This window comes from Phocoena phocoena, chromosome 2 (assembly GCF_963924675.1).
Source record: "Phocoena phocoena chromosome 2, mPhoPho1.1, whole genome shotgun sequence".
NCBI lineage: Eukaryota > Metazoa > Chordata > Mammalia > Artiodactyla > Phocoenidae > Phocoena > Phocoena phocoena.
The window spans coordinates 80,673,543-80,745,631 of NC_089220.1; positions in this window are offsets into that span (position 1 = coordinate 80,673,543).

The following is a 72,089-nucleotide window of genomic DNA, read 5'->3' on the forward strand; positions in this document are numbered from 1 at the left end:
TGGTTAGACACTAAAAAACATTAAAATATAACTGTAAGGGAGAAAAAGCTTTGTTTGACGCTAGAATGTGATTAGACTCGTTGGATTTTATTTTTAGTTTTTTAAAATAAATTCAACCTGAGTTTTGGGGAGGAAAATGCTGATGAAACATTAAGCATTTTTATTTAAAAAGATAGTCAAGGGATGGAATTGGAATAGATAGAAATATAAAATTCTTACTGTATGTTCAAAATGACTGACATGGCTTTAACATATCACTGGTCTGCTGAATGATATTCCTATAAATCATGATCAAAATCATCATGATTTCTAGCACATTTATTGAATAGTTATTCTATCCAAGGCTCTGCTGAGAGCTACAGGAGATGAATAAGACATGGCCTATGCTTTAAGAAGCTTATGATTGTATTGCTAAGCTCGGATGGAGGCACGTGGAAAAAGAACGATAATGAGTAGAAGATTACGATACATACCACGATTGAATGCACATGGAAGTTTCTAAGAGAATTCAGAGAATGAAGAGGAGTCTCTGTTCAGGAAGGCTTGATGGAGAATGTGGAATTTGCTCAACGCTTTTGTTAAGATTTTGGTAGGAAAACTATCATGGGAAATGGCTAGAATAGATTTTAGAATCATACAGTATGTATCTTGGTTCATCTTCAAAATCAGACTGAGTTTTGAAACTAACAGGTTTTAATCAAAGCTGGCTTTATAGGAGGAGTATAATTTATGCACTACTGTTTTAAAACAATTAGTGTGAGTGTGTGCGTGTGTTTTTGTATGATTGAGCCCAATTATTGTAAGTCTACACTCATTAGAAGTAATGTACCCATGGAGATGAGCAAAATAGTATGTAGATGTGATCTCAATTTAAAATAGAAAAATCGATTCAATACACTCTGTATCAGTCCTTCAAAAAATAAAATGAAATGCGCCAATATTGAGAAGTAATTAAGGTTACCTTTAGTTGTTAAGTCTGTGAACATATTTCGTAGGATAAGTTTGGGAGGCAGCTTTTCAACATGAGAGCAGATGTCAGTACATTTTTTGGAATGTTCTACTTTGCCTTATCTTTATTACATACAGAAAAAGAAATAAGACAAAACACATTTTCAGTCAAATAATGTAATATAATATGGAAAGAACTGACTGTTGTCAACCTGATAATCAGGATATACTTTCAAGGTTTTTTTTTTTTTTTTAGCCAATATAACTATGAAATGACAAAATACCCTTTTCCAGGATATTTAGTGATTCACTGGATGAGTCATACCTTTTAAAAAATCTCTGCTCCTTTCATCGTAACTTGGAAATTTTCCGTATTATAAACTGTGTTTTCTTATGTGACCATACGAAACAAAGACTGTGTTTGTAAATCTAGCTTCCACATGAGTCTACACTATTATTGCAACATGGGTTTATATGGTCTGAAAGTCTTTTATATTTATTCTAAATAACTTGATTCTTATCTGAATTAAAAAAAATTTGCCCAGAGGTGAGACAAATTCTTTACCATGTTATAGTTTCAAAGTTTTGTGGAAAGACATGAGGGTCATGTAGCACACTAGATGTGGTATGCCATTGGGTATGACTTCCCTTGTTGTGTCTTGAAAGCTACTTCTCCTTCCACGGCAGAGTTGCAAATCAAAAGTGAACTACTATTTTTTGTGGTAAGTAAACATTTGGAAAACTGGAGCCCCACTTTTAGATGTGGTGGTGAGATTATATTACTCTCCATTCATACCTAGAAACACCTTAATCTGATCATTTACTCCATAAACAAAGCATTACCACGTACATTATTCCCCCTTGTTTTTGCATTTTGCATTATTCACACTAACGCCAAAGCAGATTTATTAATACTGGACTAAAAATGGCATTATTCCTCATACTCTGAGAATTGACATCCTGGGATAAACAACACTTATGGAGCAATAAATATAGCACAAGTGAAAAAAAATCACATTATCTGTGGCATTTTTTTCCTTCTGGGATTTAAAATGCATTCAAATTGTTGACCAGCAAAACGTACTGAATGACCACTGTGTTTGGGCACTGAATCCCAAGATACAGAACTCTAAGAGGAATTCTTTTCTTCAAAGAATGTAAAGACTAACTGGAAAAGGACTGACACACAGGAAAGACCAGCAAACATAATAGTACTCTATAAGAACATATTAAATAGTATGCTGCGAACTATTCATGGTCTAGACATGCACTGTCCAATATGGCAGGCACTTGTTACATATGGCTATCGAGCATCTGAAATGAGGTTATTGTGGGCTAAGATATGGAAACAACCTAAGTATCCATCAATAGGTGAATGGATAAAGAAGATGTGATATATACATACATCATATATATATATATATATATATGAATATTACTCAGCCATAATGAACTCTTGACACTTGTGACAACGTAAATGAACCTTGAGGGTATTATGCTAAGTGAAATAAGTCAGATGGAGAAAGACAAATATCATATGATTTCAATCATATGTAGAATATAAAAAACAAACAAGCAAGCAAACAAGCAAAACAACAAAATAAATGAACAAACCCGGCCAAACAAAAACAAACACATAGATACGGAGAACAGGGTAGTGATTACCAGAGGGGAAGGAGTGGGAGGGTGAGGAGGGTGAAATGGGTAAAGGAGATCATCTGTACGGTACTGTCATGAATAGAAACTAAACTTTTGGTGATGAGCATGCTGTAGTGTACAAAGAATAGAGATATAAGGTACACATGAAACATGTATTATAAAGCCATGTTACCTCAATAATAAATAAATTAAAAGAAAAGAAATCTGGTTATTGTGAGTTGAAAGTGTTATAAATGGGACTTCCCTGGTGGCACGGTGGTTAAGAATCCGCCTGCCAATGCAGGGGACACGGGTTTGAGCCCTGGTCCGGGAAGATCCCACATGCCGTGGAGCAGCTAAGCCTGTGCGCCACAACTACTGAGCCTGTGCTCTAGAGCCCGCGAGTCACAACTCGCACGTGTGCCTACAGCCCGTGCTCTGCAACAAGAGAAGCCACAGCCATGAGAAGCCCGCACACCGCAACGAAGAGTAGCCCCCGCTCACTGCAACTAAAGAAAGCCCGTGCGCAGCAACAAAGACCCAACGCAGCCAAAAATAAATAAATAAATAAACGTTTTTTAAAAAATGTGCTCTAATTGTAAAATATACACTGAATTTAGAACACATAGTATGATAAAGGGAATGCAAGATATCTCAATAATTTTAAAATATTGATTACATGTTAAAATAATATTTTAGATACATTGGGTTAAATTAAAATATTATTAAAATTAATTTCACCTGGCTGTAATTCTTTATAGGTTTTTAACCTGACTATATAAAATTTAAGATTACAGATGCACCTTATAACCCACCTTATATTTCTATTGGACAGTGCTGCTATAAACGTCAAAGAATAGACTTAGCAACAAGTGCTTAAAAATCTGAAAAACTAGAAAGAACAGGCAAGATCTCAGCTGGGTCTGTAAGGATACACACATAGGCTTTGAATTAGAAGATGACAGAAGGGTGTGTTCTGGGATAGGAGAATAAAGTAAATGAACAGATGTAGGATGGTAGGTGTTGGAAACCAAAGCTTTATTTTAGGTAATAGTGCAGAGTGTTCTGTTATCTTATAAGGGGTGACAAATTCCGAGCATTTAATCTACTAATAAACATAGCTGCCAATTATTGAGTGCTTAGAATATGAAATTTATATACATAAATTTTCATTTAAACATCACACCAATCATATAAGACAAGTTTTATCATATCTATTTTCCAGATGAAGAGACTGAGGTTTGGATTGGCTCAGGGACTTAGTGAATGCCATAAAACTAGGAGAGGATTGATCTTAAGTGTGTCTGACCTCAAATCTGTACTAGAGGCAGATTCACCATGAAGTTCATGAAGCTTTACACTTCTGGGTCCCACATGTGTATGTATCCCTTCCAAGGGAGACGCTCAAGGAATGTGTTCACATGGTCACATGCTTTTGGAAAATTTGCCAAATTAAACCATTTTCACCATAATCAGTTATGTCTGCTCTGTTTGCGTTCTGACTTCCCCTGATATGAAGGTAGTGGTGGATCAACATTTTGGAGAATCTGGCTAAAGGGAGAGTTCAGTTGGCTATACACCTGGTTTGGGTCTAGGGGGTTATTTATGTGTTTCACAGTTGCTTTTATGTGTAGTTAGGTTTTTTCTCACCCTCCCAGGGTCGGAATAGATAACCCTGAGTTCTCTTACTGTCCACTTTACCAGCTCACCTGGGGTCTTGACCAAGGGTGTAGAGACAGAAGTCAAATTGCAATATTGACTTGTCCTATGGTACCAGAGGATGTAGGTCATGGAAGAAAAAGAGAAAAACTTTAAATGTAAAGAGCCAGAACTAGTTTGTGGGATATCCTTCCAATCCCTAGATGTGTAGAATTATAAGTGGAGAATTCCATTCTCATTGAAATCTAGTCAAAATGAAATATCCTACTTGATTAAACAGCTTCTGCAATTATAAAATAAGGCACCATTAATTTCCTTTTTTGATGTGAATCATGCAAAATAGCATTTAAGAACTCCTGTGTTTTTAGCTGCAAGCCTGTAATGGGGCTCTGAACAATGAGTATGACCATGTGGTGTCACTTGTTTTTATATCCTAATGTATAGGATTTTGTTTTAGCTCATCTGATATGCCTTGTCTTGATGGAGTCTGGTGGTTCCAGATGATGCAACACATCAAAATTGTCATTGAGGGGCTTCCCTGGTGGCGCAGTGGTTGAGAGTCCACCTGCCGATGCAGGGGACACGGGTTCGTGCCCTGGTCTGGGAAGATCCCGCATGCCGCGGAGCGGCTGGGCCCATGAGCCATGGCCGCTGAGCCTGTGCGTCCGGAGCCTGTGCTCTGCAGCGGGAGAGGCCACAACAGTGAGAGGCCCGCGTACCAAAAAAAAAAAAAAAAAATTGTCATTGAAGAGAAAAATGGACTGAAGCTTTTCTAAACTATTGATAGTAAAAAACAATTTCTGACAACCATGCTATATAAAAGAATGCACTTTCTTTTTCTTCTATTATAAAATAGGCATATAAAGAAGTATGCAGCCAAAAAGTAGTATTTTAGGGCAGATGTTAGACAGTTAATGAATGGAACCATTATGTTATTTTTCTGGGTTTTGTGACATTTATGGTGCTTGTTGGCCTTTAGTCCTTGTAATTTGTCATAATTTCTTTCTTATCCTATAGAAAGATTCACTTTTGGACCTAAGTTAGCATTGGCATTTGTTTCTTGCATACAGATTCCTAAATTGTATATGTATCTGATGTTGTAAGATGTGAGCTCATCCTTGAACTGTACTGTATAACCTCACAGGCATTATTGTGGACTCTGGAGAGGTATATATGAAATATTTAAAGGTCACAAACCCCTAAAGAATATGCAGAGGGAAAGCCTGTCTATTATGTTATTGATTCTTGCAACTTCCCCTTGCAAAACAGTGGGTCAGACAGTGAATTCTCCATTATGCAACTAGAAAAAGTAGAGCCCAGACAGATGCTACATTACGTATCCCAAATTCCACAATTGAGGCTGATGATCACGTTCATTCCATCATGAAGAGATTAGACTGTCTCCACCAATGTAGCAATGCAGAGGCAAGAGAGAGACAGCCAGACAGCCAGACTGAGTGAAGGAGGGTGGGAAGAAGTGAAGGGAATAAATGAACTTTTATTGAGGGTCTGACTCTGTGTCAGGCCCTGTGTTAGTCACTCTCACGTGATTATCTTAGTTAATGAATCTTCAAATGTCTGTAATATATAAAGAAGTATCTATGATGCATTACATGCTTACTGCCTGATTTTATGACATCATGAGACCTGCCTGGGCTGCTCATAATCCAATAAGGAAGGAGGGCAAAAAGGAGGGCTCTGGAGTCACACTCAGAAAGTCCAGATAGATAGATCATGAAAACAAAAATTCACCCGTCATATTGAATGACACTGTAGATATTTTCCTTGAAAGTACAAATACTTTCTATGCTGGGGAAACAGCACTTACCCAGTGCAAGACCTGTAGTCAGTCACTATGGTGTAAGATACATGATCCAGGCTTACAAGAAGCAATTCTTTTTTTACTCATTTAAGAAAGCAACTTAACTTAGACTTAGAAATGTGCATTTTGCTAATCATTGTGATGTGAAACAATAGTTTTGATTCATGTTTCTTGAATTTTTTTCGTATGTGTTCCTGAACTTGACACTTTGGAGCTACAAAATGATTCTTTAAAACTGCCAACCAGATTTTTTTAGGATCCAGGAATACATGCCTTTCAGGGACTGTCCATAATCATATTTATATACTGGATCATACTATTTTTTGTGACTTTTATATCCAGAGACCGATTGGGCCTATCTATCTGCTCAGTGTCATCTTGAGTATGAAGGACCTCACAACAAACACTGCGAGGGGATATTCCTAATCCTATAAGAGTATCTCCCATGTGTTTTTATTTTGCATCTATACACAGTAGATATAAAATATATCACCCTCTGCCTATACTCTACGCCACTACTTCTTAATGTGGCTTTCTTTGGAACATATCCTGAAATTGCATTTTCCATATTGTGGGTGAGTTGCTTTCAAATATTGTTTGATGACCTCATTACATCAAGTATCATCAAAGGCTCCCATATCATACTATTCTTTGAAATAGTAGAGGGAACTTAACGTAAATAATATTTAAGTAAATAGAATCAGAGGCGAGCCCCACAATACAAAGCATTTTGAATGACTGAACTTACAAACAGGTAAGAAGAGTTTAAATATGAGAAGTCTGCAATCCATGGATGCTTGGATCTGTAACAGGGAAGAACCTTTGTATTCTATTAGAAGTTAGTCGCTAAAGGGATGCTGCCTATAAGCTTAAATTATACATAATGGCCCATCTCTGGGAACTTTGCCTTCCAGGTAATGAGCCTTAAGCTAAAATACCTTTGTATAGCTCACAGGAAACATCCTGGCCAAGCCCACCTGTGAATGGCTGCAGGAAGGAAGAAATTAACACATCCCCTCTGGAGTCTGACCAGAACCTGGACCTTACCCCTCCACTTTTAGTACAAAAGAAGCCTGAAATCTAATACAGGGAAGATGGTTCTTTGGGACACTAGTTCACCATCTTCTCAGTCTGCTGGCTTTCTGGATAAAGCCTCTGTTCCTTGCCCCAGCAACTCATCTCTCGATTTATTGGCCTGTTGTGTGGCGGGCAGCATGAGCTCAGTAACAGATCTAGTCATTTCTGTTTCTTTTCAAGCTTCTGTTGCCTTCACTGTGAGGAGTCTGTTATACGTGGAGTGAAGATACAACGCAGGCAGGACGGTGATGTGCCTGTTTCAGCTTGTGGTGTCACGCTCAAAGCATCCTCTCAGATAGTGCCTGAGAGAATTGACACCTGACGATTATTACCTTAAGGTGTACTAAATGTCCTCAGAAAACAAGCAAGCAGCCATGCCAAAATATTTACTTTGAAGTCAACGTTATATATATCCACAGAGTATATTTCTGACATTGCAGTGAAATTTAGAGAGGAAAATAATTTTTTAAAACCTATTGTATAGGCACATTTTCTGTAAGTCCTTTTTGCTAACTTAGGGGCACCTCCACAAAATTACAATGGGCTTGATCAATTTTGAACTCTCTGGATGGAAAAGTTTTTTTTTTTTTTTTTCATATTTCACATATTTTATTAATGGAGGATTGTTTCCATAGCTTCTTTTTTTTTTGGATGGGAAAGTTTAATCGAGACATTCAAATGCCTTGATATCCAGGAGCATTATCCTGCAATAATAATTATTATTATTATTATTTTTTTGCGTTACACGGGCCTCTCACTGTTGTGGCCTCTCTCGTTGGGGAGCACAGGCTCTGGACGCGCAGGCTCAGCGGCCACGGCTCATGGGCCTAGCCGCTTCGCGGCATGTGGGATCCTCCCGGACCGGGGCACGAACCCGCGTCCCCTGCATCGGCAGGTGGACTCTCAACCGCTGCGCCACCAGGGAAGCCCTGCAATAATTATTGATGACACCTGAGGTACAAGAATTTGGGCTGAACTGAGTCAGTGAAAATTGTCCAAGAGTCCAGTTTCAGTGCAGTGAGGTGAAGTCATCCAAAACAACATCACTACGGTACTATTGTTAACTTCTTAAAGTCATTTGTTGCCAAGGAAAATTCTGAGAAATTATACTTCAGTAAATTTTGTTCACTGACATCAGAAAGGGCTGGCACTGGAGAGTGCTATGGACAGTTATAAAATTAAATATCAGTACCTAGTTTTTCATAAAGATTTCAAATGATATTTTTTCAACCCCAATACTTTTTGGAGGTTTGAACACTAGATAAAAATAATCACGTATTATAAATTTACATAAGCGCATTATGTAGAAATGTAAATATTAACAATTTTTCATTATCTATTTTATACCAAGAATGAAAACTTTAAACAAGTTCAGCTAGAAATTATTACACCTTGTTACACGACAGCTTACTCTATGGATTATTTACTGATTAAAGCTCTCTGCCCTGTAGTGCCTGATCCCCTTCTGCTCTGCATGCATCAGAATTGCTCACTGCAACCCTGGCTTAGAGATGCAGCTCTCCCCCATTCCGGGGAGTTTTACATGTAGTCATACCATTGTCGTACTTAATAGATATTTATTTAAATGCATAGAAAGGAGGGAGAGTCTTAAAAGAAACCCCATTGGTATACTTGGTCATATTTACTACATAAACCATTCTTAAGAATATGCTAACTTAATTTATAAGTTTCCTGCCAGTTTTAGCCCCTGTTCAATTTTCATGTTTGTGGCTCCACCCTGAATAGAAACTGAGACTATGCTGGCATAATAACCAGTAAATGGTTCTAGTTACAAGGAAGAAAGAAGTGGATTTGTTGGCACATGACTTAACGGCATGCTGCTAAAACTTTCATTTTCATTTTTTGTCAAAATTGCCGAACAATCAGATGGAGTTTTCTTAATTTTGACTTGACTATGTAACCATTATGAGCATCTTTTGTGAATTGTGTGCATTGGAATATTTTAAAAAAACAAACAAAAAAAGCAATATCAACTGCTTCCAAGTTTACAGTCTTGTATTTGCCATTTATTTGTGAATGATGATACCAGAGCTGAAACCAGACTCCTCACCCTTGGAACTAGTTCACTGCTCTTTGTTTTCTGTTTTGAAGTGGAAGGATCTAAGTGCAATGCGTTTGTTTGGACTTTCAAAAGAGTTGATCTTATCAACCTTGGGGGTCATTTGTTTCTGAACTCCAGGCATCAAATAAAGGTGGACCTACTGATCAGGTGATTTGAAGTCACGGATGGGGACACCCAGGCAGTAATTTATTTTATCAAACTGGTGAGCATAAAACCATAGTTTGGGACCAAAATTTGTAGCTTATTTAAAAATAGTAAAATTCTGAAGACTTGGTTTTAACTTAAAACATTTCTTCAAAGATTTGTTCATTGTTAATGCTCAGAAAATATTAACCATTACAGTCAATCCTTTTTCTACTTTACTCTTCTTTTGGAATAATTTTGCTTGTTATGACTGAGATAGGAATTACTTTCCCATGAGCAAGTTATTAATCTAAATTAAATCTTATTCCATTTAAATTTTTTCCACCTAAGATCTTCCATTGTGCTTGCAGTTCTTTCTATTTTGGTGCTCACAGCTATTTACTTTTTCCATCACGGAGTTAATCTGGACATTCCATTTAGCACTGGTCCCAACCCTATTCCTACAGAACCCTACTGTCCCCAATTTAATGATGCATTACTAATAGCTGCTTCTTATTTATAGTCCATCAGTCAAATTGAAAATAACCCTAATGTGACAGAATCTTACCAATGTCTCTATTCATTTTTATTTGTTTCCAACAGAAATCCTGGAAACTTGAAGAAGCTGCTTATAGCAATCTCTATTAAATAGTCTTCATGGTGTGTTTTGGAAAGAAAATGGCATATTTGTGCCATTTTTATTTGCTTGGTGTAAATTTATGCTACTTGGAATGAAGTCCTAAAGATAAGTCCTCATCTAGTGCAAAGAAGAGGGGAGAATTGGAACAGCCTATTTTGGAGAACCTGGTCCACCTTTATTACCTTAAGGGTGTCACTTAAACTTTTCTTGCCTTAGTCGTCTCCAGACTACCTTCCTTCCCATCCACGTTTGTGGAAGCTGGAGGTAAAATGGTATGACATAGTGAGAATAACAAGAAAGAATAGATATAAATAAGTTTGGACAACCAAAACCACTTACATGCAATTCTTTTAACAGGAAGATGACTTTGACAACCCACTCTTTGAAGGACATACATTTTAGGGAGCATTTTATAGCATTCTGCCTGCTCCTTGCGATACTAATGGCATGTATGTATGTGGAGTATATGGCATGTGCACGTTTCATTTGCAAAATAAGACTATCCTAAGGAAATATTTTATTATAAAATTTATTGCTGACAACATTATATATATGTTTTTTATATTTTATTTATTTATTTATTTGGCTGCGTCGGGTCCTAGTTGCGGCACACGGGCTCTTTGCTGCGGTGTGCGGGCTTCTCTCTAGTTGTGGTGTGCAGGCTCTAGAGCGTGCAGGCTCAGTAGTTGTGGCACACAGCCTCAGTTGCTCTGGGGCATGTGGGATCTTAGTTCCCTGACTAGGGATCGAACCCAAGTCCCCTGCATTGGAAGGCAGATTCTTTTCTTTTTAGCTTTTCTTATTTATTTATTTATGTATTTATTTTTGGCTGCGTTGGGTCTTCGCTGCAGTGTGCAGGCTTCTCATTGCAGTGGCTTATCTTGTGAAGCATGGGCTCTAGGCACGTGGGCTTCAGTAGTTGTGGCACACGGGCTCAGTAGTTGTGGCTCATGGGCTCTAGAGCACAGGCTCAGTAGTTGTGGTGCACGGGCTTGATTGCTCCGCGGCATGTGGGATCTTCCTGGACCAGGGCTCGAACCCGTGTCCCCTGCATTGGCAGGCGGATTCTTAACCACTGGACCACCTGGGAAGTCCCTCAACATTATAGTTTAAGATTCAGGGTGCAGAATTCCAAGAAGTCTTAGAGGGAGTTATTATAGCAAAGGTAGTCTCTTCCAGAAAGAAGTCTCAGGCATCCACTTATGCTCTGTAGGAACGTGCTCCCTTAGTGACTGTCTGGTCGTATAGTGCCTTCAATTTTCCCTCCTGCTCTGTCTCAATTGCCATGCGCTTGCAACAAATAAGGGCTTTTTCTGTGTTGAAAAAGTGTTGGCTTGACTCTCCTATTTGCAACCTTTAAAATTTTGAATATCTAATCTGAAACCACTGGTACTCATTCTTTTCTGCAATCTTTTACCTGGTTCCTAGTATTCACCATTCTTAAGAAATAGCTCTCATACAAATCCCCGATAGCCTTGTGGACGGAGTGTAGGGTGGTAAATACGATGAAGTCGAGCTTTTGAAAAGCCACCAGGAATGGTGTACTCATTAAGACTGGGCTGGCAGTACTGAAAGTTGATGCCTCAGTGCTTCTGGTTGGAGCAGAGGTGGTCTTTTTGGAAGACAGTTAGGTGCAGCTGCTTGAAAAGAACCCAGATGCCATAAAACCTCCAGAGCCTGGAATTCCTCAAAGCAAGTCCAGTTTATAGATTCTTACACTCATGTACAGAAAACTAGTAAGACCCTGAGCTGAGATATAAATTTACTGATTCCATAGCTAACAATTCTATACAGTTCTGATATCAGTTGGAGCAGAAATAAATGAACTATTTTCCCTCTAAATTCTAAGATCTAGTCCAGGAGTAGGAGGTTCATGACTCCAAGAGAAAGAGGGAGGAAATTACAGTGACCCTAGGCTACATGTATTTACACTGCCACTGTCTTCCTGTTTTTAGTGTAAGGTCATTCCCTATCCCCCACTTCGTGTGAATGAGAGAAATACCAAGTAAAAGCTTTACATTACTCAACAACATGAAAAAACAATTCACCATACAACCTTTGCAACAAAAAAGCAGCTTCTTGTGAGATTCTTGAGACAATGAGAAAGGGGTTGAGGAGAATGCAAATTTTTATTAAAATAAAAGAATGAAATAAATTCTGAGTACTATGGATACTTATATAGCACAAATCTCAGGAAAGGGTAACAAGGATGGTTAAAGAAACAGGAAGTTTTACATACTGCGAAAGTGTCCAGAAAAGACAGAGAAGTAGAAAGTAGCTTGGTGGAAATCTTTAGCTTTTTGAAGGTGCTAGTGAAATCTACCAACTAATAGGAGAATAGGAGGTCACACTGTGAAATTAATAACCAGTAAATTTAGAACAAATAAAACAGAAATGTTCTTGCACAGCATTTAAGCAGCCTGTGGCACTGACAACTGCAGGAGGTCAGGGAGTTAAATGCTGCCGAACTGGAATTAAAGAAGAGCAGAGTAACATTGTCATCCTTACCGTTGTCATTTGGATGATGATTTGGGTGACTTTATCCTTTGCTTTAGAATTTAATTATGATTGCACTTTGTGAAAAGCTAATAAGGATGTAAGACAAACAGCAAGAGTGAAAGCAGGTAAGGGCCCCTCTCTGTGAGCCTACAAACATATTGAACATAAGACAAGTATCAGATGATATCAACTGCTGCTGAGTTTCAAAATTTTGCAGATATGTGGGTAGTTTGAATCTTGAGAAGGTTTCATTCAAACTTCGCATCTTCAGGAAGGACAACATAAAATAATTCTTGGGAAATTAGAATTCCTTTCAATTTACAAAATCTACTTGAAGAAGGAAATTTTTTTCATCATCCCACTCCCCCACAAATACAATATTTAGTAAACTACTGTCTTCTCCTGATCTGTTAACCCCAGCTGGCACCCCACAAACAATATCTCTTGGCAAATATTGAGTCTGATGATGTTGCTGTTATTGGTCCATGGTCCATTGATTTTCACATCTCAGGAGCAGCAGCATCTCGTGTGGACACAAACGTTCCACCTAAGATCATTAGTACTTCAAGCATTGTAGCAGCCAAGCCCTCGTCCCAGTTCTAAAAATAAGTCATTTTATAACAGTCTTAAATGTGACTTTTAGTTTTATTGCTAACCATAATCAATGCCTGGCCATTGATTATCACCAACCTTTTTATACATAGAAGGAGCTGTGGGTACCCCTCCTTATCTCTCCACCCCTAGCATATTATTGTCAGGTTGAGTTAATGTTCAACTAGGAATTACTTAGTGTGATGGGGAGGTAAAAAGATAGGGACATTTAATTTTTCATTATTCTCTTCCTTGCCATAATTAGCGAAGGTGTAAATATTAACACCTCTGATCTAGATATGAGTTGAAACCATCATTCATAAACTTGTTGCCATGGAGGCCACATTCTTCAAAAATAATGACACCGGACCACTTCATCCAGCATCTTAATTTGTTCATATTTTGGCTGCTAAGCTTTCAGCTTTTCTGCTATTGTAATATAAACAATTGAGCTCCATTAGTTTGTATTATTTTTCATTAACTTTAGAACTGTTAGGTTGAAATTGAACAATGTATTTTTTTGGCTTTCTCTCTTTTTTTTCCCCCTTTTTAAATGCAGTTGGCTTTTTTCCTCCCCTAAATAAATAATTTTTTTATTTCAGTATTTTCATTGTAATCATGGTTATAATTGACAGCTTTATAATACCGGGGGGCACAGTTGAGGTCTCTTTTTCTTTTCAAACACTCTTCTCAATCCACAGCAAGGGCTGTTTTTCTTTGTTTCTTTGCTGTCTGAGAAGAGGCAGAAGATCAGAGAGAGTTCCTGGCGGTGGTAGAATATTACATTCCATTGTAACTAGTGGTTTACATAGACTGTGCAACTAAATAGTCAGTGAAAACAATTCAAAATGACTTTTCCTTTTCCTGTGAAAATCCAACATTTTCATAAACTCAAGGAAACGTATGGTTTTGAAAACCTGAAATACTTGTATCCACTTTTTAATTGTTGATGTGACGATGTCAAACCACCATGCTGGATATTTTTAGTACCTATCCCCATGACTGATGTTGTGTGTAGAAATAAGAAGTAAGGGTATCACTCCTGGCAGGACTGGAGTGAATTAGAAATTCCGTTTTCAAGACATTTTAAAATATTCACTTTTTAACCTCCTTTTAAAGCTACTTCTTGCTGTATTTTGCAAGGGTGGGGATTTAATGCATGATGCCTACACATGTGTACATAATATTCTCTACATTTTGTCTTTAATATTCCTTGGTTTTTAATTATTAAAGATAAGTATTTGAATTATAAATATTCTAGTTATACAGGAATAGGCAAAGCAGGCATATACCCTCAGGCAAAATTCTTCCATTATCCATAATCCTTCTGCCTCCTGCCTCCGTTTCTCAGCTTCCTATCTTTATGTCGCCTCAAAAAACACACAGAGGCATTCTTTTAAACCAACCTTCTCCTCCCCACTTAAACCATAGAAATCCCTTCTCAATATGTATAGAGGCCTCCTCCTTGAAGTGGGATGTCATACTTGTCCTAAATATAATAAAGTGCTATCTTCAAGGCATTTCTGCATCCAAAACACTCCCCAGAAACCTGCCGAGCCCTCCCATCTAACCAGTCTGAATGTCACAAATCATAGCCCAGAAACTGCTTTATAGTGAATCATTAACATTGTCAGGAATGACTTGGCAGAGAGAAAAAGCTTTCCATTATTGAACTGAGGGAGAATATACAAATGACAGCATTGCCATTCCACTCCTATTGTTTTATAAAGCTCAGAACTGATTAGTAAGAGTTTATTACAGAGGAATACGACTATGATTTTACACAGAGCACGCGTTGTGCTAGGTATTTTTGTATGTTTGCCCTTACATTTTTGGAGCTTCATTGTTTATGCAAATGTTTTGTTTTAAAAATTCTGCTTGCAGTGCTGAGTGAAGTTTTATAGGATGAATAAAGGTGTTAAAATGGGCATATGGATGTATGCAAAATAGCTGACCTGATTATTTGTAGGTGAAAGCCATTTTTTGAGGCCACTTGCCTGGGATCTGGATCTCAGTCCTCCTGATCTTTTGCCCGGCAGGGATGACTAAAAAGGACAGGATGCTGCACCAAGGATGGGCGAGAATGAGTTTGGATGAATGTTCTCTGTCTTATCTGAGCTTACATTCTCCAAAACCAGAACGGTTAATAAAGAGTTGATTGCCTAATATTCCTTTGCCTCCTTTACCTTGTGTTTATGTGTATAGTGGATATGGTGGTGCACAACTAGATTCCTCTGGGATGCAGGCACTCATTCCCCAGGGGCCAGAGTGTTCCTTGTCACTGGCTTACTGTTGAGTGAGCTTCTAATAATTGCCCATGGCCAAAGGGAGTTATCTTTCCCAAAGTTACAACCCTTCCCCAGGTCCAGCCTGAATCACATGACTAAACCATGCCTCTAGATAGTCTTATCCACCAGAGGGCAGACAGAAGAAGCAAGAAGAACTACAATTCTGCAGCCTGTGGAACGAAAACCACATTCACAGAAAGACAGACAAAATGAAAAGGCAGAGGACGATGAACCAGATGAAGGAACAAGATGAAATCCCAGAAAAACAACTAAATGAAGTGGAGATAGGCAACCTTCCAGAAAAAGAATTCAGAATAATGATAGTGAAGATGATCCAGGACCTCGGAAAAAGAAATGGAGGCAAAGATCGAGAAGATGCAAGAAATGTTTAATAAAGACCTAGAAGAGGGCTTCCCTGGTGGTGCAGTGGCTGGGAGTCCGCCTGCCGATGCGGGCGACGCGGGTTCGTGCTCCGGTTTGGGAGGATCCCACATGGCACGGAGCGGCTGGGCCCGTGAGCCATGGCCGCTAAGCCTGTGCATCCAGAGCCTGTGCTCTGCAGCGGGAGAGGCCACAGAGGTGAGAGGCCTGCGTACCGCAAAAAAAAAAAAAAAAAAAAAAACCTAGAAGAATTAAAGAACAAACACCTAGAAGAATTATAGAACAAACAGAGATGAAGAATACAATAACTGAAATGAAAAATACACTAGAAGGAATCAATAGCAGCATAACTGAGGTAGAAGAATGGATAAGTGACCTGGAAGACAGAATGGTGGAATTCACTGCTGCAGAACAAAATAAAGAAAAAAGAATGAAAAGAAATGAAGACAGCCTAAGAGACCTCTGGGACAACATTAAATGCAACAACATTCACATTATAGGGGTCCCAGAAGGAGAAAAGAGAGAGAAAGGACCAGAGAAAATATTTGAAGAGATTACAGTCGAAAATTTCCCTAACATGGGAAAGGAGCTAGCTGCCCAAGTCCAGGAAGCACAGAGAGTCCCAGGCAGGATAAACCCAAGGAGAAACATGCTGAAACACATAGTAATCAAGTTGACAAGAATTAAAAACAAAGAAAAATTATTAAAAGCAACAAGGGAAAAATGACAAATAATATACAAGGGAACTCCCATAAGGTTCACAGCTGATTTCTCAGCAGAAACACTACAAGCCAGAAGGGAGTGGCACGATATATTTAAAGTGATGAAAGGGAAGAACCTACAACCAAGATTACTCTACCCGGCAAGGATCTCATTCAGATTTGATAGAGAAATCAAAAGCTCTACAGACAAGCAAAAGCTAAGGGAATTCAGCACCACCAAACAATCTCTACAACAAATGCTAAAGGAACTCTCTAAGTGGGAAACACAAAAGAAGAAAAGGGCCTACAAAAACAAACCGAAAACAATTAAGAAAATGCTAATAGGAACATACATATTGATAATCACTTTAAATGTGAATGGATTAAATGTTCCAACCCAAAGACACAGGCTCACTGAATGGATATAAAAACAAGACCCATATATATGCTGTCTACAAGATATCCACTTCAGACCTAGGGACACATACAGACTGAAAGTGAGGGGATGGAAAAAGATATTCCATGAAAATGGAAATCAAAAGAAAGCTGGAGTAGCTATACTCATATCAGATAAAATAGACTTTAAAATAAAGAATGTTACAAGAGACAAGGAAGGACACTACATAATGATCAAGGGATCAGTCAAGAAGAAGATATAACAATTATAAATATATATGCACCCAACATAGGAGCAACTCATTACATAAGTCAAATGCTAACAGCTAGAAAAGAGGAAATCAATAGTAACACAATAGTGGGGGACTTTAACACCTCACTTACACCAATGGATAGATCATCTAGACAGAAAATTTATAAGGAAACACAAGCTTTAAATGACACAATAGACCAGATAGATTTAATTGATATTTATAGGACATTCCATCCAAAACCAGCAGATTACACTTTCTTCTCAAGTGCACACGGAACATTCTCCAGGACAGATCACATCTTGGGTCACAAATCAAGCCTTAGTAAGTTTAAGAAAATTGAAATCATATCAAGTATCTTTTCCGACCACAATGCTATGAGATTAGAAATCAATTACAGGGGAAAAAACGTAAAAAACACAAACACATGGAGGCTAAACAATTCGTTACTAAATAACCAAGAAATCACTGAAGAAATCAAAGAGGAAATCAAAAAATACCCAGAGACAAATGCCAATGAAAACACGACAATCCAAAACCTATGGGATGCAGCAAAAGTAGTTCTAAGAGGGAAGTTTATAGCAATACAATCCTACCTCAAGAAACAAGAAAAATCTCAAATAAACCATGCCTCAACTGGCAATATTTCTGATGGACCATCCCAAGTTCAGAACTCCTCATGGGATTGGCTGTGGTCTCCGCTGTGACTGCACTGCAATTCAACATTTCTCTCTGACAAGCCCTGGTTCTTTCACTTCCTTACACATATGATATCCAAGAGCATTCTCCAGTAAACCACTCGTATACAAATCTCAAGTTCAGAGTCTGTTTTACAGGAAACTCAACCTATGACAGTTGATACTAGGGATGGTCCTAGGAGGTAGACTCTAAAATGAAATTTTGGAGTTGAATTATCTACTCACTGGCTGGTGACTAGGACACCATTGCTGGTGGTAGGTAGGGTATCAATAGTCTCGAGATGCCACAGTGGTGCAATTGTTAAAATTTTCACTGATCTTGAATTGTGATGGGATATTATTAGCAGAAGAAAATGCATTGCAAGGTGTAATATCACAGGCATTTGAGAGTTTAGGGGTAAACAGTAATTAAAAGACTACAAAATTACATAGCTGTTGCTGCAAGCTATCCATGCACTGGAGAAGACATGAAAGGCTGAGGGTGATTAATCACCAAATTAAGGTAAAGTATTAAGCCTCCCTTGGCAGCATATAAAGAGACTCCCATTTCCTGTAGCTGGAAAGTAAAACACCTGAGGATCTGACTTAGGACGTAATAATGAAAGTAGATTACCTCCAGAGAAGGTTGAAATTTTAACTCCAAGTTGTCTCTGACAAGATTTGGGCCAGGAGTGGGACACTGGGTCAAATAAGCTTCAAAATCTTGAATCTCCAGATTATCTCAACCCTCTGAGCCTGCAGAAGTAGCCTATACCTCCCTGCTAAAAGTGAATGTTTCTCCCTTATTTGAAGAAGATAACATGTGCCCCTTCCCTCAGAATCTATTCCCAACTCCCCTCCTGGTTACCAAAACAATAACAAGGATTACGTCACAGCATATTCCAGCTGGGGAAGTGTTGGGCTTGCAAGATTTGGGCAATGTGTACCTGTTTGGCCCAGGAGAGTATGTATGGAAACGGGATCCTAGAGGTGCTGAATTAAGGGGGCAGAACATAAAGTTTGAAAGGAGAGAATTCATTGATATAGGACCACTGTTCTGTGATAAGGGTGTAATACTCTGTCAAAGGCTCTAAGAGAAGGAGCAAATATACTACTTTTAAGTTTAAAGAAACTGACAGTCCACACCAAGTGAAGTAGAAAGTACCATGGGTGGTGGCAGAAGAAGGGATCAAAAGACCCAGAGAAGTGGGAATCCTATAGTGGATGTACATAAGGCTCAAACCCACCACCTGAATGTGTTCTGTGGGAGGACCTGGATGAAACTCTGTTTACCAAAATAAGGAATGAATTGGTGAGAGGGACAGGAGAATCATTGAAATGCTCAGTGTCTGTCCACTGTAAATCAGGGCTCATGGTAGGAGATGCTATTATAAAAATAGTTTCCTTAAAGTAATAGGGATGATAAGATACAGAAATACTAGAGGCCAAGTGGTGGCATATTATCATCAGCAGCAAGGTATGTGCAATTTTCATAATGAGTGACAAGGCTGGAAATGCAGCCAAGGAGACCTTACCTGCAGAGAGCTATGGAGATGGTTAACAGAACCTGGATCACTAAGGGCAAGAGAGACGGGTAGTTGACAAGGGAATTGCTAAATCTATAAAAACAAAGGAATTCAGGGATGGATGATCATAATGCTGAAAACAACTCCCCCGATAATAAGTCATGATCACTTGTCCAGTTTCTGTACCTGAGCCAGTTTACAGACCCAAAATTCCTTAGGGAGGACCCTACCACACCATAAAGAGTACATGGTTCTCTTTGCCTTTTCCCAAGGGGACTTTTGACTCATTTACTTGGGTAGCTATTCACTGGAGAAGGGGAATACCCAGATATTTTTAGGGTTGTTGACCTAAACCCAAAGCCTTGTTTATGACCCACTTAGCATGAAGGTATCTAGGGCCAGGAAATAAATAAAGTTCTGGCTCAGATATAAGCTCAGAATGGGTCCACTGGGTCCATGGACTAACTCAAAGGTCACTTTTGGAGTCTCAGAATATATACTTGGAACAGACATTTCTTGGTATTTGGTAGAACTCCCACATTTTTTCCTTGGTCTGTGGGATTAGACCCATCATAGCAGGGAAGCCAAGTAGAAGCCTCTGAAACTGCCTTTCATCCTAGAAAATAAAGCAAATGAAAAAATATACACTAGGGTGAGTGGCAAGAATTAGTGCCATCATTAAAGACCCAAAGGACAAGGGATGGTGGTCCCATTGGTACCCTTATTTAATTCAGCATTCTGGCTTTTACAAATACCAGACTGATTCTGGAGGAGGATGACACTGGACTAGTGAAAACTGCTAGAATAAGAATATATATGGACTCACTGATGGTGGCAAAGTGCTTCCATGTTTGGTCAAGGTCCTGGAAAGAGAAAGATTGGAAAGGTAGACTCAAGAAGTTTTGGGGAAGAGGCATTTATACGGACATATGAGTATGGTCACAGAGTACGAAAACCTTTATATCACATGTTGATATTCACCAGAGAGAATCACTACGGAAGATGTACCAAATGACCAAATAGATGGAATAATGAGCGAGTGGACACCAGCCAGCCTCTGTCATTGGCTGCCCGAGTGCTGGCACAATGTACACATGAACAGAATAGCCACGATGGCAGGGATGGGAACTATGTGTGAGCCCAGCAGCGTGAAATCTCATTCACCAAGGCTGATATAGCTACTACCACTGCCGAATGTGAAATCTGCAAGCAAAAGAGACCAATACTAAGCCCTCAATATAGCACCAATTCTTGAGGAGATCAACAAGCCACTTGTCAGCAAGTTGATTACAATGGATCCTTTCGACCCTAGAAGGGCAACAATACATCTTGATTAGAATAAATAATGTTCCAGATTTGGATACGCCTTTCTTCAGTCCACAGGGCCTGTATCAGTTTTCTAAGCTGCATTACAACTTACCACAAATTTAGTGGCTTAAAATAACACATGTATTATCACATTTATAACACATTTATTATCTCACAGTTTCTGTAGGTCAGGAGTCTGGGCATGGGTTCGCTGGGCTTTCTGCTACAATGTGTCACCAGGTTGCACTACAAATGTTGACCAGGGTCCTGATCTCATCGGTGGCTTGACTGGGGAAAGATTATTTACAATCAGTGCCACTATCTGAAGGCCTACGAGGTATTTAATATTCTGACACAGGATTTCACACCACACTGCATCAGTTTGTGCTTGTGTGCACATAGCCATGGGGTTCACTGGTTCTATCAAATACTATACCACTTAGAATCTGCTGGTCCATAAAGCAATGAAACAGCTTTGTGAAGATACGTCTAAGGCATCAACTTGGAGATGATACCTTGAGAGGAAAGATCTCCATCCTCCATGATGCAGTATATAACCTAATCAATGACAATTCTATGATACTATGTACCCAAAATGTAGAATACATAGGCCTGGAAACCAAGGGTAGATGCAGGAGTGGACTTTTTAAAACATCAGTCCCAGTGACACATGGGACTTTGTCCCCACAACTCTGCAAGTCTTGAGGTGCTGGTTTACAAAAGGGAACACTTTCACCAGGGTATATAGTAAGAGGCCCATTAAACTTTAAGCTATGACTTCCACATGGTCACCTCATACCCCTTGTGCCAGGAGAACAACAGGCAAGAAAAGAATCACTATTCTGGCAGGGCTAATCGACTCTGATCATCAGGAGGAGGTAGGGCTGCTATTACACAATGGGGACAGGAAAAATACATTTAGCCCTCCGTTTGTACTCTCCTCTCCAGTGGTGATGGTAATCAAAGATGGGAACCTGCCAGACGAAACAAGAACACCGACTTGAAAAGATATCTCCACCCTCATGTTCACAGCAGCAATTTTTACAAAAGCCAAGACATGGAAATAACCTAAGTGTCATTGACAGATAAATGGATAAAGAAGTTGTGGTATATACATACAAGGGAATATTATTCAGCCATAAAAATGAGAAAATCCTGCCATCTGTGGCAACATGAAACTTGAGGGTGTTATGCTAAGCAAAATAAGTCAGGCAGAGAAAGACAAATATGTATGATATCACTTATATGTAGAATCTTGAAAAAAAACTCATAGAAAAACAGATCAGCTTTGTAGTTACCAGAAGTGGGCGATGAGGGATGGAAGAACTGGAGGAAGGTGGCTGAAAAATACAAACTTTACTAGGAGTGTAATGCACATGACGACTATAGTTAACACTGCTGTATGGTATATAGGAAAGTTGTTAAGAGAACAAATCCTAAGAGTTCTCATCACAAGGAGAAAAATTTTATTTCTTAAAAAAATTTTTTTTAAAAGTATTGTATCTACATGAGATGCTGGATGTTAACTAAAGTTATTGTGGAAATCATTTGATAATATACGTAAGTCAAACTTTTATGCTGTAAAGCTGAAACTCATACAATCATGTATATTCATTACATCTCAATAAAACTGAAAAAGTTACATCCACATTCATATGCTAATAAATATTTTCACAGAGGACAATGATGAGAAGGAATGGATTTATAGAAAGAATTGTAATTCTACCTGGAATTTTTCCTGCCCCCCCACCAAATAAACGATGGGGATTTGATCTAGGTCGCTCTCTCTGCCATCCCCACTGGTCCGCCAGCACCAATAGGGATAATAATTGTGAGTGAAGGAAGTCTAGAATGGGTAACAGAGGACGGAGATTATGAGTATTAATTGTAGCCATGAGACTCGCTGAGACAGTAGGCTCTAGTTTTTCTCGCTAAGCTTCCTCTTGTTAGTTTCTTCAGGAAAAAAAGGTTACTGAGAATCCTGGAGGAGCTGCTTCCAGATGTGGTGAACTTATTATCTGAAGCAAGTGAATGTGAGCGGTTACAGAAGTTGACTGTAGTTGACTGTAGTGGATACTGGGGGTTGCCGCTCAGATTCCCCCTTCAGGACAAAGACCGTCATTCCCCAGCTGCCAGGAGTGCTGCCACCTGATGACTCTCAGCTGAGTTTAATCTAGGGTTTGTGTTTGGCCAAAGGCAACCACTTTGCCTGGGGTAATAGCCCCCACCAATGACTGGTCAACGTAGGAGGTCCAATGGTCTGGCCCTTTTGACTCAATTTGGGACACCTATGAAGGCCCATCCCAGATTCACAGCACTAGTGGGACTGCTGAGGCCTCTGTTGCAATCTAATCGCACTTCAAATCTCCCTCTGCTTCCTTCACTCCCCTTACAGGTCTTTCACTGGAAAGCAATTCCCAAATAAACCAATTGCATGCAAATCTCTGTCTCAGATCTGCTTTTGGGGTGTGTGACCTCCAAAAACATGGGACTCCTAGAGTGAAGATTCCTGATAGAATGAACTGGATTGTTTACTAAAACAAAACTGCCCACCCATTGGCCTCTCTTCACTGATTTGACTGGCCACTGTTCTGGCAGGATACATCCTGGGCCTAAACTCCTCTATGGGGAATATAGTCATAAGTTACTGAAGATATTTTAGAACCATTTTAAAACTCAGAATATTATTAAATGTTTTTCTTTCATTTTGTTTTAGTGAGACAACATAGGTTAATGCTAAGAAACGTTGCATTCTCTCTGCCTATTAAGTGTAAGTAAAGGAAGCTGTTTTGATCGATATGTTTTCTACAAACCTGTATATTATGTATATGCTGTAAATTAAATTTACCACCTTCATAAAAGGCAATTGCACCACATCTTGTATACCTACCTGTCCTCAAAGATAAAAATCTATTGAACTACAAGTTGTTAAATGCAACACAAGAGTGCCATCCTGTGTAACACTCAGCTAGGCAAAGGCAGAGAGAACTAACCTGATTTGACACCACTGGCCCTGCTTCACCATCTTGCTCTTGGCAGAATTCCCACTGAAGTTCATACAGGCTTTGCTAGAGCAAGGACCATACGATGGAGTTCAAGGATTTTCTCCAGTGGAAATATAAGTCAGACTTTATTCCTTGGGCTCTGTTTACATTTGAGTATATTTTCATATGAAAATCTAGATGTAGGCAGAGCCTGGAAGAAACCAAGTGGATAAAAAGCATCAGAAGGACATCATTCTCTGCTGGGAACCAATTGGGTTGCATTTGCACGTTTTTGACATGGTTCTCAGTATCATATAGAGTGTACCAAACTCCTTTTAGATACAGAAAATTATCACTCAGATTCAGTCAACCTAGAAATGACTTTACTCAGAGGATTGGCTCTGTAACATTCCGGTTTCTTAGCAAAGAACAAACAAAATGAAGTGATTTACTCCTAATATTTCTAAAAATATTTGAATGATCCCTATGGTTGGGACCAAAATATCCTTGGGTAACTATTAAAAGTAAGTGCTCATCATTCTTACATCTTAGAGCAAGGCCAGCTTTTTATTTGAATAGAAAGTTATTTACAGGATATTCCATCCTTTTTTTTAAAGATTTTATTTCCAACTATAAAAACTGTATATGTCCAAGCTGTAGATAATTAGGAAAATACAATGCAGCTACCAAGTGCATTGTATGATCTTTGATTTATGCTGAAGAATGCTTGTGTTATATATATAATATATATATTTATATATATACATACATGAATATATTTTTGGCTGTGCTGCGTGCTTGCAGGATCTCAGTTCCCCAACCAGGGAGTAAACGCAGGGCATGGCAGTGAAAGCCTGGAATCCTAACCACTAGGCCACCAGAGAACACCCCAACTTGTGTTATAATATTAACTGAAAAAAAAGAGGACAGAAACTTGTATGTATTATACATACACTATATACTGTAATTTACCTGACCATTTCCCTACTGTGAAATCTGTGTGTGCTTTCTAATTATTTACTAATAAAATACTAATCTCATGAACACTTGTGCATAACAAGTGCATAACATTTCCTCATATTTTGGATTATGTTTGAAGATTGTAGTAAACAACTGGGTTAAAGGTGTGGGCACTTTAGTGTTTTAGCATTTTGACAAGTGCTGCTTCATACATCGTTCCTAGCTATGTATGAGAGTATTCATTTCGTTTTATATGGTGGAAGAGAAAGTTTGAAGGATAAAATACATATGAATCTTGCTTTATTGTTTGTTATTGATCCAAATGTTTTCTGAAATAAATAGCAAACATACTTAAGAGAATACATCCCAAAACTTTACGTTTTTTAATCTTTCTTTTTAAAATTGAGATACCATTGACATATAACACTGTGTAAGTTTAAGGTGTACAGTATGTTGATTTGATACATTTATATATTGCAGTGTGATTAGCACCGTAGTTTTAGCTAGAACCTCTATCATGTCACACACATACTTATCATTTCTTTTTTGTATTATGCTGTGCATTGTATCTCCAGGACTTATTTATCTACCTGTTGCAATTTGTGTACTTAAACAAGCAGCATCTCCTCAAGTCCCCCATTCCCTTAGCCCCTGGTAACCACCATTCCACTCTCAGTTTTTATCTTTGGCTTTTTTAGATTTCACATATGATATTATACTCTATTTGTCTTTCTCTGTATGACATATCTCACTTAGCATCAAGTCCTAAAAGTCCATCCATCTTATTGCATATAGCAGGATTTCCTTCTTTCTTACGGCTGAGTAATATTCCTTTGTGTATATATACCACATCTATTCATTGGTTAATGGATGCTTCCATATCTTGGCTATTGTGAATAATGCTGCAATAAATGTGGGAGTACAGATATCACTTCAATATCCTGTTTTCATTTCCTTTTTTACCTTTCTTTTATCAGCAGAAGTATATCTTAGTTTTATACTTTATAACACATATATTTTATACCAGTTTGAGAAGACAGTGCTTTGCACTGCAAACTGTGAAATATAATCGCTTAAAAAGAATAAAATGAATTTAAAAAATAGGCTCTCAAAAAACACAATTTGGTTACAAAATTCTTAGTGATGTCTACCAACTACTTCTCCTTCCTCTAATCAATCAAAAAGTACTTTATTTCAATGAAGTTAATGTAAAGGAGCAGGAGAAAGAAGACAAGAGGTGACAATAGAAAGGTGTGCTTTTGAGGTGGTTTTTCAATACAGTGGGAAGAAATGAAGGGAGGCAGAGGAACGGAAAAATAAACTTTCTTCTGTTGTGAGCAAGAAGATATAATCTGCTGTTATCTCTTTGGTTTGCATTACACAAACGTTAATTCCTTTCCCCTTTCATGACCCTTGCAAAATATCCTGCTAATTTCTAGGTCTGAAGACTTTGTTTTTTATGGAGTCTATACCAAGGGACCAACACAACCCTGCAAATAAGAACACATAGTTTTACATCTACAGAAAGGTATTTACAAGGTCTTCCTCAGTTATAAACTCCATTTGAACTACCAACCCCCAAACAATTCAATGGTCTACTCTACCTTGGGTGTGTTTTCCACAGATTGCCGTGTTTAATGTGTAGCTGATTCACATTTCATATTGATTTGATAACTCTAACATTTAAATAATAAAATATTGGAATGCAGTGAATATAGGACTTTCAAATTCTACAGGTATGGTCCTTTGTGCAGCATCCACTGTCTCATGTGGCATAGATACTCTGCAACCATTTTTAATAAGGAATTAAATTGGTAAGGTTCTATGTAAACTGAACAATTGGCCAACTTTTTGGGGCAGCCGCATACACTCACAAACTTCTAATCACAACCAGATTTCAGGTTTTGTTCAGCAAATATATATGTATTTATTATTATTATTAATATTATTATCCAAACTAGAACATTTCTGGGAGTGAAGGGAGGATGCCATGGAATAACTACCACAGAAAACGGGCACAAGCCATGATTATCCAGAGCAAATGTGGGACACATTTTCACCCTTTTTGTAGGGTATAAGGGGAATTTTCACCATGGCTGGCTACATAGTTTGTAGGGCCAATTGCAAAATGAAAGCACGAGCCCCTTTGTTAGAAAGGTATTAAGAATTTCAAATGGTGATTGTAGAGCATTAAACCAAGCAGGGAGTCTTTCTGAGTGTGGGGTTCTGTGGGATGCACAAGTCACATGCCCATGAAGCTGGCTCTAATTATCACCACTGTTAAAATACGTGGGTTCCAGAACTTTCCTCTCCACACCAAGTAAATGTCAACACATAGTTTGTCTCATTTTTAAGTTTTTCAAAATTTTAAACAAATTTATTATCATTTGGCTAATTTAAAGTCCATGGTGTATAAATTAAAATCGAGTGTCCTGGAGTTCTTTGTCGGCAATCTTATCATTTTGGACACAAGCCTTAGAGTGGAGGGCTAAAAAAGAATGAAATTCCAGGAATTTCACATTTAAGGAACTGAAGAAATTTTCATTTTTTTGCTCAGAACTAGCTAGTGTTAGCACTGTTGATGTGATGTTTTCTTCTAATCATTTAGGCGAGTCCCCTATTTATAGGCGAAGGGTGTCAGTTTAGGAAGTATAAGCATTTGATCTAAATACTTACTAGGAAAAAATACAGTAAAGAATGTTACACAAACATCTGTAAAGTGCATAGAAAGCACAATTAATGCAGAGAGAAAGAGAGAGGGGAAAGAAATGAAATAAACCTAGTGTTTATCAAGAGGTAGCCATACCCTTGGTATTTTTTTTTTTGCAGTACGCGGGCCTCTCACTGTTGTGGCCTCTCCCCTTGCGGAGCATAGGCTCCAGAGGCGCAGGCTCAGCGGCCATGGCTCGTGGGCCCAGCCACTCCACGGCATGTGGGATCCTCCTGGGGCCGGGGCACGAACCCACGTCCCCTGCATCGGCAGGCGGACTCTCAACCACTGCACCATCAGGGAAGGCCCCCCCGCCCCCACCCCCGGCATTTTGATGAAGTAGCTGAGTGACAAGTGGCCATCAGGTGCTCCTGCTTAACTGTGAAGAGCTTGGCTGGCCACAGAAATTAGGAGAAATCACCTAGGAGCTGAAACCCTGTTTATAAGAGCGGCTCCAAGTGTGGCCCATGAACTAAAGAAGGATTCCTGAAAGGAACCTATAAAACTAGCTTTAAAACAAACAAACAAACATGAAGGCCAAAGAGCATCACTGAGAGAAAACAAAATTACGGCACCCATTATGGATTCTTACTAATGAACGTGGGTCATACCTCTTAGATTAATACTGATTTTCTCACTAGATGATTTTTTTACAGTGCTACGTGATGAAAAAAGGGGCTTTATTCAGAGGTATATAGATTACAACTCTCTGCAGTAGGATAGCCATGATATTGGAAAGGCTCATTACCATTCAAAACTTCAATTTTTCACCTGTTGGTCAAAGTCTGGAATCCTCCAGTAAAACTAGTTTCCTTAGAATTGTGTTCTAAAGAAGCTGAGTTTCAGGCACTGCCAAATTAATATACTCCTTGAGGAAAGGGAATGTCTTTTTCTTGTTTACCCTTTCTATGAGTCTGATTAAAATCTAATTTTTTAGTTCCAGAGTAGTTATAGTGGATTTTCTTTCTCTTTCTCAATCTCTCTCTCTCTTTCTCTAGATGGGTAGACACAGAGGCACAGGGTATAGAGAGGACTTAAGTATCTTCCAAAAAGAAAAAAAGGGATCGTGAGCGAAGGAGGATGACCATCTTTCTATCACTACAGGCAGATTTTGGAGAAGGGGAAGAGGGCTGTCATCCCACAGGCCCTCAGAAAGATGGATCATATTTTGTCTGTCCAAAGGAAGGAGAACACACCCTTCAGAGGGTCAAAACAAATTAACAGCAGTCACACAGGTTGGGTGTGAGTTCTGTTTCCACAGAGCCTCCTTCTATGGAGTGGCCACGTGGGCAAAGGTCTACAGCCTAATTCCAACAGTCCACTGGAGTATATCGAAGTTTAGCCAGGGTTTAAGAGCAGGGCAAAAAATAAACATTCAAACTTTTAAAAGTATACTGCTAATAACCAGACACACACTTATAGTTCAAATATAATTTTGGTACCTATGTTTAAACTGCTATGTTTAATTAAGTTGCACCAACCACCTTTGTACCTATGGCCTATAGACTTCAACAACTTTATGGAATGGTCTGATACCAAAAAGAAACTGTGGAAACAAAGTGATATCTGCTTAGATGGCCCTAGGTTTCCAGGGCCATCTGGGGATTGAATTTGAGACCTGACTAGTGCAAGTTCTATATGCTGTATCATTCAGACTCGATCAGAAGAGCTCCCTGGAGCAGGTGGGATTGCACAGACAAAAGCAAGGAGAGAAATCCATGTATGACTGTGACCAGATGCAGACAAAGCCTGTGTAGATTTCTAAGCTGCTGAGGTTGGAAACTGTGCCATAAATTTTGTTTAACTTCTATAAAATACTTTGCACAGTTTTAAATTGCTTTAATCTCAATAATAAAGATGTTTGTAAAACATACTCTTGCAAAAGTCTCTTTCTTTCTGGTATGCTTTTTTAAGGTAGGATTCAACCAATAATTCGTAGAGAATTTCCAAGCAGGTTCAGATAAAACATCCGGTGCCTTGCAAAGTCATAGGCTACCAGTTCTCTCATCTGGGAATATAATCAGAAATAATCACTTTGCTCAAAAATAGTCTAATGCTTAAAAATTTTTTTTGACTCCTAAAGCATTCAAGTGTCCTCCTTAAAAGTATCGGGAGAGCTTGAATAAATGGGGGTAGAGCATTTTGAGGAACATCCTGGGAGAATGGGTGGAGAACTGGATTTGCGATCCAACCTAACTATGTGATTTGGGCAAATCACTTGCCCCTGGGAGCCTCAGGTTTTTTTCAACTATAACATGCAGGTAATAATATCCGTTCCGCCTACTTCACAAGTTATTGTAAAGACTAAATTAAATTATACAGGTGAGAAAACTTTAAAAAGTGATGTACATGTATAAGAATTTTTATATGTTTGTCAATAAGGAGGAAATAGTTCACAATCAAAGGATAAAGTTAAACCTTGTACTGTAATTACTATGACTGCCTATGAATAGTGAGATATATTAACTTCAGTTATGGTACTCTTTACGAAAATGAAATAAAAACTAAATGGATGTTAGGTATTTTTTTAAAGAGGAATTTTCCCTGATAAACCTCAAGGACTTTGTGTTATTATTCATTTCTTTTTCATCAGTGCCTGGCATATTATGGCTACTCAGTAAGTCTTTAGTGAACAAATGCCAGGAGTTTGAGCATCACTTAGAAACACACTCAGTTTATAGAGATAAAACTAAAGCCCCAATAGAATTTTAAATTGAAATTATTTTTACATATTGAAATATTGATACCAGTGAGTAGAGTGACCTGCTTAAAGAACAAGGAAGTTTTTTTTTTTCTGACAGAAGTTCCCATATAAATAAGTTTTATTTATCATAAATATTCAAGGAAACTTTATTCATCCAGCTAGAAACTTATATTTGTCAGCAAAAAGGCATTGCTCTGTGGATGTCTACTAGAGTCCATTCAACACAGCAGGTATTTTTTGCCTATTTTGTCAGAAGCATTTGGACTTGTAGAAAAATACATTATCCTATCTCTAAAAAGTAAACACACATTCCGAGCGTGTTGGGGCGAGCCACTAAGTGCCCATTTAAAACAAACCTTCCCATTTGATTTTCAGAGCAAAAATGGAAACTGTCTGTTTTGATTTAAATCTGTCTTAGAGCAGTTTCCATGAGTTAACACAGCTGAATTGCAAACCTAGGACCAAATAAACAAACGAATACCCAAGTGGCTTTGAACAACTGAACCACTGCATGGTTTCCAGTGGGTGCATCCTTCTCCCCAAGCCTGCATTATAATTAAGAGGTTACAATGGAAAGAACCTGGGACAATGGCATGGGGAGCGAATGCTAAAATAATGAGAGGAAAAACCCAGGACAATCTATTTAATAACCTCATAGCCATTGTTCACATCAGAGTGACAAACAGTATAACATGGCAGAGCTCTTGTGTCCTCTGGCTGTCCAGCACAGCCTCCACACTTCTTTACTGTGCCAGAACGACTTAGCTTCTTTTTACAGCCCTCACACACATTAAGCCGACAAGGGATGGAAAAAGCCTGCTATTGCAGCATGGGAAAAACAGGAGAGTGATGAGGAACTGGGTCAGACTGATTAAGGCATAAAGATAAATCTTGACTAGGCATATAAGGAGTAAGACATAAATGATACAAACCCCAGATATTTTAGTTTTTAGCTGCGTGTATAAGCAATAATCAATGTCCTTTTTTGTTTTGTTTTGTTTTTCCTCTGAGTTTCACACTGTGATATTAAAAAACAAAATCTCTTAACTGGACTCAAAGGTTCATTACAATAGCCAGGGCATTTGAATTAATAGAAACAAAATAAAACAAAGAGTGTTAGAAAAGGTAATTTGACAGATTGTAGGATACACTTTTTGTTGGGTGTGAAAGTTATATTGAGGAATGTTGGAGAGTCCAAAGGGCAAAGTGCTTGGCACTTTCTTATGGAGACATACGTAGTTTCAACTAGGCCATTCGTTCATTGTAAGGCTCAAAAAGACCAGGGCTCACTGATCTACATGCCTTTAGGGTATAGGGATAGTGCATAAATGCATACATTTGGCCAGGCATGAAATAAAAGGGAATGGCAGGGATTTTGCTTTTATCCATGATAAACTAGTCCTCCTACAGAACAAATATAAAAGGTAAATTAAAAAAAAAATAACACACAAACAAAACCAGAGAACAACCGTTTGAAGGCATTAGAGTGACCAAAGAATCCAGAAAATAGGGCAACATCTTCAGATGAGCCAGACTTCACCTGCTCTTATTCTATTCCTTAAGGTTAGTGTTAGAGTTATAGTTATGTTTACAGTTAGAGAGTCTGCTAATTCCAAGCCCGGTGCATAGAGGCTGAACTGAAAGCATTAGTTTTAAACTTGCAGAGGTTTCAGTGGGCTGGGAAGACAAAAGTTAGCGTTTAAGGTTACCAAGATAGCCAGGACTTAAGGGGCCAAGATCCTGGAGAAAAGGGAACTGCAAAGAAATAAACCCAACAAACTACATGGAATTTCCTCTGACACATGTGTAACCCTGAACTGTACTTGAATGAAGCCAAATCAAAAACAAACAAAAAAACCCAGGAAACTAAGTAAAGAACGATTGCTAAGAGCCAAAGAGCCAAGCAAAGATCTGGCAGCCTCAGGATTCTGGAGAGACATAATCTGGGGTTCTGGGCCAGCTATGAAGGAGGGGCTATGAAACTCCAAGAGCTTCTCTTGAGACCTCCTGAAGGTCTATGCCCTAGGAGTAAGAGCAAACAGAAATATACAGCCTTGAGTGGGTCAAAGTTATCGTCACATATATCTGCCAGATGAAAATTAAATTTTTCGTAGAAGATAAACTCATCCAGATGCTTTACAACTTTTCCTACATAATGTTTGGCAGTCAATCAAAATCAGCAGGTATCCCAGAAAATAGAGCCAATTGAGCAAAAATAAAAACATACAATAGAACCAGAGCAACAGAATATTAAGAAATTGTAATTATGAGATTGGCATTAAAGTAACTATGATTAAAATGTTCAAGAAAATAAATGAAAAGATGGATAATTTACCAGAAAACAGGATTTTTTTAAAAAGAAGAATCAACAGAAAATTCTAGAATTAAAAAATATAATAACTGAAATTAGAAACTCAATTGGTGGGTTTAACAGCGAATCAGAGGGAGGAAAAGCAAAAATCAAACAGTAGAAAATACCCAGGTTGAAGCATGAAATGCAACAAGGATAAAATAATAGAAAAAAATGAGACATTTGAGATAGTGAAGAAAGCCCTAATGTGTATGTAATTGGAGTCTCAAAATGAGATAAGATAAAATATACAGAAAGATATTTGAAGATATATTGGCTCAAACCTTCCAGTAATGCTAGATCTATTTAGCTGTACATTCAAGAAGTTCTACAAATTGCAAACTTTTAAAAAAGTGATACCTAGGTATATGATAGTAAAAATGCTGAGAACTAGAGACAAAAATATAGTTTTAAAAGGGGGCCCCTCTCCACAAAGACTTATAACCTTCAAAAGAGCAGCAGCTGACCATAAGGAAAGGTGATATAGTCAAAGTACTAAAAGAAAATAACTACCAGCCTCAAATTCTGTATCAGGAGAAGATATTCTTCAAAAATTAAGGCAAAATAAAGATATATTCAGGCTAACAAGAATGGAAAGAGTTCATCATCAGAAGGCCCATACTTAAAAGACATGCTAAAGGAAACTTTCTGGGAAGAGGGAAAAGGATAATAGATAGATGAATGGAAATGCAAGAAGAAATGAAGAGCGCCAGAAAAGATAAACAAGTAACTCTATGTTTATTGACTTTTGAAAGCAATAATAATGATGTCTTTAAAATTTAGGTAGAATTAGAATATATAACTACAATAGAATAAAAGGTCAGGGGATGAATAGTGTTAATTTAGAATAATAAAAATACTCAAATAATCCAAAACCTAGTAAAAAAGGAAGAAAAGAAAAACAAATAGGTTGGTGATTTAAATCCAAATATATCCGTAATTACTTTAAAAAGAAATGGAATATATACTTTTTAAAACTATTTTTTAAATTAAATTAATGTTTTTGACTGCGCAGCTTGAGGTATCCTAGTTCCGTGACCAAGTATCGAACCCAGGCCCCCAGCAGTGGAAGTGTGGAGTACTAATCACTGGACTGCTAGGGAATTCCCAGGACTATACACATTCATTTAGGCTACATAAGCTTAAAAAAACTATAATTGCCAGACTGGATTAAGCAAACAAAAATTAACTATAGCTTACTATAAAAAGGCATATCTGAAACATAACATAAAAGTTAAGTGAAAGTGTGAAAAGAGATTTACCATATTAATACCAACCAAAACAAAGTTGGTGTAGTTCTACTAATATCAAAGTGGACACAGTTAAATTTGTGTTATTAATTTCTAGATTTATTGCACTCTGGTCTGAAGATACAGTGTATATGATTTCAATCCTTTGAAATTTCTTGATACTTGCTTTATGATCCAGTACATGTTTAATAGGTGTATGTGTATGTTTGATAATCTTGTTGTTCAATTCTTCTTTTTCTTTACAGAGAAATCTGTTAAAATCTCCAGCTGTAATTATGGATCTTCTATTTCTCCTTTTGGTTCTAGCACATTTTGCTTTATATATTTTGAAGCTATATTCTTAGTTGCATATAAACTTAGGGATATTCTAGTTGAATTGATCATTTTATAGTTAGAAAGTGTTCCTCTTTTCTAGTAAATATGTATGCCTTCCACAGAGAAAAGTATAAATTTATTACTGAGAGAAATAAAAAACTATATAAATAGAGATATATATCATGCTTACAGGTTGGAAAATTAGTAATGAAAAGATATCAATCCTCTCCAATGTGTGTGTGTATTTTAAAAAATGCAACCTCAATAAAAATCCTAGCAGGTGTGTGTGTGTGTGTGTGTGTATGTGTGGTGTGTTTGAAAATGAAAAGGCTGATGCTAAAATTTGTATAGAAATGTAAAGGGCCAAGGTCAACAAATAAAATTTGAAAAAGAATATAAAAATTGTTGGACTTACCGACACATATGGTCACTTGATTTGTGACTAAGGTACTACTGTAATGCAGTAGAGAAAGAGAGTCTTTTTAATTAACAATCATAGATCAATTGGATATACATATCTAAAAAAATGACAATTCCCTTATTTCCTACCAAACATAGAAAATCAATTCCAGACAGATTGCTTGTGGATGTAATTGTGAAAGGTTAAAAAATAAAGCCTGTAGAGGATAACACAGAACAGAGGTCAAGAAAATATGGTCTAGAGGACAAATTCATCCTGCCACATATTTTTGTAAATAAACTTTTATTGGAATACAGTCATACCCATTCATTTATGTATTGCCTCTGACTGTTTTTGTGCTACAATAACAGAGATGAATGGTTATGACACAGTGTAGCGCTTACAAAGCAAAAATATTTACTATTTGGTTCTTTACAGAAAAAGTGCCAGTTCTTGACATAGAAGAATATTTTCATGTCCTTTTAAGAGGTAATGATTTCTTAATTGAATGCAAAAAGTACAAATCATAAATAAAAAGATTGTTAACTTATACTTCATTATTATTAAGAATTTCTATTAATTATAAGACATTATTAACACAGAATGGGAGAATGTTTTTGTACTATGTTTCTAACTGTGGTACATTGTATTATTTATTTACTGTTATTTTATCTCTGCTCTCCTCTGCCTCCTCAGTCCTCCCCTCCTTCCCTCTGCCTCCTTAATCCTCCTCTACTTAATCCTCCCTTCCATAATCTCTAGGGAGAGTGTACTTCCCTGACCCAGTGAGTTTGGGCTTGATTTTGTGACTTGTTTTGGCCAATGGTATGTAAATGGACTTGACATTTATCCTGACTGAATAGATGCTTTTAGAGGCATTGATAGTTTCTGCTTGCCCCATCTCTTGCTCTGACTTTCAACCATAAGAACAGGATATGTCAGATAGTGGATCCATCTATAACTTATGTTCTAGAATGAGAAGACATGTGAGGCCAAGCCCAGCCAAGAAAAGCTGAGTTCTACTTAGTCTAGTAGAGTCCAGAAGAGTTGCAACAGATCTGCAACCAACATGTGAAGTCAGCATAAAATATATATTTGTTATTCTAAGCCAATGAGATCTGAGATTGTTTATTGACATAACCTCATGAAAGCTAACACATAGACAAAGGACACATATCTAGAAAAAAAATTCTGTGAATCAATGATAAAAAGAAAAACAACCCAATTAGAAATGTGTATGGAGGATATCCAAAGCAACCAATAAGCATGTAACAAGTTGCTCAAAATGCAACTTAAATGCAAATTAAAACTAAAAAAATACATCACTACACGGCCACCAGAATGGCTAAAATGAAAGAAAAAAGCCTTTACAATATTAAGTGTTGACAAGGATGTGGGACAACTCTAACGTATGATGGTGATTGTAGACTAAATTGGAATAATCCTCTCAAAAACAACTTGGTAGCATCTACATGAATATATGCATAATTCTATTACCCAGCAATTCTACTCCTGGAAATATACCCAATCGAAATAAATATAAATGTGTAACCAAAGACATTAATAAGAATTATTAAAAGCATTATTTGTAATATCTCCAAATTGGAAACAATGAAAATATTCATCAAGAGCAGACTGGATATATAAATTGTGATATATTTCTTCAAAAATACTATAAAGCATTGAAAAAGAAGCAACCACTGTCAAGCATATCAACATAGATGGATCTCACAGGTGTAATTTTGAGCAAGAGAAGCCAGATGCAAAAGAATATATACTGCATTTTATGTTCTATAAATTACAACAATAGGCAAATTGATTTTGGGGAAAGAAAGATTACTGGTGACCTTTAGGTGCAGTAAGCACTGAGAGGGAGCATAAAAATATTCAGGGTGTTTGTAATATTCTACAGCTTGATCTAGATGATGATTACACGGACAGGTTTACCTTGTAAAAATTCTTTGAGCTGTAGACTTAAGATTTGTGCACTCTAATACACGTTATACTTTGAAAAAATATCTACAAAAAGGGAATAGTGGGTCTATTAATTGGGAGTGTTTGGGAGGTGAGGGTGCACACTGGTGCTCACACTTACACATAGCGTGAAGGAATTCAAATGAAACAAAACAAACAAACATATTTCGAGGGATAAAGTCAGTTTACATGTCTTCTGCTTAAGGAATTTTATTTCATTCTGTACCAACTAAAAATTTAAGATGATTTTTTTCTTCACATAAAAATTATACTAGGCATAAAACTAAGGTAATATATAAATAATTTATAATGCCTTCTATTTCACTTTTAAATCTTACAGTCTAAGAAAAATATTCAATAGTAATAGGTCCCTGGTGATACTAACAATTGAGTGTGAACAACTGTTCTAGAAATGTATTTCTTTTAAATGTGGAGTTAGAATATAAGATCCACAGGGGCAGGTATTTCATTATGTTTGTACACTGCTCTATACCACATTTCTAGAAATTTGTCTCGTTTGTGGTAATACTCAATAAATATTTATTGAATTAACATAAAATTAGATACTTTGTTCAACATAAATAATTAAAATACTGTAGTTCCACTGTGTCTGTACATCCCTACGGTCAAGTTTCCAGTTCAGGATAGCAACATAAGAGGATCCTGAATTCACCTCCTTTCAAGAACACACTGAATCTCCAGCTACATACAGAACAACTTCATCTGAAAAACACTAAAACCTGGCACGAGGCAAAGGAGAGAAAGCCAACATCAAAGCAAGTAGGAGAGGCTGGGACAGAATCTCACCACAAACCCCACCCCCTGGGCACGGTGACCCATAGTCAGTATGGAATTCAAAACCCAGAGCTTCTCCCTGATTGGTGAAGGGTTTGAATCCCACAAAGGGCACTCCCAACTTTTGAGACCTTCACCTGAGAGATGAACCCCAAAACATCTAGCTTTGAAAACCTTATGTTTTCAAAGAGGTTTGAAACCTAGAATGCTATAAGGATCTAAGAAATAGCTCTTAAAGGGCTCATGCACATTTGGACTAGTTTATCTGTATCTGTGAGTCTGTTTCTTTTGTGTTATATTACCTTGTTTGTTGTATTTTTTAGATTTCACATATAAGTGATATCATACAGTATTTGTTCTTCTGTTTGACTTATTTCATTTAGCATAATACCCTCTAAGTCCATGCATGTTGCTGCAAATGGCAGACTTTCATTCTTTTTTATTGCTGAGTAGTATTCCATAGTATATATACACACCATATCTTCTTTATCCATTCATCTGTTGATGGACACTTAGGTTGCTTCCATATCTCGGCAACTGTACATAATGCTGCTATTGGGGTGCATGCATCTTTTCAAATTAGTGCTTTTGTCCTTTTCTGCATATATACCTAGGAGTGGAATTGCTGGGACAGATGGTAGTTCTATTTTTAGTTTTTTGAGAAACCTCCATAGTGTTTTCCACAGTGGCTGCACCAATTTACAATCCCACCAACAATGTACAAGGGTTCCTTTTTCTCCACATCCTTGCCAACACTTGTTATTTTTGTTCTTTTTGATGACAGCCATTCTTACAAGTGTGAGGTGATAACTCACTGTGGTTTTGATTTGCATTTCCCTGAAGATTAGCAAGTTGAGCATCTTTTCATGTGCCTGTTGGCCATCTACCTGTCCTCTTTGGAGAAATGTCTATTCAGGTCTTTTGCCCATTTTTTAATTGGATTGTTTGTTTTTGGATGTTGAGTTGTATATTAATCCATCGTTGGTCAAATCATTTGCAAATATTTTCTCCCATCCAGTATGTTGTCTTTTCATTTTGTCAATGGTTTCCTTTGCTGTGAAAAGCTTTTATGTTTAATTAGTTCCCATTTGTTTATTTTTGCTTTTACTTCCTTTGCTTTAGGAGAATGATCCAAAAAATATTGAGATGATTTATGTCAACGAGTGTTCTGCCTATGTTTTCTTCTAGGAGTTTTATAGTATCCAGTCTTACATTTAGGTCTTTAATCCATTTTGAATTTGTTTTTGTGTATGGTGTTAGAGAATGTTCTAATTTCATTCTTTTAAATGTAGCTGTCCAGTTTTCCCATCTTTTGAAGTCTCCATTAAAAGAAAAAGTTGACTTAAAGATGGGCCTTGAATAACTAGTAGAATCTGGACAGTCATAGAAAAGGATCAAGAATACTTATTTTATTAAACAATGTCATACAGCTCATGGGAAAAGTACAAAATAGTAGAGACTACCAGAGTAGCTTGCTGGTATCAGAAGGCATATGTAAGGATTAGAGGAGATCTGGAACAGGCAAAATGGTGCCAACTATGAGTGCTCTAGCACAGGGCCTTTCTAGCAGAGTGTACCTATGAATCATCTTGTTAAAAGCTAGACTGTGATTCAGCAGGCTTGATTTGGGCCTGAGATACTACATTTCTGATAAGCTCCCAAGTGACACTAATGCTACTCGTCTGTCGATGCACTCAGAGTAGCAAAAGTCTAGAATACATAACAAGAAGATTTCAAATTTGATATGATGGAAAATAGTTTTGTAGGACTGGAGAGGGAAGAATACAGGTAGATTATGCTACTAACGAAAACAACAATAATAACCTTTTATTGAATTTTTACATAAATTATCTCCAATTCTTATTTTGGTCAGTTACAGAAGCAACCACAAAGGAGCCAAGAATATCCCTGTAAAAAACAGGGATGGGGCTTCTCTGGTGGTGCAGTGGTTGAGAGTCCGCCTGCCGATGCAGGGGGCAAGGGTTCGTGCCCCGGTCCAGGAAGATCCCACATGCCACGGAGCGGCTGGGCCCGTGAGCCATGGCCGCTGAGCCTGCACGTCCGGAGCCTGTGCTCCGCAACGGGAAAGGCCACGACAGTGAGAGGCCTGCATATCGCAAAAACAAACAAACAAACAAACAAAAAACAGGGATGAAAAGGTAGATAAGAACTTTATTAAGACAAAAAAAGTCAGAGAGGACCAAGAAAATAATGAAGACACAATGAACAGTGGCATGCTCCAGGGTTTGCTTTGGAATCCCATAGCAATATTAACGTTCCAGGACTTCCCTGGTGCTCCAGGGGTTAAGAATCCACCTTCCAATGCAGGGGATGTGGGTTCGATCCCTGGTCGGGGAACTAGTACCCCACATGCTGCGGGGCAACTAAGTCCTGCACTACAACTAGAGAGCCCGTGTGCTGCAACTACAGAGCCCATATGCTCTGGAGCTCGTGTGCCACAACTAGAGAGAAGCCCATGCACTGCAATGAAAGATACTGCATGCTGCAACTAAGACCTGACACAGCCAAAAATAAATAAATATTAAAAAAAAAATTAACGTGTCGAGGACATGCGGTTCCCTTGAAGGCCTGGAATTGCTTTGAAGCAATAAAATGGACCTCTACCTGAGCTTGCAACGTCTTCTTTTTTATTCATAAAAATCCAGGTCATAAGTTGGCTTCATAAAGAAAAGTGCTGAAGCTATGCTCTTTTCTTTTCTTTTTTTTTTTTTTTGGTATGCAGGCCTCTCACTGTTGTGGCCTCTCCCGTTGCGGAGCACAGGCTCCGGACACACAGGCTCAGCGGCCATGGCTCACGGGCCCTGCCGCTCCGCGGCATGTGGGACCTTCCCGGACCAGGGCACAAACCCGCGTCCCCTGCATCGGCAGGCGGACTCTCAACCACTGCGCCACCAGGGAAGCCCTATGCTATTTTCTTTTGGTTGTTCCCTTGTGTTATTCACCCTCCCACCATCCCCAGTAAGTTTGCTACTGGTTTGTAATTTTCCAGTGTAACAGTCTGAGTGCACATTAGGGACTGGAGGTTTTAAATAGTATCACAAGATTTATGTTAGTCACCTGTTAGTTGAGCACTGGAATACCAGGCCTTTGCCTTACAAAGAAGAATACTTTGGGGTTTGTAGATAGTATAAGAAATGTGTAGACATTTCAATACAAAATTAAGGAGAACCTCTCCTAAGTTCACTTGTGATGATGAGTAACTTGGAAGCATCTTACAAGGTTAAGAGGGTGGAGCTGGCCACCCTACTCTTTTATGAAGTGAAGGGAAATGCTGGTAGTAGGACCATCCTGGGACAGATGAATGACCTGCCCTGTCAACACTATTCAGAGGTCAGTGTCCTTGGGGAAGAGGATCTAAGGCCAGATGCACGTAGGATATGCTCCCTGCATGTGCTTAACTTTCTATTGCTAATATATGAATTTTCAGTATGTGTTTATTCAGCTGCTCAAGTCACAAGTATATTTTTGCCCAAAAATAGAAACTCTAGGCAGAAAAACTCCTCTTTCAAAATGAAGGGGAAAAAAAGCTATTCAGATCCCGTTAGTCTGCTTTATGAAAACAAAATTTTAAAGTTAGCTAAAGCATATATGTTCTGCTCATCTTAAAAAATTGTCAGGGTCAGATGCATAAAACTTTCAGATAAAGAGGTGTGCAGGGCAATGAGAACTGTATTTATCTTTTCATTTGTGCTTAAATAATTAGAAATAATTTTTACTCACTTTTATCACAAAGTAATACATTATCACTATAGAAACTGTAAAATACCAATAAGTAGAAGAGAATGTAGTAGCCCATATTTCCACAGCTTAGTTAACATTTTGTTGTGTGTTTCTCCAGTCTCTTTTCTATGCATGTTTTATTTGCTATTTGACATAGTTGTCAATGTCCAGATTAATTTGAATCCTGATCTCGAAAGCTAACATTATACCAATTCTTAACAGATGAAGCCTTCTGGGGGCATTTTTTATTTTGAAGTTACCAAGCATTTCACCCTTGGAAGGTTAAGAGGATTAAAATAAAGAGATACTTCCATTAAGTGGAATGCAGAGCCCAGGAAAACAGCTTTTGTTTTAGTGGTAAGTCTTTGTAAATGCAATTTAAAACGTTTATAGCATGCATCTGTACTTCTATCAGACCTTAAAAAGGAGATTGCACTGTGAAGAGGTAAGATTTTTTTTCTTGCTGAATATTTGAATTTGTGTGAGAATCCATCTTTAAAATTCCAGTTAATGAAGTAAATCAAGGGTTTTTCTTGTAGAAAATAGAAACTAGGATGATTTTTCCCCCAATATTGAATTTCTCCAAGGCCTTAAGTTTTCTTTTTAATTTGAAATACAGACATTTACATAAAATAAAATGTACCCACTTTATATATACAGGCTGATAAATTTTGACAAATTTCTACACTCATGTAATCACAACCACAATCAAGATACAGAACAACTCTATCACTCCAAAAAGGACTCTTGTGTCGCTTCCCAGCCATTCTCTTCCCAGAGCCAGGCAACCTTCAATCTACTTTCTGACTACACTAGCTTTGCCTGCTCTAGAATTTTCTATAAAGGCAATAATAATAAATGTTCCGTTGTGTTTCTTTTGCTCAGTGAAATATTTTTGAGATTCACTTGTGCTGTTGTATCAATTTATTCCCTTCTAAACCGAAGTATTGTTCCATTGTGTGAGTGCTTCACAGTTTATCTACTCACTAGTTGAAGGACATTTAGGCTGTTTCTGGAAACATTCATGTATAGGTTTTTGTGTGAACACAAGTTTCCATTTCTCTCGGGTAAATACCTGAGAAACAGGATTTCTGGGTCTTATGATAAGCGTGTTTAACTTTATGAGAAACTGCCAAACTGTTCTCCAAAATGGTGGCATTATTTTGCATTTCCAGCCAAAAGGTCTCAGAGTTCCAGGTGTTCTGCATCTTCGTCAACATTTGGTATTGTCAGACACCTTAAAGGTGTGAAGTGGCATCTCCATGTAGTTTTAACTTGCATTTCTCCAGTGACTAATGATGTTGAGCATCTTTTCATGGGCATCTTTTATTTGACCATTTCTATATTTTCATTGGGGAAGTGTCTGTTCAAATCTTTTGTTCACATTTTAAAAATTGACTGCTTGCTAGAGTTTTTTAAAAACAGTTTTATTGAGGTATAATTGATGTAAGTAACTGCACATATTTAAGGGTACAATTGGTAAGTTTTGAAATATGTATGCACATGAAACTACCACCACAATCAAAATAGTGAACATATCCATCACTCTATTACTTCATGCTTCATTACATGCACTCCATGGTCCCCCTACTTACCCACTGGCATCCCTAAGCAACCACTCATCTGCTTTTTAAAACTAGAGAAACTACTATATTTAAAATAGATAGCCAACAAGGACCTATTGTATAGCACAGGGAACTCTGCTCAATATTCTGTAATAACCTAAATGGGAAAAGAATTTGAAAAAGAACAGATATATGTATATGTGTAACTGAATCACTTTGCTGTACACCTGAAACTAACACAACATTGTAAATCAACTATAGTCCAATATAAAATAAAAATTAAAAAACCCCGTATTTCAGCCAAAAATAAATAAATACATTAATTAAATTAAAAAAAAAGAAAACTAGAGAAATCTTTGTTCTGTTATTTTAGTGGCTGCTTTAGTTTATAACATACAGCTTTAACTTACCACAGTCTACCTTCAAGTGGTATTGTACTATATAGAGTAGATTAGCTTTATAACACTGTACTTCCATTTCTTCCCTTCCTTGACTCACCACACATTTTACATGTATGACAGGTTATAAACTTCACAATACAGTGTTATTATTTTTGTTTAAAAGTCAACTGTATTTTATTTATACCTCTTTTAATTTCTTAGTGTGTTTATAATATGCATCTTTAATAACAGTCTACCTTCAAATAACATTATAGTACTTCCTGTGTAGTATAAGAAACTTACAACTGGATACACCAAATTCCTCTCTCCCAATTTATGTGCTATTTTTCAAAAAATATTAATTTTATATATGCTATATGACACAATATTGTTACTATTTACTTTAGACAGTAAATTATATTTTAGGATGACTAAAACTTAGAAAAAAAGACTTTTAACTTCATTTTAACAGTTTCCAGAGATGTTCCTTTCTTTGTGTAGAACTCAGTTTGTCTGGTACCACATTCTTTTGTTTGAAGAATTTCCTTTAATATTTCTTATAATGCAAGTTTTGGGGAAATTAATTCCCTCAGCTTTTGTTTGTCTGAAAAAAAGTCTTTATTTTCAGTGTGTGTAGCATTCTTGCCTGACTTTTGTCCTTTCACTGCTTTAATGGTATTATATTATTTTTCTTCTGGTTTTTAAACAAGAAGTCTGCTGTAATTCTCATCTCTATCACTTTAAATATAATGTGTCTTTTTTCTCTGGTTGCCCCTTCAAGATTTTCTCTTTATCTCTTATTTTCAGCAATTTGAATATACTGTGATTAGATCTTAAAATTATTATTAATATGATTATTCTTGGTGTTTTCTGAGTTTTTCAGATTTTTTATTTCATGTATTTCATCATTTTGAGGAAAATTCTTGGCCACTGTGTGTTCAATACTTTCTGACTAATTCTTTCTTCTCCTCTAGGATTATGGTTATACACATTTTAGACCGTTTGGTAGCTCTTGGATGGCCTTTTCTCTTGTGTCATTGATTTTATTCCTTTTTGTCTTTGTGCTTTGCTTTATTAAATTTCTGTTGTCCTATCTTCAAGTTCACTAATTCATTCCTTAGTTGTGCTGACTGTGCTTAACGAGACTGTCAAAGACATTCTTCATCATTTTACCATGATTTTTATTTCTAGTATTTCCATTAGACTTTTCCATCTATTGGCTGATATTCCGCATCTCTTAATACATTTGTCTATCTTTTAACTTGAGCCATTAGCATGTTAAGGGTACTTATTTTTAATTCCTTATCTAATACATTCAATATCATGCACATCTCTGGGTCTGGTTATATTGATTCCTTAGTTTCTTGACAAGAGATTTTTTTTTTTCTTCTGAATGCTGACATTATATGTAGAACAGTAAAGATCAAGGTAAATAGTATTTATGCCTAAAAATGGGCAAGCCTCTTCTGCTAGGTCATTAGTGTTGGAATTTTCATCCATATAATCATTAGTTAAGCTGTGTTTGCCTTTGGTTGTTGTCGCTGTGATTATCTTCTGTGCAGAACCAACTGCAAATCCCTCTAGTATGGCCTTAAGTGTATGGTATGGACTGACTTGCTGGAGGGTTTTTATAACGTTCTTTCTCCACCTTCTGCTTTTGCCCTTCTTGTCCCTGTGCTTAAGAGGGGGTTTTGTCTCCTGTCTGATAATGGAAAGCTGTGGTTGTTCTTCATTCAGTGCTTCCAAACTTAGAGGTGGGGGCAAGGGTAATTCTCTGTACTCTAACCCAGCCTCAGTTTTATGTATGCCACCTGTCCTTGGGTCTCAGTGATCCTGCTTCTGCCCCATGTGGCAACTGAATTTTGCCTTGATGGGTCTTGTATGTGAGAGGGTTTCCAGCCCCTCCTCCAGCAGCAGGAGACCACTAATGGTCTGGGCCCAAGACAGTTTTTTTCCCTTCCCTAAGAATATAGGCAGGAACTGTTATTTTACCCTTTCTTCAGACTCGGCAGGTGTTCGTGTCCCTGGGAGTTATATGTTTTCTGCCCTTTGCCCATTATTCCATATGGGAGAAGAATCTGGTAGGGTCTTGGAATTTTTTCCATACCAGTGGTTTCTCCCCTCCCCAGGTCTGTACTACTGAGAGAGGATTTCTCTGGTCTCCTGCCCTACCCACATGCTTTCTCTTCAGTGCCCAGGGGATGTCAGTGGGAAAAGGTAGACTCCCCTTGAGTCTGCAGTTCTCAGGGATTTTATACTCTCATGCTAGCTCACACTGAGCCCTAGAAGTTTGTTAAACATTTTAGCTGAGATCTTATTCACTTACATGGGGCTCAGCACTTCTTGCCCACATATTCTGCTAAAATTGAGCCTGTGCTCACTTTCTTTCTGTTTGGACGGGCCTGTCTTTCCTTAGATTTCAGGCTGCTTTGTAGTGTTAACTCTTGAATGGATGCAAGAAAAGTGATTATTTTTAGGTTTATATAGCTTTTAAAAATTATTGTTAGGGTAGGAGTGATGCTCTTTCAAAACCTTCATTTTTAATACAATCTCATAGATATAGATGTCTTCAAAGTATTAATAAAATGTTTTGTGTTTGGGACATACCTGATATATTTTCCTTTTTATTCAGAGACAGAGTATTTGGTATGCAAATTCCCCTGGTTCTATTCCCCAAGCTTCTCTGAAGCCCCTTTTGGGAAAAGAGGTCCATGATATTCTATAACATATATTGTATGAATAGTTTGGGATGGTGGGAATGAGGAGACTTTTACTAGCTCATGTTCAACTAGCTGTGTCAAGCTGGAAGCGTATGGGAAATTACCGAAAGGGTAATTATAGGCATAGAAAAAATAAACTTTGGGCACACTAGTATTTTTTTACTGGCAAAAGTCTGAGCATTGAAATTATATTTCAAAATATAATATAAATTTTGTCATTGGGAATGAAATGGCAATGTTACTTATGTACACATTAACTTAATCTTAAAAACAAATAAAGATAGTTACCAATAACTCCAGTAAGGTAGGTAGATCCTAGGCAAATAGTTCAAGAAAGAAAATTATTATCATAAATAACTGACTTTCAGAAAGTGGCCATGGTAGATATGCTACATGTTAACTCTTTAATAAGTGGGATTGCTTTGAACAGTTTAAAATTGTTAGTCCACTGATGGCGATATACTTGGAAAAACTATTTTCTCTAAAATATTAGCAATTTCTTCTAAGTTATATAAGAAATACTAATATTATTTTTAACTACAGTAGGCCTACAGAATATTGTATACATTATTAAACAAGATTATCTGGCAGATCATTAGTGTGCTATGACCAGTGTACACTTATCCTACCTTTGGAGAAAAATAATGGGTTAATTAGCTTTGAAAGTGTCTCTAATTCTCATGTGAAGTTTTGAAGATGAAGCATTAAATGTGACATTATTTTAATCCTTTTCTGGAAGCCTTCCACTGATGTAAAATAATTCAGGACAATGCAAATCAGAGGAAATAAGTACATTAACATAAATATATGTGTGGTGAAAATATTAACTTCTAGGCATCGCGAGAGAATTTTTATTTGCATCAGAACTCCTCATTTCTCCACTTTGTGGCTTTTAAACTTTGTGAGGAAGGCATGGTAAGGGAATGATTCTTTACCAGTACATTGAGTCCCTTCAAGGAACAGCCATTGAACTCTCAGTATTTTATTGGTTTTTTTTTTAATGTTTTTTATTTGGTAAAAGTCACATAATATAAAACATATTATTTCAACCATATTTAACTGTACGGTTCAGTGGCACTAAGTACATTCACATTGTTGTGTAACTCTCACCATCATCCATCTCCTGAATTTTTCACCTTCCTAAACTGAAACTCTGTCCCCTTTTAACTCCCCATTCCCCCCATCCCCACCCCCGGCCCCTGGTATCTACCAATGTACTTTCTGAGTCTATGAATTTGACTATTCTAGGTACCTCATATAAGTGGAATCAAACAGTATTTGTCTGTACCTACTGTATATTGGAATGCATTTGTAAGGTTAACTTAATACATGTCCTACAAACAGATTGCACCTTCTTCTTTTTCTTTCCCTGTGCTGTACAGTAGGTTCTCATTAGTTGTCTATTTTATGCATAGTAGTGTGTATATGTCAATCCTAATCTCCCAATTTATCCCACTCCTCTTTTCCCCCCTTGGTGTCCATACATTTGCTCTCTACCTCTGTGTCTCTATTTCTGCTTTGCAAATAGGTTCATCTGTACTATTGTTATTTTTTTTTAAATGTTACTTTCTCCCTTTTTTCTTCTCTTTCTCAGTTCTTGAATATGTTAGTAAAGACTCATGTTTTTGAGTTGGTCAAGCCAAATAAGACAATAAATTGAAATCTGTTGAACTGTATTGTTGGTCTCATTAATCTTGCTCTTTTTGAGGCTGTCATTAATTATTTTTAAATATTTGAATTAATTGTATTTATCATAAATTAGATTCAAGGCCTAATTATGCATTCTCATGGAGGATGCAATTAAAAATGTGAAATGGAACAAAAACAACAGCTAGTACTTCTGCAAACTCAGCTTGCTTAATTTTTCAAAGTACTGTTAATAAAATCAACATAACTAATTTGCATTTCTGAGTTGATAAATAGACATTGGAAAAGGAAAAATTTTCTTTGTGTTCAGAACAAAGCAAAATAAGAAAGCAAAATTTCCTTTATAAATATAAAACCATTTTCATATAGGGCATTTTTGCAGAAATCAGAGTCAATATCTTAGTAATGTATCTGATCTCAGAATTCTTAGTCTGGGAGTGGACTGTGATGTAATTCCATAAGCAAAATATTTATAGAATGACTGAAATGAAGTTGTGTCCTTTTTATCAAATGCCAGAAGTATCCCCCAATCATTGTGATAACCAAAACCAAACAAACGAAAAAAAACATTACTTCCAATTTCCAATATACTCCTGGGAGCATTACTGCTCCATTGAGATCCACAGGTTTAAGATCACAAGGCCAAAGAACTGGCGAGGGACAACAGCCTCACAGTTTTGAACTTGGAAAGCAGATGTGCTAGCGGTAAGAGCAGAGCTTAGAAAGCTGATCCTAAGCTAGCAGCCAGGAAAACTGACAACCTGATTTACACCACAGAAACTCAAAAAGGCTCATGAATTTGTGACCATATGTATCTCCAAAAGTAGAGGTGAAGGTAGGTTAAAAGCAAGATGGTATGGAAGTCTGTTTCAAGTTGAGTCTGGAGGCACTGACTGAAAAACCCGTAAATGAATATTTCCACCTGAATGAAACATTTCCACTTCTTACTCTTGATTCTACTTGGTCTCCAGAATCCTGGCAGCCTGTATTGTACTCTCTAGTCTGGGGCTTGTAGTATTCTTCTATGGGACTCTCAATAGCTTAGAGGAACTAAAGGTAATGACCTCAGGGTTACCTGGTAAAACATCTCAGCCAGATCACCATACAGTGAAACTCTTGTTTCCCTTTTCTAAACCCTGTTCTGGAGCTCAGATTTTCAATCAATTTATAGAGACCCATGCTTTGCTATGAGTGGGAAATAAAGGATCACCAAACATTTGAGAAAAGCCTTCAATGTAAAAGCTGGAAACTCAAACAAACGAAAAAATGCAACCTCAGGGAAAAAGAATGAGGCTGGATTAAGAAAACTTCAAAATATAACCATTAGTATCCTTACAAAGTAAAACACTTCATTCTTAAAGTAAATAAGAACTAAATAAGTAAATAAGGTTGCTATAAAAAGGAACATCAGAGACAAAAAATTTAATGAAAAGGGAGAAAAAAAGTAGAATCGAAGTAGAAAAAAAAATAGAAGACGAGGAAATCTCCAAGAAAATAGACACAAAGTACAGAGAGAAAAACAATATGACTGAAAAGATAAGAAATTTAACCTCTTCAGGAGTTCCAGAAAGTGAAACAAAATGAGGAGGAGAAAACCATCCATTAAGTCATTAAAGAAAATTCCCCTAAACTGAAAGCTTTCCTTGGTTTGCTTCTAGTGTTATCCAGGGGAGCCTGACAAAGACTTGCATCTTTTTGGATTCCTTAGGGCATCTTTATTTAAGGAATATTGCCAATATTTAAGGAATATTTAGGGGAAGGCAGTGAAGCTCTAAGTCCAGGAAATGGAGAATTTGACACAAACAAAATCGTCCTCTTGAAGCCTGGAGGACTCATCAGGAAGGCTTTAAGTCATTCTGAGGTGCTTAGAATTAAGCACAGCGTGTAATAACATGCAGGGAACAGTTAGTAAATGGTCATTGACACGAACAATTGCATGCTAGCCCTTGACTGGGATTGGTAGTGGTATCAATGGGCTGTTGTCTTCTGGACATTCCTCTTGGGACTGAAGCTCAAGCAGAAAGAGATTTGGATTTAAAATACGTTTTAGGCATGGTTATAGCTTTTTTCTAAATCAAAAACAGGAACTCTCATCCTTGCAGGTAATTTTCTTTCTGAATTGTAAATTTATTACATGAAAAGTTTTGCAAAGGTATACAAATTGACATTTAATTTGTTAAAAAGAATAAAATTATACTGAATTGGATATGCTCCAGAAATTCTAGGCTACCTGCAATAGCCTTAGGTTATAAATGCAAATATATTTCATTATAATTTTGTTCTACAATCAGTGCAGTGTGCATAAATAAGCTGAGTAAAGCTAGATTGTGCGATAAACAGAAGTTTCAATCAATGGCACCTGAGATTCTATAACCTATTGGAATCTATTGTTTTAGAAGGTTGAACTTTTTGGAGAGGGCTTCACTATTTGGCAACTACCTGTCAAGATTTAGGTCATAAAGTTCTGCAATACTGGATAAGGGCAGGCTACAGAGTTTCTTTCAGACACACTGAGAAAGGCCCCATTTATAATACTGAATAATAGGGAAAACAGATTATTTTAGGGGAAATCTGAAAACTAAATACTGTAAGACTATTACTTAGAATAGAAAACTTTTATTTTTGTGATCAAATTAAAAATGGGAATAAATCGGATACTACAAAGTTGCAATATGCCAATTTAGACCACTTTGACAGGACTATGTTCTAACTTGTTTTCTGTTTTCACCTTGTCTTATCGAATGTATACATTACGATTTAGAAGTCTGGATCTTTCTCCACATTTATTTTATGTGGCAATGATTCTTTGTGTTCTTGGATGTAAACTACACTTGGAAATTGAATCTATCTGGGCGAGGGAGCCAAGCAGACCATATCTACCATATCTACCTTTATACATTTGAGATTGTAGCTTTTGCCATTTCAAATAATTCTGTACCTCAGAGCACTTGGAAATTTCTCATCCATATCGTGGTATCTAGGAGCTCTGGAAAGGAACCAAATGCTAGTGTTTTTCTATTGAAATCCCATTTACTCCATTCTTCCCGCTCTACTAGTAGGCATAACTGTAGTTGGTCAGCCAGGCAAATGCTGTTGTGAATGCAGAATTAGATACCAGTTTTTTAGGTGAAACTGAAACAAGGATTATTTCATTGCCATCCAGGTAGATTTAATCTTTTTATGCTTCAAATTTACCCAGACCTCTCGCCTGTCATCTCCTCCAAATCTCTGTACTTGTGCTCCCCTACTTGCCCTTTCATTTTATTCTCAATTTTCTTGGCTCAAGGAGCTCCAACAATGGTGGCACCAACTGCTGAAGAGTGACACATTCAGGCTAACAGTTGGGATTTTATTCTGTTTGATACCAAATTATTTACTGGATATGGTTTGATAAATAAAATGTAGCAAAACCAGAAGAAACTACTTCTACCTTTCCTAATAAACACAACTCATTTATTTAAAATTACTCCTAAACATATGTCCTTCTTCTGGAATCTGGGTGGGATTCTCTGTGAAGAGAAGCTCATCATACAACATGATATGTTTCTGGGTTAAGTGAACACATTTTACTTGAAATGCTACTTAACGTTTCTTATCTACTTCTAATTATAATGCCTTTTTCTCCTTTCTTATTTTTTCCAGCATCCTTTCCTGAACTATTTTTAAGACCTTACTATCTGCAAAGAACTAAGTAGACACAATCTTTATCCTTGAGGAACTTACAAAGGGAGTGTGCGAAACAGAGATATGTGAAAGTAACTATACCACAATGCAAACTGCTAACACTTATGGATAATGCTACTATGAGCTGAACACAGTACTAAGATCACAGAGAATCTCATTTAACCCTCAGAATAAACAGTACAGGGTAGGTTAATATTGCTTTCATTATAACATATGAGGAAATAGGTCCAGAGACTTTGGATCTTTGGTCTAGGTTAAAGAAACTAAGTTTTCTGCCTCCAAAGCACAGGGATTTTTGCACAATGACTCACAATATCCCCAAAGGCGGAAATGTAGATGGAAGATAACAGGTATCCTAAAAGTGAAGCAGGTCATACCCCCGAAATGCAGTAATAGGCAGGTGGGGAATGTGGGATCAGGGATGGATTGATGGAGTCGGTGGCAATTAAGCTGAGTTGAATGACATTAGGGTGTTGAGAGACAGAGAGAGAAAATGTGTGCGCGTTTGTGTGCGTGTGCGTGTGTGTGTGTGTGTGTATAAGGCACCAACAAACCAGGCTTTCAGCCTTGAGAAAGCTGGGCTTCTTTTTGAGTATATTTGCAGCAATTTTACCTGAGTCTTATCAGAGCTCTGAGACAGCTGCAGTCCATTGAGTTAAATGGTTTGTCAAAGATCCCACAGCTCATCAGAAGCAGAGCCAGGACCAGGACTACTGTCTTGTTTATACTTATACAATTTTAATTGGCTTTTATGTTGTAACACAACTCATTCAATCATAGCTCACTGTAGTCCAAAAAGTTGATCCAGAGCCTTGTGCCCACTTATTTGGAGCCACAACTGGTGACTGATTTCCTGTTCCTAAAATAAGCTCATATTGGGGAAATCATTTGACTATAATTAACCTTCTTTAAAAATGGAAGCACATAATCAATGTGTGACTAATATTACCAAAGAAACTATTAGTCATCAGATATTTCAATATGAAAAACAATTCAAAATGTTTCAGAAAAGTGAAAAAAAAAAGACTTGGGAAAGAGATCGTTTGAGGTAATAAAGAAAGATCTGAAGAGTGAGAGCATTTACCTTGGTGAATAAAAGGTTAAGGGCTTCCCTGGTGGCACAGTGGTTGAGAGTCCTCCTGCCGATGCAGGGGACACGGGTTCGTACCCCGGTCCGGGAAGATCCCACATGTCGCGGAGCGGCTGGTCCCGTGAGCCATGGCCGCTGAGCCTGTGCGTCCGGAGCCTGTGCTCCGCAACGGGAGAGGCCACAACAGTGAGAGGCCTGCATACGGCAAAATAAATAAATAAAATAAAAATAACGAATGATTTAAGTGTAATCTGGAAGCTTATCAATAATAAAAGCTTGATTGAGAGCTATATCCTTCATTGGAAGATAAGGGTAACTCATAGTAGCTCATAAATAATAATTCATTAAAAACTTTCATTACTGTATATTACCAGCATATACAAGTCAAATAATGTGACAAATCCACATGCGCCCATCACCCAGAGTCAATTACTGTCAACCTCGTTGCCAATATTATTCCACTTATCCTCCCTCTTACATTTTAATTTTTACTAGACTCTTTAAAAATAAATCTTAGACATAATGTTATTTCACTTTAAATATTTTACTATATTGTTAACAGATGAGAGTATTTTTTAAGGTGCCCACAATACCATTATCACATATAGCAAGTTAATAACTTTTTATTATCTAATACCTAGTCCATACTCAAATTTCTTCAATTGTTTAAAAAAAAATTTTTTTTTTGGGCTTCCCTGGTGGTGCAGTGGTTGAGAGTCCGCCTGCCAATGCAGGGGACACGGGGCCGTGCCCTGGTCCGGGAAGATCCCACATGCCGCGGAGCAGCTAGGCCCATGAGCCAGGGCTGCTGAGCCTGCGCGTCCGGAGCCTGTGCTCCACAACGGGAGAGGCCACAACAGTGAGAGGCCCGCGTACTGCAAAATAAAATTAAAAAAAAAATTTTTTTTTAACAGTTGGTTTGCTCAGAAAGAGATCCAAACAAGACCCAGGCAAATACACTTTATTTGGCTGATATGGCTCTTAAATCTCTTTTAATCTGTAACAGACCTTCCTCCCCCCCAACTTTTTTAAAGAAAGATTTATTTTTTATTTATTTATTTTATTTATTTCTGGCTGTGTGGAGTCTTAGTTGTGGCACGCGGGATCTTCGTTAAGGCACTCGGGATCTTTCGTTGTGGTGCGCGGGCTTTTAGCTAGTTGTGGCGTGTGGGTTTTTTCTCTTCTCTAGTTGTGGCGCACAGGCTCCAGGGCACGTGGGCTCTGTAGTTTGCATCACATGGACTCTAGTTGAGGTGCGCAAGCTCAGTAGTTGTGGCGCGTGGGCTTAGTTGCCCCGTGGCATGTGGGATCTTAGTTACCTGACCAGGGATTCAACCTGCGTCCCCTGCATTGTAAAGGTGGATTCCTTACCACTGGACCACAAGGGAAGTCCCTTCCTCCCTTTTAATGGTATTTATTTGGAAGAAATAAGGTCATTTTTCCTGTGGAATAGTCCATATTATGGATCTGACTGATTATTTCCTCATCAAATAATCTGTTTCTTTTTCTTCTACTTTCCATAAATGGTAGTAATATTTGATTATATTTGATTATATTCAGGATGACTCATTTTCAAATTTCTTAGAAACGCTTCAAAAACAACTGTAATTATATTACAGAATTATTTAGTGTCTCAGATAAGTGAGTCCACAATTTTTACATACAATAAAAATAAGGTATATTTTACATATAATAAAAGTACAGATCTCAAGTTTTCTATGTGATATGTCTTGACAATTCTATACCCATTTCTCCACCACCCAAAACAAGATACAGCACATTTTCATCACCCCAGAAAGTTCCTTTATGTTCCTAGCCAATCAATCCTCCCTTCCAGAAGCAACCACTTTCTGATTTCATTCACCACAGATTAGTTTTACGTTCTTGGATTTTATATAAAAGCCTTCTTTTTCTGAATGAAACATTTTTGAGATTCACTCATATTGTTGCATGAATCACTAGTTCTTAGCTTTTTATTGCTGAGGAGCAGTCTATGGCTATGCCTCAATTTGTTTATCAATTCTGTTGAGGAATATATGGATTTTGTCCAGTTTTTGGCTACCATGAATATAGCTTCTCTAAGTATTCTTTTTTTTCAGCTTTATTGAAGTATAATTAACAAATGAAATTGTAATATATTTGAAGTCTACTGTATAGCTCAGGGAACTCTACTCAGTGCTCTGTGGTAACCTAAACGGGAAGGAAATCCAAAAAAGAGGGGATATTTGTATACGTATAGCTGATTCACTTTGCTGTACAGTAAAAACTAACACAACATTGTAAAGCAACTATACTCCAATAAAAAGTAATTAAAAAATAAAGTGTGATTTGATATATATTGTGAAAGATTCCTACCACTGAGTTAATTAACAGACCCATCACCTCACATATTTATTTATTTTATTTTATTTTTTGATGAGAACACTTAAGTTCTACCCTCTTAGCAAATTTCAATTATACAGTACACAATTCTTTTTGTGGGTATATACACACATACTCATTCCTCTTGATCTTCTCCTATGTTTTTTTCTTGGAAGCTTTATAGTTCTAGCTTTTATGTTTAGGTCTATAATCCATTTTAAATTTATTTTTGGGTATGGAGTGAAGTAGGGGTCAAGAGTCTTATTTTCTTCTAGACAATTGTACAGTCTTTCTGGTATCGTTTGTTAAAAAGACTTTGCTTTGTTGAAAATCAGCTGCTTTGTTTACATGTAGATCTATTTACCTCTTCTTATTCCAATAATTAACTGTCCTGATTAGTTTAGCTATAGAGTTAAGTCTTGAATTCAGAAGGTGAAAGTTCTTCACCTTCGTCTTTGTCTTTTCAAGGTTGTTTGGCTATAGTTTGCATTTCCTTATAGATTTTTGAACCACTGTGTCAATTTCTTCAAAAAATGTTGCTGATACTTTGTTACTTGTGTGGGATCTATAGATCAGTTTAGGGAGAATGAATGTTTAATGATATAAACTCTTCCAATTAAGAACACGGCACCTCTCTCCACTTGTTTACATCTTCTTTAAGTTTCTCAGCAATGTTTTATAGTTTTCAAGACAAATACATTACAGGTCTTCTGGTCCATTTATTCCTAAGTATTTGCTTTTTTTGGATGCTTTTATTAATGTTATTAAAATTTTCACTTTTTGGTTAGTATAGGGAAATAAAACTGATTTTTATATCTCAAAATTTTATCTTATAAATATGTTCAACTTACTCATTAGTCCTAGTGTTTTTTTTTTTTTTTTTCCTCTTTGGATTTCTTAGGGTTTTCTTTGTGTACAATCACATCATCTGGGAAAAAAGCTATTTTCATTTTACTACATTTCTAATTTTATGCCTTTTGTTTATTTTTCTTGCCTTGATTAGAGTTAATGACTAGAACTTCCAATGAGTGCAATGTTAAAATGGAAAGGGTGATAACAGACACTTTTTTACCTTATAGGGAGAAAGTGATAAATATTTGCCATTAAGTTTGATGTTAACTGTACATTTTTAATAGATGCACTTTATTAGATTGAGAAAAGTCTCTTTTATTTCTAGTTCACTTAGAATTTTATCATGAATAAGCATTAAATTTTGCTAAATGCTTTTTTTGTGCATTTATTATCATATGATTTCCCTTTTTATTATATTAATGTGATGAATTATATTGATCGATTTTTGATTGTTAAACCAATTTTGCATTTCCTGGTATATATGCCATTGATTACGGAATATATCATCCATTTTACATATTGCTGGGTTGGATTTATTAATATTTTGTTGAGAATTTTATATATATTCATGAACGATTTTTATCTGTAATTTTATTTCCTTTGCAAAATGTTTTGGTAATATCTTTGTCTATTTGTATTTAGCATTATTGTGGCTTCATAAAATGAGTTAAGAAATGTTTCTTTCCTTCTCATCTATTTTATCAAAGAAATTATGTAAGCTTGCTATTATTTCTTCTGAAATGCTTAGTAGAATTCACCAGTTAAACTATCTGGACCTCAAGTTTTTTTTTTGTTTGTTTTTTTGGGGGGCACGTGTAAAATTTTAATTCAAAATTATTTCTCTTGTTATATACAGAGCTATTCAGTTTTTCTATTTCTTTCTGAGTCAGTTTTGGTAAATTTCATTTCTTAAGGACATTCCATTTCATCTGTGTTGTTGAATTTATTGCCATACAATTGTTTAAAATATTCCCTTATTTTCATTTCCTGGCTATAGGCCCTGTTAGGCTATCACCTCTTTCATTCTGGACACTAGCAATTTGTGCTTTTTCTGTCTTCTTTTCTTGGCCAATCTTGCTAGGATTTTGTAAAATATATTAATCTTTAAAAAAAAAATAACAAGTTGTTTAGTTGCTGTGTTTTTTGTTTTATATTTCATTGTTTTCTGTTTTTATCTTTATTTTCTTCCTTCTATTTTTTTTAGATTAATTTGCTCTGCTTTTTCTAACTTCTTTTTTTTTTTTTTTTTTTTTTGCGGGATGCGGGCCTCTCACTGTTGTGGCCCCTTCCGTTGTGGAGCCCAGGCTCCGGACGCGCAGGCCCAGTGGCCACGGCTCACGGGCCCAGCCGCTCCGCGGCATGTGGGATCCTCCCGGACCAGGGAACGAACCCGTGTTCTTTGCATCGGCAGGCGGACTCTCAACCACTGCGCCACCAGGCAAGCCCCTCTAACTTCTTAATATAAAATCTGAGGTCACTTATTTTAAACATTTCTTCTTTAATCAGGAGTTCAGATTAGTAAATTTCTCTCAAGCACTGCTTTAGCTGCATCTCACAAACGTTTATATATTGTATTTTCATCATTACTAAGTTTGAAATATTTAAAAAATTTTCCTAGTGGTTTATTCTTTGTCTCATGGGTTATTTAGATGTATGCAGCTTATTTTCCAAATAATTTGAAGTTTTCTACATATTTCTAATTTAATACTATTGTGGTCAGAGAAATACTCTCTATGATTTCATTCTCTTGACAGTTTTTTGTACTTCTGTATGACCCAGCATATGATCTCTCTTGGTTATCTCATGTGCATTTCAAAAGAATTTGTATTCTGAAGTTGTTGGGTGAAATGTTCTATAAAAATTAATTTGTTCAATGTGGTTGATAGTGCTGTTCAGAGTTTGTATATCCTCACTTTTGTAGTTGTTCTATTGGTCTATCAATTATTGATAGAGGGGTGTTAAAATCTCCAATTATCATTATGGATTTGTCTATTTCTCCCTTTAGTTCTATAAGTTTTTGGTTCATGTATTTTGAAGCCCTATCAATAAGTGCATATATATTTAGAATTCTTAGCTTTTTGTGAATTGGCCCTTTTATCATTTGAAAATGTCCCTTTATCTCTTCTTGTCAATGTCTATTTTGTCTGATAGTCACAGCAGGTTTTTCCACTCTTATTTCAATCTAAATCTCTGTTTTTATTTATCTATTCACTGTGCTTAAAGTACATATTTTAAAGACATTTTATAGTTGGGTCTTGCTTTTAAATCCAGTCTGAAAATCTGTCTTTTCAGGGAGTACATTTGTATCTAATGCAATTATTTACATGGTTGGGTTTAATTCTATCATCTTGGTATTTATTTTCTGTTTAAACCATCCAGTCTTCCTGTTTCTCTTTTTCTGTCTTCTTTTGGATTAGTCAAATATTTTATAAAATAAAATTCGATTTTATCTCCTTTCTTATTGCTTTTTAGTGCATGCTCTAGAAAGTACAATATTCATCTTTAACTCAGCACAGTTGAATTTTGAATATTACCTTGCAAACAATGTAAGAAACTTACAACAGCATAATTCTATTTAACTTCCCTCTTGCTTTTCTGCTTTTGTTATATCTTTACTTTTTTATCTTATTACTTTAAATACATTGTTATTATTTTTTCTTTACATTGCCAATAGTCTTAAAGTTAAATATATATACATATACATATGTATGTCCACACATATGTAAAAAAGTCTTTTATATTTAGCCACATAGTTGCCCTTTCTGGTGGTCTTTTATTTTTTTCCTTGTAGATTCAGGCTTCTGTCTTGTATTATTTTCTTTCATACTAAAAAATTTCCATTAACATTTCATGTAGATCAGGTTTATTGAGATAAATTCTCTTGACTTTGTCTATTTTGCTTTTATTTCTGAGGGATATATTTGCTATACACAGCATTCTATTATTGCTTTCAGTACTTAAAGAATGTTATTCCATTGCCTACTGGCCTCTTTTTTTTTTTTTTTTGAGAAGTCAGCCATCATTCCTATATTCTTTTTCTTGCACGTGATGTGCCTTTTTTTTTTTTCCTGGCTGTTTTAAGATTTTCTCTTTATCTTTTGTTTCTAGTAGTTTGATGTTATGCCTAGAGTATGTGGATTTATATATTTTATTAATTTTGAAAAGTTCTCAGCCATTATCTCTACAAAATAAATGTCTGCCCCATTCTCTCTTTCTCTGTTCTCTTTCTGGAACTCCAGTTATACATATATTAGATAATTTGATGTCATTCAACAGATCTTGGCTTCCCCATTCAGTTTAGATATTTTTTTCTCTTTGTATTTCTGTTTGGATGATTTCTGTTGTTGTGTTCCAGTTCACCAATCTTTTCTTCTGCTGTGCCCACTATGCCCTTATGCTCAGTAAGTGAATTTCACACTCCTTATATTATTAGAGTGTTTCTACTTGGCTCTTTTGTATAGTTTTATATATTTGAAATTTTCAACCTCTTTTTGCATCAAGTTTCACTAGATTCTGTAAGGCATTTATCAGAGTTAAAGTTCTCATTAGCTAAATAAAATATCTGGGTCATCTGTCAGCCTGTATCTGTCATTTCCTTATTGGTCCCATTTTTCTACTTCCTCACATGTTTTGTAATTTTTATTGTATGGCAGTCATCTTGTATGAAGAATCTGCCAGCAAAGGCCTTCCCCTTCCTCCGTCAGACTGCCAGGACGTGTGCTGAGTCAGTCTCATCTGTCACTACGCTGGGCATAGGCTTTGTGGTAGATTTAGTTAGATTCGGTTTGCCACTGCCTTCAAATACTTTGAGGATCAGCACCTTCTTTTCAGCAGGGCCTGAGATATGAGCACCAATGATTCCCCAGCAATACTTCAATGCTTTAAAACTCAATTCCCAACTTTCTGAGTTACTGGAAGTTGATTTTGCTCTCCAGACCTGCCCTGGCTTTCTGTATCTCAGGACAGCTCTGTTTATCCTGCTTCCTTAACCCCTTGGTACACCTCAGGGGATCTCTTCAGTTTTCCCATTCTGCTCCTGGCCTTCAGTGGGTTACTGCCTTGAAGTCAGTGAAAGACCCAGTGAAAATCCTGTGCAACTCTCCAACTGCCCCCCAGCCTGCAGCTGTTGGTGTCCTCTGCTTTGTGCTTTGGTGAAGGCCTTTGTGTGCCAGAGGGGTCCTGTTCTTTCTTCTTGCTCCCAGCCTTTAGCATGTTGTCTAGATGCACTTAGTGATGGTTTCGTAGAGGAGAGTTTGTGGGTGGGTGCACATTCTCTCTGTGACTGGGGCTCCCTGGGTCTGTAATCAGTCATGATAACCCACAGTAGCTACTTATAGCTTGTTCAAAGTTGAGCTGGTTTCTCTTTACCTTCACATGGAAGATTAGTCTCTCCTACCACTACTATTGTTCTTCTATCAATAGAAGCAGGCATATGATTCTCTCTTAGGAAACACTTGTCCATTTTATTTAATTAATTAATTTATTTGACTGCACCTTGTGGCTTGTGGGATCTTAGCTCCCCAACCAGGGATTGAACGTGGCGGCCCCTGGCAGTGGAAGCATGGAGTTCTAACCACTGGATCACTAAGGAATTCCCCAAGACTTGTCCATTTTAAAATTTAATTCTCTCAGGGCTTTTTAAAAAAAATCATTAGCTCTCTGATACTCTGAAAAACTCTTCTTTTGTACTTTTGTCTGTTTTGTTTTGATTATATCTAAGGTGGGCATGATGGTTGTATTAGTGTCTTATTGTTACTATAAAAATTGCCACAAACTTAGTGTCTTGAACTAAATTTATTATTTTACAGTTCTGAAGGTCAGAAGTCTGAAATGAGTTTTACAGAGATAAAATTAAGGTCTCAGTAAGGCTGCATGCCTTCTGGAGGGTCTAGGGGAAAATTTATTTCCTTGTCTTTTCCAGGTTTTAGAAGCTACCTGCTTTCCTTGGCTCCTTTATCCTTCTTCCGAAGTGATCTTCAAAGAGCATCACTCCAACTCCTGTTTCTGTTTCACAAGTCCTACTATTACTCTAATACTTTTCCATCCTTCTAGTCACAAGGACCCTTATGATTACCATTGGACCCAGCAGGATAATTCAGGATAATCTTCTCATTTCAACATCTTTAACTTAATCACATATGAAATGTCTCTTCCCCATGTATGGTAACATATTCACAGGTTTCAGAGATTAGGACATGAACATCTTTGGGGGGCCATTATTCAGCCTACCACAGTGTTCTATTGCAACTTCCTGCTTCCTAACAGAAACTGGAGATAAGGACATCATCTAAAATAATACGTTTTATTTCTATCTTTCACAAAGAAAGATATGTTATAGATAAAATAAATGTTTCATTGTGGGTTATAGATAACTGTTTCTTTTCCATAGGAAAGCCAAGAGGGAAATCTTACTCTGGAACACTAAGGCTTGACTACAAACTTGTATTGTTACTTGTCTTCTTTGACCCTCTATTGGCTCAAATGGAGATTGTCATCTTTCACAGATTTGTTGTGATTATGGTGTTCAATGCCATAGGTACATTTCTGATTACTAATAACATAGTATGAACTCAATAAATAAATGTTCATTCACTTTCATTTTCTTTTTCTTTCTGTAGCATATTAAATTAGAAGAATGAGGACAGCACATTAGAACTGCAAACATACAATGGCAACAGTGTCAAAGTTGAGAGTTTCCCTTTGAAATACCAGCTATTACTTGTGACCTTTACCTTGGTGGAATTGAGGTGTGTCTTACTGATAGTCAGCCATGTAAAAAGATCACAGAGTTATATGCCATATGATTGGCATCCTGTTATTTTGTCTACTCTCCTGAGGTCTCCCATAGCCCAATTCAGATTCAATATACTTACATGGTGGAAATATGTCTAATACTACATTCTTCTGACCTTTAATTATTTCCATGGTAACTGGCCCCAAAAGAAATATGCTCAAGTAAGATCTTATATCATTGTCATCAGAGTAACTTGGCAATGGCTGACGGAGTAACATTAGAACTCCATATATAAATCTTCTCTTTGTGGGCAGTTTTTCTCCTAATGAGTACCTACTCAGTACAATTAGTCATTTCAGCACCCTATACTTTAGAACTATTCATATGTGGTTTATAAATAGCTGGCACAGAAAAGTGGTTTGGGTTTAATAATGCCCTCTATTTTAGATGACACTAAGTACCCTGTTACTGCTAGGAAAATAAATAATAATATACCTCTTATAAAATGCTAATCCCAGCCCATTATTATTAGTTCATCCTGTGGTGTAGGACTGAGACAATGTGACACGTAACTAAAAGCATGGGTGGTAATTATACTTGAAGATGTCCCATAATTAAAGTAAAACCTTTATAAAAGAGAACATTTTCTATAGTTAATTTATAACATCTCTTGCAAGATTTTGCTATGCCATTTTTACATTTCGAGTAATAAAAGATACAGGAAAATATTGCAAATACCATCCATGTCTCAGCACAAATGCAGTTGCCATGTGGCTTTTGCTTCCCTTCTTTCCTAAACAAAGTCCGTGCACAGGAGTACAGCATTTTGAGCTACTATTTATCGTGAGAGGCAGGCTGCAGAACACAGATATAGCAATCTGCTTGGCTGACTCCTGCTGCACATTGGGAGCCATGGAATAGGTCTCAGCAGGTTGAGAGCTGTGCACCCACGCACAGCAGAACGCTGTGATTACAGCAGGTAGGTGGCTCGGGTAATGGAGAACTTCAGAGAGCGGGGAGTCCAAGATAATGTGATGTGTGATTTATTGGTATTGGTGGGGACACACACTATAATTGTATGCTTGGTCTAATGTCTGATTGTTGTGCCTTTTATGCCCTCTGGAGGCCAGACCCCATGTAAGTGATAACCCACTGGAGCTTTTGTTGTGAGTGCAATTGAAACATATGAAATGAATAGCAACTGATTAATTGAAGCAGACCACATTTTTGGAAAACAAATCAAAGTGGTTTGCGTGAATCACAATTTGTTATATAATACATTTTGAGGGCACAAATTACCTTTTTAAAGCCTAAGACACATATATACACAGTGGAACAAACAGAAATACAATAAACTGGGCTATAACTACATAATTCATATTGAATACTCGATGCCAAAACTGATATGAAACAAATGATTTTCCAATAAACTACTCAGGCAGAGACATACCTGTTCTAAACTTTCAATTGAATATTATTTATAATACCAATAATTCTTCCCAATTGTTAACTGTGGAATGAGGGAACAATCTGTTTTACATATTAGTTTCGGGTGTTTGTGTATTCCCAAGTTGGAAGCCGATTTGTAGTCATGTCCCAGAAGATGTGGTAAATAATAGTAAAGTCTGAGAGAAGTACTTGGAGGAAAAGTTTCATAGCAAAATCATTATTGCCTTGTTCTAGTTTTGAATAAGAACTGAAGTAGTGAAAATAGTGTTGTCAGCATTAAAGGCAAATATAATCATCATTATCATTATATGTTTCTCTGAGTTTAATATCTATAATAAATTTTTAAAAGTTTCCTTTATACATTTATATACATACATATATATGAGAAATAGTCCCAGGAAAATATATAAAATATATAAAAGAGTATTAGAAAATGGGATTGTATTATATGTATCACTTTATAATCTGCTTTTTTACATAACAAAAAGTACCCCCAATTTTTCTATTCAATAAATATATATCTGTATCATTATGGAATATCATTATTTATTTAACCAAACACATTTTTTTTTACTATAATAAACAAAATACCAAAGAACATCCAAATACACTTGTTTGCTAATTTTATTGGGATAAGTTCCTAGAAGTGGAATTATTGAATCGAAATGTATGCAGACTCTGAAGGCTTTCGTTCACATTGTAAAATCACCTTCCAGTAAGTTTGTATCTGAGATTATTCCCCCATCTTCTTAAGTCTCATGACTCCTAACTGCGAATGAAAATGTCCTTCTGTAGTAGGTTGGGCCCCTCTCTTCCTTTTTTATCCTCCCTCCTTTTTCCCTTTAGTCCTGCATTCCTTTAGATAGATGAAGAGCAAAGTACCTCTTTATTTTTCGTAAGTGCACAACCTTCACTCACTTAACAGAAATTTACTTAATTGAAAGATGACTTTTTTTAATAGATCGTTATTGGAGTATAATTGCTTCACAATACTGTGTTAGTTTCTGTTGCACAACAAAGTGAATCAGCCATATGCATACATATATCTCCATATCCGCTCCCTCTTGAGCCTCCCTCTTATCCTCCCTCTCCCACCCCTCTAGGTCATCGCAAAGCACCTAGCCAATCTTCCTGTGCTATGCTGCTGCTTCCCACCAGCCAACTATTTTACATTCAGTAGTGTACACATGTCGATACTACTCTCACTTCGTCCCAGCTTCGCCCTCCCACCCCATATCTTTACGTCCATTTTCTACATCTACCTCTTTATTTCTGCCCTGCAACTAGGTTCATCAGTACCATTTTTTTTCTTTTTTTAAGATTCCATACATACGCATTAGCATATGGTATTTGTTTTTCTGTTTCTGACTTACTTCACTCTGTATGACAGACTCTAGGTCCACGCACCTCACTACAAATAACTCAATTTCGTTTCTTTTTATGGCTGAGTAATATTCCATTGTATATATGTGCCACATCTTCTTTATCCATTCATCTGTTGATGGACACTTAGGTTGCTTCCATGTGCTGGCTATTGTAAATAGTGCTGCAATGAACATTGTGGTACATGTCTCTTTTTGAATTATGGTTTTCTCAGGGTATATGCCCAGTAGTGGGATTGCTGGGTCGTATGGTAGTTCTATTTTTAGTTTTTTAAGGAACCTCCATACTGTTTTCCATAGTGGTTGTATCAATTTACATTCCCACCAACAGTGCAGGAGGGTTCCTTTTTCACCACACCCTTCCCAGCATTTATTGTTTCTAGATTTTTTTGATAATGGTCATTCTGACCAGCATGAGGTGATACTTCATTGTAGTTTTGATTTGCATTTCTCTATTAGTGATGTTGAACATCTTTTCACGTGCCTCTTGGCTATCTGTATGTCTTCCTTGGTGAAATGTCTGTTTAGGTCTAATGCCCGTTTTTTAATTGGATTGTTTCGTTTTTTGTTATTGAGCTCCATGAGCTGTTTGTATATTTTGGAGATTAATCCTTTGTCTGTTGTTTCATTTGCAAATATTTTCTCCCATTCTGAGGGTTGTCTTTTTGTCTTCTTTATGGTTTGCTTTGCTGTGTAAAAGCTTTTAAGTTTAATTAAGTCCCATTTGTTTTTGTTTTTATTTCTGTTACTCTAGGAGGTAGGTTAAAAAAGATCTTGCTGTGGTTTATGTCAGAGAGTTTTCCCTATGTTTTCCTCTAAGAGTTTTATAGTGTCTGGTCTTACATTTAAGTCTTTACTCCATTTTGAGTTTATTTTTGTGTATGGTGTTAGGGAGTGTTCTAATTTCATTCTTTTACATGTAGCTGTCCAGTCTTCCCAGCACCAATTAATGAAGAGGTTGTCTTTTCTCCATTGTATGTTCTTGCCTCCTCTGGGCATTCTATCCAGAAATTGATCTATATTTCTGTTTTTGTGCCAGTACCATACCATCTTGATTTCTGTAGCTTTGTGGTATAGTATGAAGTCAGGGAGCCTGATTCCTCCAGTTCCGTTTTTCTTTCTCAAGATTGCTTTGGCTATTCAGGGTCTTCGGTGTTTCCATACGAATTGTAAAATTTTTTGTTCTAATTCTGTGAAGAATACCATTGGTAGTTTGATAGGGATTGCACTGAATCTGTAGATTGCTTTGGGTATTATAGTCATTTTCACAGTATTGAGTCTTCCAATCCAAGAGCATGGTATACTTCTCCATCTGTTTATGTCATCTTTGATTTCTTTCATCATTGTTTTATAGTTTTCTGAGTACAAGCCTTTCGCCCCCTTAGGCAGGTTTTATTCCTAGGTATTTTATTCTTTTTGTTGCAATGGTAAATGGAAGTGTTTCCTTAATTTCTCTTTCTGATTTTTCATTGTTGGTGTATAGGAATGTCAGAGATTTCTGTGCATTAATTTTGTATCCTGCAACCTTACCAAATTCATTGATTAGTTCTAGTAGTGGTGGCATCTTTAGGATTTTCTAAGTATAGTATCATGTTATCTGCAAACAGTGACAGTTTTACTTCTTCTTTTCCAATTTGTATTCCTTTTATTTCCTTTTCTTCTCTGATTGCCGTGGCTAGGACTTCCAAAACTATGTTGAATAAGAGTGGTGAGAGTGGACATCCTTGTCTTGTTCCTGATCTTAGTGGAAATGGTTTCAGTTTTTCACCATTGAGTATGATGCTTGCTGTGGGTTTGTCATATATGGCCTTTATTATGTTGAGGTAGGTTCCCTCTATCCCCATTTTCTGGAGAGTTTTTATCATAAATGGGTGTTGAATTTTGTCAAAAGCTTTTTCTGCATCTATTGAGATGATCATATGGTTTTTAGTCCTTAATTTGTTAATGTGGTGTATCACATTGATTGATTTGGGTATATTGAAGAATCCTTGCATCCCTGGGATAAATCCCACTTGATCATGGTGTGGGATACTCTTAATGTGCTGTTGGATTCTGTTTACTAGTATTTTGTTGAGGATTTTTGCATCTATGTTCATCAGTGATATTGGTCCGTAATTTTCTTATTTTGCAATATCTTTGTCTGGTTTTGGTACCAGGGTGATCATGACTTCATAGAATGAGTTTGGGAATGTTTCTCCCTCTGCAAGTTTTTGGAAGAGTTTCAGAAGGATCGGTGTTAGCTCTTCTCTAAATGTTTGATAGAGTTCGCCTGTGAAGCCATCTGGACTTTTGTTTATTGGAAGATTTTTAATTACAGTTTCAATTTCATTACTTGTTATAGGTCTGTTTATATTTTCTAACTCTTCCTGGTTCAGTCTTGGAAAATTGTTTAATCCATTTATTAAATTCATTTAATCCAAGACTTTGTCCATTTCTTCATGGTTGTCCATTTTATTGGCATATAGGTTTTTTTAGTGGTCTCTTAAAATCTTTTGTATTTCTGCAGTGTGTTTTGATTTCTCCTTTTTCATTTCTAATTTTATTGATTTGCGTCCTCTCCCTTTTTTTCTTGATGAGTCTGGCTAAGGATTTATCAATTTTGTTTATCTTCTCAAAGAACCAGCTTTTAGTGTTATTGATCTTTGCTATTGTTTTCTTCTTTTCTATTTTATTTATTTCTGCTCTGATCTTTATGATTTCTTTCCTTCTACTGACTTTGGGTTTTCTTTGTTCTTCTTTCCCTAGTTGTTTTAAGTGTAGGGTTAGATTGTTTATTTGAGATTTTTCTTGTTTCTTGAGGTGAGACTGTATTGCTATAAACTTCCCTCTTAGAACTGCTTTTGCTGAATCCCATAGGTTTTGGGTCATCGTGTTGTCATTGTCATTTGTTGCTATGTATATATATATATTTTTGTGGTATGCGGGCCTCTCACCACTGTGGCCTCTCCCGCTGCGGAGCACAGGCTCCAGACGCGCAGGCCCAGCGGCCATGGCTCACGGGCCCAGCTGCTCTGCAGCATGTGGGATCCTCCTGCACTGGGGCATGAACCCGTGTCCCGTGCATCGGCAGGCGGACTCCCAACCACTGCGCTGCCAGGGAAGCCCTGTTTCTATGTATTTTTAAATTTCTTCTTTGATTTCTTCAGTGATGTCTTGGTTATTTAGTAGTGCACTGTTTAGCCTCCATGTATTTGTGCTTTTTACAGTTTTTTTTCCTGTAATTGATTTCCAATCTCATAGCCTAGTGGTCAGAAAAGATGCTTGATATGACTTCAATTTTCTTAAATTTTCCGAGGCTTGATTTGTGACCCAAGCTGTGATCTATCCTGGAGAACGTTCCATGTACACTTGAGAAGAAAGTGTATTCTGCCGCTTTTGGGTGGAATGTTCTATAAATATCAGTTAGATATATTTGGTCTGTTGTGGCATTTAAAGCTTATGTTTCCTTATTTATTTTCTGTTTGGATGATCTGTCCATTGGTGTAAGTGGGGTGTTAAAGTCCCCTACTATTATTGTGTTACTGTCGATTTCTCCTTTCATGGTTGTTAGCATTTGCATTATGTATTGAGGTGCTCCTATGTTGGGTGCATAACCATTTATAATTGTTATATTTTCTTGGGTTGATCATTATGTAGTGTCCCTCCTTATCTCTTGTAACAATCTTTTCTTAAAGTCTATTTTATCTGATACGCGTATTGCTACTCCAGCTTTCTTTTGATGTCCATTTGCATGGAATATCTTTTTCCATCCTTTCACTTTTAGTCTGTATGTGTCCCTAGGTCTGAAGTGGGTCTCCTGTAGACAGCATATATAAGGGTCTTGTTTTTGAATGCATTCAGCCAGTCTGTGTCTTTTGGTTGGGGCATTTAATCCATTCACATTCAAGGTTATTATCGATACTTATGTTCCTATTACCATTTTCTTAATTGTTTTGGGTTTGTTTCTATGTGTCTTTTTCTTCTCTTGTGTTTCACGGTGAGAGAAGTTTCTTTAGCATTTGTTGTAAAGCTGGTTTGGTGGTGCTGAATTCTCTTAGCTTCTGCTTGTCTGAAAAGCTTTTTATTTCTCCATGAATCTGAATGAGATCCTTGCTGGGTAATCTTGGTTGTAGGTTTTTCTCTTTCATCACTTTAAGTATATCCTGCCACTCCCTTCTGGCCTGCAGAGTTTCTACTGAAATATCAGCTGATAACCTTATGGGGATTTCTTTGTATGTTATTTTTTTGTTTTCCCCTTGCTGCTTTAACTATTTTTTCTTTATATTTAATTTTTGGTAGCTTGATTAGTATGTGTCTTTGTGTGTTTTTCCTAGGTTTTATCCTGTATGGGACTCTCTGTGCTTCCTGGACTTGGGTGACTATTTCTTTTCCCAGGTTAGGGAAGTTTTCAACTATAATCTCTTCAGATATTTTCTCAGACCCTCTCTTTTTCCCTTCTTCTTCTGGGATCCCTATAATTCTAATGTTGGTGAGTTTAGTGTTGTCCCAGAGGTCTCTGAGATGGTCTTAAATTCTTTTCATTCTTTTTTTCTTTATTCTGCTACTTGGCAGTAATTTCCACCATTTTGTCTTGCAGCTCACTTATTTGTTCTTCTGTCTCAGTTATTCCATTATTGATTCCTTCTAGTGTATTTTTCATTTCAGTTATTGTGTTGTTCATTTCTGTTTGTTCATTTTTTAGTTCTTCTAGATCTTTGTTAAGCATTTCTTGTATTTTCTCAATCTGTGCCTCCATTCTATTTCTGAGATTCTGGATCATCTTTAATATCATTACTTTGAATTCTTTTTCAGGTAGATTGCTTATTTCCTCTTCATTTATTTGGTCTTGTACCTTTCTCCTTCATCTGTGACATATTTTTTTGCTGTCTCAGTTTTTTTTAATTAAAAAAATTTTTTTTTTAATGTGTGGGATTGTGTGCCTGTCTTACTGGTTGTTTGGCCTGAGGCTTCCAACACTGGAGTTTGTAGGCTATTGGGTAGAGCTGGGTCTTGATGCTGAGATGAGGAACTCCGTGAGACCATACTCCCATGAATATTCCCTGGGGTCTGAGGTTCTCTGTTAGTCCAGTGGTTTGGACTCGGAGCTCCCACTGCAGGAGCTTCAGCCCGACCCTGGGCTTGTGAACCAAGATCCCGCAAGCTGCCTGTGCTCATTTGTTGCTGGGTGCTGCTTAATTACCGGAGAGTTTCTGTTAAGGATTTTTAGACCTCTTTGAGTCCAGACCTGTCTGAAGCAAGGTCCTGGAGTAACACCCCACCGTGTGTGGCAGACGGCAGGCAGGACATCTGAAAGATGACTTAAATTAATTTCTCATCTTTGCATTAATTCACTCTAGGAAGGAAAATCACTCACCTCTGGAATTTTAGGATTCCACACTGTCATTTCCGTGCCTGTCCTCTTGTTCCTGTTAGTGTCCATTAAAATATTTTCCTAGGGGAAATTGATGCATAGACTTTAAATGTTATTTCATTTCTTTTAAAAGGAAATGAATATACTACAAAACTCCTAAACCTAGTTATGATTGCCAAATGTCTAAGCAAGTCACACTAATCATTAGTAAGTTGAGCAAAGAATGATCCATAGACTCTTTCTCCCTCTTAATTTTTTAGGTCTTTTAAACTAGAGGTTCATTATCAGGAGAGCAGCACATATCTCAACAGACACTTGCCTGGCCTTCATAGAAGCTTGTGGTCTCTAATCTTTTTGTATGTATTTTACCTCTTCTTGACAAGTACATATATTTTTAAAATCCTGAATTAAGAGATTTGAAAGGAAACCAAAAAATTTGGACAAAAATAATTTTCACAAGGGCAAAGTTAGAATTGGGGAAGTTTTGGGTTAATAAAAAAATTAGAAATTGTCAGAGATTTCCCCTACAAAGTGTTTACATAATATGAACTAGAAAACTTATCACATTGATAAGTTCTTTCCTTTAAGAAATTTGTTTTAATATCATGATATTCCAAGATAGTCACAGCAGCACTGATGTAATCATATTGATTGGTAATATTTTTTTCTAACCAAATGTATTTTCAACTTAATGGCACAACACATTAGGAAAACAAGTTTCATTTAATTAGGGTGGCCCAAGGCAAAATTGTGAACTAAGTGGGATTGATCCTAGCTATCTTCCTAACTCCAATTTCTCACTTGAAAAATTATTAAGCATATGTAATATTCTATTCATTGCAATAAGAGTAAAAGAATAAGATAATTTCTCTAATCTTTAAAATTACTCAGTTAGCCAGGAAAAATGAGGAAAAACTGGTATGGGTGAAAGAGCCTTCCACAGGAAAGAACAACATGTGCAAAGATTGACTGCAAAAAGCACGTAACAATTTTGAGGAAGTGCGAGTGTTCAGTTGGAGTTCTTTTATGCCCTTCTCTGAATCCACTAACTCCGCACTATGGCTGTTCAGAGTCACCAGTCCATGTGGTTCCCCTTCTGCACTGGACTAGGATCAGAACCTTTCTGTCTTCTCCCTCTTCACAAAAATTCTCTCTGTTGTAGCTATTTGTTGGAAAGACACTAACATCTTTGTGTGAATATTTGCCATTGACTTATAGGATACTGCACATGCTATCATTCTGGGGAAAAAACCATATCACAAAAGAGGGCAATACGTAATGCAAGAAACCTTTCATGGAAGAATTTCAGGCAATAGTGGCAATCCTTTGTTCGGAAGATGTTTTGGGATCTTTAGAATTACTCCTTATAGGCAGCCATTTATTTTGGCCACAAATACATCTAATTTTGTATTTAAAAGAAATCTTTGTAATAGAAAGCTGTTCTGAAGAAAAAATGTATATCCAGTTATATGTGATACCTGTGCCACATACAAGAATTTGCTGTACTGTTACAAAACTTAGCACAACCATTGCCTTCCACTGCCTGCTTATTTTGCTAAGTACAGGTAACCACCACTGACTTGGATAATTCTCTAGACAGTACATGTCCTGAGATGCACTTGTGACAGTCAAGATAAAAGAGTAATGCTTGGAGTGGTTCAAGGCTGAGGTTTCTGTCTTATGAAAACATTGTGAGCTGGCTGGTGTGTGTCTTTCTGGTAAAACATCTATGAGTTAAGGATGCTTCCTATTGTAGGTCATAGGATCTGGTGCCTACAGATCTCCTGGTTTTGGCTTAGGCTTGTTTTATACATTAGTGGGGATTAAACTTGTTGTTACCAGTTCCATCTGTTCCATTAGATGCTTATTAATAAAACTCCAGGTGCCCAGTATTCACCACATCATAACATACGGATGGCAGTTAATTCACCTGAAGTTTTCACATTTGATAACTTCCTCATTCGTGTTAATTGGGTACTTGGAATTTTCGTCAATCATGGCATCTCAGGTTTTGACTCTTCTGAAAGAGTCCATTTGTGAGACATATATTATAAGCCAGATGTACACAAGCAAAATTAAGTGTAGGATCCAATTTCAACTGTGACTCATGTCTGCTTTGACTGAAGTGCTGGGCGTAACTTGGCCCTTCAACAGACTCTTCCTCAAAAGAGGAAAAGGAAGCTAAGAGACCTCAGACCTTTACCTCAGCTCTCCTTGCTCAGAACTCCACTGATCCATAGTGCCATGAGAAAAGATTTACGTTTAAGGAGGCTTTGAAAGGACACTTGCTGCAGGGAGCAGTGTGGGGCAATTCTGAGCATTTGGAGAGTCAAGTTCTTTTCTGGGACACTGAAGAGTATCATGATTTTGTTCCTTGTGTTTCTCATCTGTAAACCCCAACAGTTAAAATCGATGGTCTCTTGGGATCATTCCAGCTCTTTAATGTGGCCAGAATCTGTTGATGAGAATTCTTGAGGTTTGAGGGAGTATTATGTTGCTTTTCTCTACCTTGCTACAAATATCTCCCCTGTTTCCATTCACCTACAGTTTAAAGAAATGCAGTGTTTAAAGAAATGGATTGTTCCTTTATTCAAAGCAACCAATTTCTCATTCTAACTTTAATCTGAAATTCATGCTCTGTTTCTCTTATCACTGTAAAATAATTTTTTAAAAAACAAGTAAGAACATTGGTGGTACACATTTCGCTTTTTTTTTTTTTCCTCTACTGCTCTTACCAGACATGGTTACAGTTTAGATACAGAATATTTCAGTGAAAGAGAAACTCAGCAGAGGGCATGGGCTTAGGCCACTTTTGTCCATGACACTCGGTGAGTCATCTTTCCATAATGTGACTGCCCTATAACTACTGCAGTATCTGCTCACTGGGCTGAATCTGCAGACATCCTACTGGTTCGTGTATCTTCAAGGTCAAGTAAATAAGCAATTCCTACAGCCCCAAATTTCTCCTTATGCCAACATGCTGCCAGGATACTAAGTAGGTCACAATAGGACCCAGATAATAATTCATTTCAGGTTTCCAGGTTGCTAAGAGCCCCAGTGGTTTTCCTATGTATGGCCCACATT